The sequence below is a fragment of the Azolla caroliniana genome, unplaced genomic scaffold (assembly GCF_043228905.1).
Source record: "Azolla caroliniana isolate FFs.n. ecotype wild unplaced genomic scaffold, voAzoCaro1.0.p SCAF_11, whole genome shotgun sequence".
NCBI classification, from domain to species: Eukaryota; Viridiplantae; Streptophyta; class Polypodiopsida; order Salviniales; family Salviniaceae; genus Azolla; species Azolla caroliniana.
Genome location: NW_028230446.1, coordinates 15085560 through 15145677, shown reverse-complemented (window position 1 = coordinate 15145677; position 60118 = coordinate 15085560). Strand labels below are relative to the sequence as shown.

The 60118-nt window shown below is 41.9% G+C and overlaps 6 protein-coding genes and 1 non-coding gene across 9 annotated transcripts; 3 read left to right on the top strand and 4 right to left on the bottom strand.

Annotated features, from left to right (window-relative positions):
- Window positions 1-11192: 11192 nt before the first annotated feature.
- Window positions 11193-11266, top strand: TRNAT-AGU (transfer RNA threonine (anticodon AGU)). Its single transcript has one exon. It is a non-coding gene; the product is annotated as a tRNA-Thr (tRNA).
- Window positions 11267-13695: 2429 nt separating this feature from the next.
- SKIP (chromatin protein family) lies at window positions 13696-15910 on the top strand. The gene has a single exon (XM_087327186.1). The coding sequence runs from the start codon at window positions 13872-13874 to the stop codon at window positions 15705-15707; it is 1836 nt and encodes a 611-aa protein (XP_087183312.1). The 5' UTR covers window positions 13696-13871; the 3' UTR covers window positions 15708-15910.
- A 1631-nt stretch (window positions 15911-17541) lies between these two features.
- LOC147857944 (ubiquitin-conjugating enzyme E2 1-like) lies at window positions 17542-20460 on the bottom strand. The gene is made up of 6 exons (XM_087327922.1): window positions 20296-20460; window positions 19989-20073; window positions 18617-18709; window positions 18403-18491; window positions 18189-18274; window positions 17542-17823 (listed from the first exon to the last, which is right to left on the bottom strand). The coding sequence occupies exons 1-6, from the start codon at window positions 20359-20361 to the stop codon at window positions 17784-17786; spliced, it is 459 nt and encodes a 152-aa protein (XP_087184048.1). The 5' UTR covers window positions 20362-20460; the 3' UTR covers window positions 17542-17783.
- A 17199-nt stretch (window positions 20461-37659) lies between these two features.
- LOC147857943 (Radical SAM superfamily protein) lies at window positions 37660-43875 on the bottom strand. The gene is made up of 11 exons (XM_087327875.1): window positions 43555-43875; window positions 40975-41050; window positions 40793-40890; window positions 40589-40690; window positions 40101-40187; window positions 39889-40005; window positions 39623-39726; window positions 39374-39513; window positions 39152-39288; window positions 38243-38497; window positions 37660-37849 (listed from the first exon to the last, which is right to left on the bottom strand). The coding sequence occupies exons 1-10, from the start codon at window positions 43846-43848 to the stop codon at window positions 38354-38356; spliced, it is 1299 nt and encodes a 432-aa protein (XP_087184001.1). The 5' UTR covers window positions 43849-43875; the 3' UTR covers window positions 37660-37849; window positions 38243-38353.
- A 1542-nt stretch (window positions 43876-45417) lies between these two features.
- Window positions 45418-47807, bottom strand: LOC147857942 (acetyltransferase At1g77540-like). 2 transcript variants are annotated; one of them, XM_087326646.1, is made up of 2 exons: window positions 47505-47807; window positions 45418-45755 (listed from the first exon to the last, which is right to left on the bottom strand). In XM_087326646.1, exons 1-2 carry the CDS (start codon window positions 47781-47783, stop codon window positions 45678-45680), a joined length of 357 nt encoding a protein of 118 aa, XP_087182772.1. In that variant the 5' UTR covers window positions 47784-47807; the 3' UTR covers window positions 45418-45677. The 2 variants fall into 2 exon arrangements, with proteins under 2 accessions (XP_087182772.1, XP_087182773.1); XM_087326647.1 differs by having other exon boundaries at window positions 45418-45660; window positions 47505-47806.
- A 3445-nt stretch (window positions 47808-51252) lies between these two features.
- LOC147857941 (large ribosomal subunit protein eL22y-like) lies at window positions 51253-52743 on the top strand. The gene is made up of 2 exons (XM_087326667.1): window positions 51253-51564; window positions 52360-52743. Exons 1-2 carry the CDS (start codon window positions 51326-51328, stop codon window positions 52502-52504), a joined length of 384 nt encoding a protein of 127 aa, XP_087182793.1. The 5' UTR covers window positions 51253-51325; the 3' UTR covers window positions 52505-52743.
- Window positions 52744-54322: 1579 nt separating this feature from the next.
- Window positions 54323-59564, bottom strand: LOC147857940 (uncharacterized). Of its 2 annotated transcripts, none has more exons than XM_087327721.1 (8): window positions 59263-59564; window positions 57936-58031; window positions 57327-57437; window positions 56623-56932; window positions 56201-56291; window positions 55401-55734; window positions 55133-55281; window positions 54323-54911 (listed from the first exon to the last, which is right to left on the bottom strand). In XM_087327721.1, exons 1-8 carry the CDS (start codon window positions 59539-59541, stop codon window positions 54401-54403), a joined length of 1881 nt encoding a protein of 626 aa, XP_087183847.1. In that variant the 5' UTR covers window positions 59542-59564; the 3' UTR covers window positions 54323-54400. The 2 variants fall into 2 exon arrangements, with proteins under 2 accessions (XP_087183847.1, XP_087183848.1); XM_087327722.1 differs by having other exon boundaries at window positions 54705-54846.
- Between the last annotated feature and the right edge of the window lie 554 nt (window positions 59565-60118).

The following is a 60118-nucleotide window of genomic DNA, read 5'->3' as shown; positions in this document are numbered from 1 at the left end:
TAAGCGTGAGCTAAGAGAGAGAGTGTGAGAGTAGTAACTCTGTAACCGTCTGTACACGATGAAGAGCTCAAGGTTGCTACCTTCGAGACTCTTGATGTATTCCTCATGCTATAGCGATTAGTTTGGAGTTTGTGGACTGTCGTGGTTTTTCCCATTCAGGGTTTTTCACGTTAACATCTCATGTCTTTGAGTCTGTACATTTCATTTTTCTATTTTCCCTCTCTTTTGTGCTGGAAGTTCAGTTGTGGCCGACTCCATATCTAACAAAGGGTAGTATGGAACCCATTGTTTATAACATCATATGGTTTAGTATTGGGTTCTAGATAGTGGTTGACATCTGGAAAATTGGCATATTAAGGTCCTTCTAACTTAATCAAGCCTTGGTAGGTATTTTTATCGTGCTCCTCGGAGGAACAAAAACAAGCACCACATAGGATGCATGGATGACAACTAATGTATCATCAAATTCAAAAAGTTATGAGTAGAGTCACCATATCAACCACTAGCACCTACCATAGATGGATAGGTGTTTTTTCAATATTGGAAGTACTCTTGATTGTAAAGGGGTCTTTAGAGGATAAGAACTTTCGTCTTTTTTATGTGAATAACGCAAATCAATTGTCTCAGTTGCAGGAAATGGTAATGAATTATGGAACACAACCTAAGGATAATAGGAGATGCTCATAACAAATGGTACACTAACCCATCGGTAGAGGACATAAGGCGGCGTTGGAAGTTGTGGATGTTAGTGAAAAAACCTTTGTTCAGATTAGCATAGGACCCAATTGATTATCAGTGGACATATCCATTTACTGGTAACTTAAAAATTTTCCAATATGCTTTATAGTTGGGAAGACATTTGTTGTTGGATAGATGGTGTTAGAGTTTAATCCTAATGTAAGCATATGACAAGGAAATAATAGATAGGAAAATAGAGAAGAGAGAGAAAGAAGGGTGCCGATCCACCCGACCACCCTGAGCGAAGGGATCGAGATGGACTCGAGCCTCGATCGGTGTCCCATACCACAATCATGAATCGAGTTGTACGTGGTACTAGCACGCTCACTACAAGAGTTGACCACCACAATATCAAAGTCTCGACACAGTCAATAATGTGTCAAATGAGGGTAGCTTGGCCTCATATTTATAGCCCGACCTAATGCCCCCAAGCAAGCTCACACTTTGTCTTAATAGGTTGTCTCAATTCCTAGGATTAAAAGTAACCCTCCCTTCTTTACACTCTCGGTTAACCCTCACAAGTTATTCTCGTGTGTAAAACACTACAATACAACTTACCACGATATATTATATGGTCCTACTCATAACAGATGGGATGTGTACCAACTACATTTCAATACTAGAGTCAACAGGGTATTACTCTAAAGTTTCTTGCTAAGTTATAGGTTAACCTATGGGCAATAAAACAACCACGACAAATGCTTCATGTACAATGGTTATTTGTGCATCGAGCCTTGCCTATTGGCACATGGTTGCATACAATGGGTGTATCCTCTAGTTGTGCTCGATGTTATTTACAAGATGAAACTCAGAAAGATTGTCTATAAGACTACATTGAGTCTCAATTAGTATGTCAATGCCTCCTTAGAATATTTGCTAACTACTTTCCCCCATTGTTATTCACATGGGGCATGGTGGTTTGGATGTCACTTGTCTGCTCTATTTTCCATTACAACGTTGAATCTATGGACCATGGTTTTCACTCTAACTTTGGGAGTGTTCGTGTACTTCCATTAGTGTCAATGTAGTTTTTAGGAAGAAGGAAGAAGGTGCAACCATTATGGGATATATTGAGTAGTACTACTACATATTACATCTAGAAGGCTCTATGCTCTCTCGCTTTTCATCAAGTTAGAGCCTCGCCAACTGAATTTGTATATAGTATTTGGTTGGACACGGTGTCGTGAAGAAAACCGTCCATAAGCGGAATCGGCAGACCAAGGCGTGGGAACCGGTTCCTCACGCGCGCACGCTCCAAGTCGAACATAGAGGCGAGTTAGGAGGATAATCGGCAGGAACGGGCCCTAACACGAGTGGAGACAAAGACCGCGCGAACAGTCTTTTCGGTCGTGCGCGCGAGCTAAGGGACGGCACGAGTCGGCGGCGTAACTACGCGGATGCGTGAAGAACGGAGCGGATCCCTGTTCAAAAGGGACAGGGAATAAAGCTGACATGACGGCCTGCTCGTCGGCCTATATAAGAGCAGGAAAGAGTTGTTGCAGGCATCTCGCGCAGAGAGGACGAAGTGCTGTCGGACCGTTTCTGGACGCTTCTCTCTCTGTTTCCTTCCTTCTTGAGCTCCATAGCTTTCTGTGCAGGGTTCCGAGGAGGCTCGCGCTGTTTTGAGGAACGCCCGAGTGCTTCCGGCAGCACCTCCGACCTGCTACCCCCCCTTTGTGCGTCGAAGCGAACAGGCATCGGCATCTGTTCGCCGGCCTGTTCGGTTGTAACCAACCCGTGCCCCATCGGGGGTTGTAGTCGTGCTAGCCATTTTTCTTAATATACATATTTAGTCATTCGCATCTGTCTGTGTCGGTGTCTGTTCGCGTTCTCTGTGCTGAAGGGCCGTGTCCCTGTGTATCCCCGGTCCTGCGTAGCAGGTTCTCCCTCTTTCTCCTCCCTCGCTTGCTCTTTGGTTCGAGACCCCCGCGGTCCCGCCTCGTTTCCACACGCACTTGCGTAATATCTAGACATCTTTGGTGAACCCGACGTGAAAGAGGCGGCAGAAGAGCAGAAGATGAGGGGGTCGGATCTTGCAGAGGCCATGGCTTCGGCCGTGGATCGGATTGTAAACGCGCGCGAGGGCACCGGTGCCCTCGACAGAGCTATCGAGGCGGTCGTCGGCACGATCGGCCGGTTCGATGGGAGGGATGCCACGAAGTATCTGGCGTCCTACGGTGCAGAAATGCTGATGCGGGACATTCCGGAAGAAAGGCGTCTTGCCGGATTTCCCCGAGTGGCAATGCCGAGCATCCATGCGGAGGTGCTCGAGGTGCGGGCGGAGAGCCGTACCTGGGAGGAGTTCGAAGGTCGGCTCCTAGAGAAATACGGGCTGGACGACGCGCTCCGACTTTCGAAGCGAAGGTTCATGGAATGGGTGGAGTCCCCGGGGAAGGGAAGAAACGCGTCGGCACTCCTCCGGGAGTTCGAGGAAAACTTTGCGCGCCTTTCGGCGCTCGACCGAACCATCCTGGACACGAGCCGGGTCTTGCTGTTTGTCAAGTCGGTCGACGAGCGGGATCGGGAGCAAGTGGGCCTCTTGCTGGAAACCAAAGACGGGCTCACTACCGACTGGGCGGCTGTCAAGAAAGTCTGTGGCCGTTTCGACAAACGGCGAGAATGGGCGGATAACGGGGTAACCGGGTCGGGCTCGGTCGCAACAAGGAAGTTCGAACCAGCGCCACAGGTGCGAAAGGAAGAGACCCGAGAGTGGTTGGAAACCGGTTCGGCTTCGACCGGCGTAGTCAGAGGCTCAACCGGAGGAGCGGCGCTGGAGGAATTGACGAGGGCGGTAAAGGACCTCCAAATCGCGCAAGCCCGAAGGGAAGGTGGCGAACCGGCTCGTGACCGACGGCCGGCGGCAGGAAACAGGTGCATGTGGTGCGATGAAGTCGGCCACATTCGGAAGGACTGCAGCGACTTCGCGGAGGCGCTAAGGGATAGGGTGGTGTACCTGTGGGAAGGACGGGTGCATGCCAACGACACCCGAAGGGCCCTGAGCCGAAACGACGGGCGAGGTGGTATGAAAAGGTTGATGGAAGAGGCGGCGGCCCGACACGCGGAAACTGTCCACTACTCGGCGTCGGCCGGCATTCGAGTTGGGGGCGGCGAGGCCCGAAGGGAAAGCAAAGCCGGATTCTGGCCGACGATGCTGGGAGGCCTTGCCGGTGCAAGGCTGAAAGGGGAGGAATCGGACCGCGCGGAGAAACGGGTTCGGGAGATGACCGGGTGGAGCGACCCGGTCGAGGAAAGGACGGGCTTCGTGGAAGCCGCTTGCCAGAACTACGAGGCTCTGGTAGAAGAGAAGCAGGTGGGGAAACCCGGGACGACCGGGCCCTCACAACGATACGAGACCCGGTCCGGGCCACGACGGGACGAAGCCGGCGGGGCCGGTACGAAAGATAAACCCCAGAAGGGCGGGTACCGTCTGGGGACGGAGATAGAAAGGACCACGGACTTACGAAAGGTCCTGGAGGAACGGATCCTCGACAGCAAGGTGGAGCTGTCGTTACGAGAGGTGCTGGGAATCGCCAAGAAGGAGTTCCACGACTCCATCGTGGACTTGGTGAAACGGAAGAGGTTGTCAACGGAGACAGAACCGGAAAGACCAGTGGAAGTGCGGACGACGCACCTAGACGACATGGCGCTGGGAGACGAGTGGGCGGAAAGCCACTATTCGAGACTACACTGGGCCCGAGCGACCACGGAAACCCCGGTGAAGATCGGCGATGTCCAGGAACCGGTGATAGCTTTGGTGGACCACGGATCGGAGATCAACTTGATGTCCATGGACTTCTATAAGAAGGGCAAATGGCCGATCAACACCAAGCACGGGTGGAAAATAAGGGCGGCAACGCGCGCCACCGAGGAGCTGCACGGGGCCTGTCCGAATGTGCGAGTCAAGATCGGCGACGTCGAGATTGACCAGCACTTCTTCGTGCAGGAGACGTCTTCGCATCCGGTCATACTGGGAGAGCCGTACATCACGGCGGCGCGGATGGAGACCAAGGTGCTGGACAATGGTTCGGCCTACGCGAGGGTCAAAAGCCAAGACGGGCGCCATTCGGTCCAGTTTCTGACGGTACGGCCGAACCACGAACGTAACCGCGACTCCCTCGGTTCCGAAAACCGAGAGGATTTTTAGAGAGGACTGCCAAGGCGTGGGGCCGCGACAGTCCGGATGCTCCGGGAAAACCCCACATCTGTACGATAAAACCGTGTACAATAGGAAGGAAATTTTGCTTCTCCGACAGCGGAGCATGTACGATGGTCGGCATCGCCGGCCGAGAGAAAACAAAGACGGAGGGGAGACTTCGGGCGTGCGGAGTTCTCGGCCCTGACGAAGAAATCAACGGAGCCGTGGAGGCAGTCTCCTTCGACGACACCTTGGGAATGCTGGGGAGGGTAGTCGAAGAAGACCTTATCGAAGACCGGACGATACCGGTATGTTCCGAAGAAATGTACGAAGTCATCGCGGACTTCGGTCGAGGGCTCGAGTCGGAACGGACGGCCCGAGTTAGCACCAAGTACAAGACTGTGGACCGGAAGGTGAGGCCAGTTGCGGCGCCCTTACCGGGGGGCAGCGAATCCCGAATCAAAGGGGTTGCATCGGACCCCAGCTTACGAGATCCGGCTTGCATAGGACACACCTTCACCAACGAGACGCTCCGCGAGCTGAAGATCGGTGGGGGCGGGTTCCTACTGCCGGTGGAGGAAGACCGGTTTCGGAGGATGCTCGGAAGGCACGGGAAAGCCTTCGCATTCTCACCGGAGGAAATCGGGTGCGTAGACCCGACGATCGTAGAGCCGATGGTGATATTCACGGTACCGCATGTACCGTGGAATCTCAAGCCAATTCCGGTTCCGAGAGCTCACATCCCGAAGTTGATGGAGCTGTTGAAGCAGAAAGTTGATATGGGCATTCTCGAGCCGTCGAGCGCCCCGTACTCGAACCGGTGGTTTACGGTACCAAAGAAAAACGGATCATTGCGCTTCATTCAGGACCTGCAACCGGTCAATAGGGTGACCATTCGGAACGCAGGGATCGGACCGACCATAGACAAGTTCGCGGAGGCCTTCGCCGGAAGGTCGATTTACTCGGTCGGTGATCTATATTCAGGGTACGACCAGTTCCAGCTAGCCGTGGAGAGCAGAGACATTACGACGATGCGAACTCCCCTCGGCCTAGTGCGGATGTGTACGCTGCCGCAAGGAGGGACCAACTCGGTGGCCCACATGGTGAATGCAATGAACAAGGTGCTGAGGGACTGCATCCCGGACATCACCATGCCGTTTCTAGACGACATCCCGATCAAGGGATGCCCGGTAGAAGAGAAGGACGAGACGATCGGGCCGGACGGATGCCGGCGATTCGTGGTAACGCACATCGACGACTGCGAGAAGGTGCTGCAAAGGCTAGAGGATGCGAGGCTCACCTTCTCGGGGGAGAAGTCAGCCTTCGGGCAGTCGGAAATCATGGTGGTCGGACATTTATGTGGACCGTATGGCCGGAGACCGTCTCCGGCAAAGATAGAAGCCATCTCCGCGATGAAGCCTGATTGCAGCTCGGTCACGGAAGTACGAAGATTCTTGGGGGCATGCGCCTTCTACCACATATGGATCCCGCATTACGCGCACGTCGCGGAGCCGCTGTACGGATTATTGAAGAAAGGGCGAAGATTCGAATGGCTAGACAAGCACACAGAGTCGGTCTGGAAGCTGAAGGAGGCTCTTTCGGCAGCACCGGCGCTCCGAAAGGCCGTCTACAGGAAGGGCACCCCAGTGTACATAACGGTTGACACGAGTCCGACCGGAATCGGGTGGGTCGTCAACCAAGAAGACGAGGACGACAATCGGTTTCCGATCCGATTCGGCGCAAAGGTCCTCAGCGAACGGCAGCGAGGATACGCCCAGGTTAAACGCGAACTCTGGGGTATCGTTTCGGCGGTGAAGGCCGACAAGGACTATCTGATCGGGACGGAGGTAATCATAGAGACGGATTGCATGCCGATTCTCGGCATGGTTTCCGGATGCGCGACGCCGGACCTGGCAATGCTCAGGTGGATAGCGTACATCAAGTCCCTGGACCCGGAAATACGACACATTTCCGGGAAAGACAACGCCATGGCCGACATGCTTTCAAGGGCGAGATTCGATGACGAGGGCGGCATGGTTTCGGAGGACGAAGAGGTCGGCGTGGACTTCTTCGAGACTGCGTATGTAACAACCGACGGAACAAGCACTCCGGCGCTTAACGACTTCGACGCGAGCAAGTACGACGGGGAGTGGCTGCAGATCGGTGGGTTTTTGAAGACAATGACGCCCGATGCGTCATGGACGAAGGACGAGGCCAACCGGATCCGGAAGAAAGTGTACCGGTTCTTTCTCCGGGATGGCTATCTATGGAAGCACCCGAGGAAGAGGGACAGCGCTCCGCTCCGGGTGGTGGCGATGAAGGAAGAACATGAGGAACTGCTGACGGCCTACCACGACAGCCCTTGGGCTGGACACCGTGGAACGTGGGCTACGTTTGAGAAACTGAAGGGGAAGTATTGGTGGCCGGGGCAGTACCAGGACGTGCATCGGTTCGTGACAACTTGCGAGAGCTGTCAGATGCACTCCATAGTCCGACATCGGGACGAGCTTCACCCCACGTACCCTCCGACCATCCACTTCAAATGGATGGTAGATCTGGTGACGATGCCAATGGGGATAGGACAGATGCGGTACCTGGTCCTAGCGCGGGAGGATTTGACGAACCAGGTGGAAGGCCGGGCCCTTCCGAACAAAACGACCGCGGCCGTATGCCAGTTCCTAATCGAGGACGTGATATGCCGGTACGGGTGCGTCGGGAAGATCGTGGCTGACCGAGGGGAGTTGGACGCCGAAGAAGCCGCGGAGCTGTTCGACCGGCTGGGAGTCAAGCTCTCGCTCACCACTGCGTACAATCCGGAGGCGAATGGAAAGGTGGAGCGCGGACACGGACCGATCGTCAAGGCGTTGGTTCGGGCATGCGGAGGCCGAGTCGGTAACTGGCCGCGGCTGCTACCTTATGCTTTGTGGGCAGACCGGACCACGCACAGTTCGGTAACCGGGTACATGCCGACGGAGCTCATGTTCGGCCAGAAGCCGATCATGCCGATGGAACGGACGATCTCCTCGTGGGCAACGGTCGACTGGAGGGACGAGATGAGCCGGGAGGAGTTGTTGGCCGCGCGCATACGACAGCTCGAGCGGAGACCGGAGGACGTGGAACTGGTTGCGGAGAAGCTCCGGGTGGCGAGGAAAAAGAACAAAGCCAGGTTCGACCGAACGCACCGGCTCCGACCGAAGAAAATCGAAGAAGGTGACTGGGTGCTCGTCTACGACAGCAGCCTCGACAACCAGCACCGAGCTACACGGAAGTTCGCACGAAGGTGGTTCGGGCCTTACGTGGTACGGAGCGCCAATGACAACGGGACATATCACCTGGCGGAACTCGACGGCACGAGAATGGCGATACCGGTTGCAGGGAAGCGGATCAAAGCGTTCAAGAAGCGACACGACGACGAGCCAGACCCGGCTCTCCTGGTCAGCAGTGACGAACGATCCGAAAACGAGGAAGAACCGACGGGCGAGGAATGAAGACGGGCCGGTTTTCTCCGTCCCAACTCTCTTGGCGCATACCGGAGGATGCGCGGTTAGGTGGGGGCGGATGTCGTGAAGAAAACCGTCCATAAGCGGAATCGGCAGACCAAGGCGTGGGAACCGGTTCCTCACGCGCGCACGCTCCAAGTCGAACATAGAGGCGAGTTAGGAGGATAATCGGCAGGAACGGGCCCTAACACGAGTGGAGACAAAGACCGCGCGAACAGTCTTTTCGGTCGTGCGCGCGAGCTAAGGGACGGCACGAGTCGGCGGCGTAACTACGCGGATGCGTGAAGAACGGAGCGGATCCCTGTTCAAAAGGGACAGGGAATAAAGCTGACATGACGGCCTGCTCGTCGGCCTATATAAGAGCAGGAAAGAGTTGTTGCAGGCATCTCGCGCAGAGAGGACGAAGTGCTGTCGGACCGTTTCTGGACGCTTCTCTCTCTGTTTCCTTCCTTCTTGAGCTCCATAGCTTTCTGTGCAGGGTTCCGAGGAGGTTCGCGCTGTTTCGAGGAACGCCCGAGTGCTTCCGGCAGCACCTCCGACCTGCTACCCCCCCTTTGTGCGTCGAAGCGAATAGGCATCGGCATCTGTTCGCCGGCCTGTTCGGTTGTAACCAACCCGTGCCCCATTGGGGGTTGTAGTCGTGCTAGCCATTTTTCTTAATATACATATTTAGTCATTCGCATCTGTCTGTGTCGGTGTCTGTTCGCGTTCTCTGTGCTGAAGGGCCGTGTCCCTGTGTATCCCCGGTCCTGCGTAGCAGGTTCTCCCTCTTTCTCCTCCCTCGCTTGCTCTTTGGTTCGAGACCCCCGCGGTCCCGCCTCGTTTCCACACGCACTTGCGTAATATCTAGACAACGGTTCATACTTTGAAGGTTCAATGAGATTGTATTATTGGAGATTCCGACGATAAAGTTGCTCAACGCTATCATTTTCTTACTTTGTGAAAAGTTGCTCCACATGTGTCCTCTAAGAATGGCACTCCTTTTTAGCACTTTCAACCACCAAAAAGGTTGTTTCCTCCACCAATCACAGAGGAATCAAAACTTTATACATTGTTTACAGTAATGAATGGATATCCTTTCAAAAAAAAGAAAAACTTGATGTGCTTAATTTAATAATCAACTTAATCAATAAGTTATGAAACCCTCATGGTGTGCTTAGCCTAATGGTTAACAAATAGATTATAAAGCTAATATCAAATATTCAAATCCTCATTTCCACACATGTCTTCATTATATCACTTATACGAAGCTACTCATTGCGTCAATGTACAAAACTACGTTATATACCATGTTTACATTGGGGGTAAATTTTTTGTAACATATTTAGGAATGAGGAAGAAAATGTTTGCAAAATCTAATTAGATGACATAATAACATGACTACATCAAGTGGGGAATTGTCGAGAGACGTCATGCCATCAATTTCACTCGATGACCATAAGTCAAGAAATAATGATTCCATGAAGGTGGGAGAAGCCAATCCAACTCCAAGACAAGTAAAGAAGTTGTCTTCGATAAAAACTAGTAAGAAGAGATTTCATTTATGACAAATTTGTATAAATATGTATTAGTAACATATAATTAGTTCATTGCTATCTCCACATAGTTTATCACCCTATATCATGCTTGATGCAATCAACGGATCATTTGGGTTTTCTTGTGTATATAACACCCTCTTGTCCATCAAAGGCTAAAGCCATGGTAGAACGTTTGATCCTAGCACACCACCGACTCTATAGGTCTTTGCTCTTGGTTGTAATACCACATGTAACTCAAAAAATACTTTAAAAATATACAATTATTCATATCCAAGATATAGACAAGGTTTACATAAAAGGGAATTTATCAATGCTTTAAGGAAATGATAACAATGTTACATGTATAGACTATGCTTCACTTGATCAATCAAAATTTGTATAGTATTGTATAACAAGAAGACTTGAAGCAAAGGTCTACGAAAGAGAGAATTGCCTACATAGGATGTTGTTTTACTTGAAGGAAGAGTTAAAAAAAGTTGTAATGTGTAACTATGCTTTACACGAGCTCACTTTTGTAAACCTTGGTTGCTATAGTAAATGAAGAAGGTACAAATAACTTAAAGGTAGAATTTGCGACAATAGTATGATGTCAAGTATAGAATGTGTGACAATTCTTGATATTATGCAACAAACTAATTGGACATCCTTGTTCAACTAATATTTGAATTGGAATAGGTTGTTGTACTCTTTCATTAAGCATTTCATGTGAAATTAAACCATCCCCCAATATATATCACCCTCAATATACAATCTTGAAAATCTTGTTGATGACCCATCAAATGGCTTAGAAAAGACCAATCCACATTGTCACAAGCCTTTCAAGATCTAATTGCAACATGGCTACTAAGTGCTCCAACTTATTCACATAAACAATTGGCATATGTACATTCAAATTTTTATGAAAAAAATCTCCTCCTACCAAGAAACCATATTTAGAATTATGTATAATAGAAGGTAAGAGTTTATGTAATAGTTTAGACATTAGTTTTGCAAAAATCTTGTAGATTTCCCACGTTAAAGAAACACCATCAAGCAAAGGGCACTCACTAGAGAAGGTCCAATCTTCCAAGAATGAGGCATATTCCTTGACATCCAAGCTTTTTGAAACCACATTGCAAGTGACCCCTTTAATTGCACTACATATTTCCTAAACAACTCATCCATCCCACCTTTGACTCTTTTCATTTGCAAAATTAGACATCACACTCTTCACTTCATCAACTTTACTGTTTATACTTTCATAAATTTATGTGATTACGCATTGCATACAAATAATTGTAAGCTTTCATAGCTCAGTTGGTTAGAGCACCCGTTTAGTAAGCGGGAGGTCTTGAGTTCAACCCTCAATGAAAGCAAACACTTTCATATATGTCAAGTTTGGTTCTACTGTGTGTTAGGGTTTTTCTCGAAACATATCAACAAGACAACATCCCTAACTGTACATATGTTGTAGCCTCATTTCAATCATTCTATGCTTGTCACGTACAATGAAGAGATGTGGAAGATCATAAGCGGGCACGTTGTTGCTAAGGGTATGTTAGTAATGTACAAAATTACAATAATATGGGCATTTGCGATAGATGAGTAAATAAATATTAATAATAATAATGGAAATGGACTTATTTTCTAAAATATTTCAAGGATACCAATATTACATATCCAAATTCATGTAAGTTTTGATAGAGTCATTTGGCGTCAAGTTAAACAATCACTTTTTTTTAGTAACACTTTTAGTACTACTGGGAAACCTCAAAGTGAGGTGAAAACCCACAAAGAATAAAGAAAAATATACAAGTGTCGATTAGACACTAAAGAGCTTAAAAGCCCTCCAAGTAAAGATTGTAAATTTACAGTGTGATGTCTCTAAGTTGCAGACAATCAAATAGAGATTGTGGGCGGGATTGCTTATAGAAGCTAACTTCATGCAATTGGTTTCGATCAAAGACCTTATTATTGCGAACTGTCCAAATGGTCCAAAGTGCCCAAAATCGTGAGAGAGAGAGAGAGAGAGAGAGAGCCCAGATGGATGTAGCTCAGTTGGTAAGGTTGCCCAATGGAGACTAGGTGGTCATGGGTTCAACCCCTACATTCCACAGTGGCATCTAGTGAATTAAGAGATATATATATGAAGTATATAATAGAGAGAAATGAGAAAATTGGGTTTCGAACCGAAGACGCAGTGCTTGTAATGTTAACAACTTACCTTTAGGGTAAGCTAATTACAAAAAAGAGAGAGGGAGAGATATAAGAAGTGAGAAAATTGGGTTTCAAACCCAAGACACAATGCTTGTAGTGTTCACAACTTACCACTAGGGTAAGCTAATTACGAAAAAGAAAGAGAGATGCCCCATAACTACACATGTGTTCATACAAATATGTATATACTCACACTTACACTCGCTCTAGTCTCACTCTCATGCACATTTGCCCCCTTATCCATCCCCGTACCGCTCATACGGGTAACAATTCATTCTCAAGTAAGGACACCTTTCGAAACATATACAAATACAACCCAAGAATGAGGGCAAACCATTTGAACCGATCTCTTCCATTGCTTTTAAGCTTTCACTCCAACGAGGACTTGCTTTGGTGACAAAGATGTGTCCCAAAAGTATGAAACTCACACATACTTATGTAAATATGGATCATATTCTTGTTATGATTGGAATATTGTTCATCGCAATTGCCACTTTCACGCCCTCTTTGAACTTATCAATATTGTGTCCATGTACAAAGTTTGGTTCTTGCCCATTGTAACGTTGTCAGACATTACCAAACAAACATTCAACAAGTTCACAAGCTATGGTGGGCTTTTGCAGGGGATTAAAGTTGGAATCTCCAACATATAGTCACCCATTTCAGTTTAGTGTCAAAATTTCATGTTCATGGTCCTTGCATCTAGTCAAAGTAGATAACATCCACATGTCTTGTCCCAATTATGACGTTTGAGAATACCTCATTATGACATTTGAATGAAGCATTTACGACCATCCAATGATGCTTCCTTTCATCAATTACCCGGTGCACTCTCCAAGATTGAATGAATCACCCTACACAGAAGCATATGCAATATAGAATGGTTATCTTTACAACAACATGTTAAGGAGTGAGGTCAAAGTGAGATGCAACAAGCCATGATGAACGTGGAGGGACACCCCTTCGTTGAGCAAGCGAAGGAGGGTGTGTTGTGGGCACACACACACACACACACACACACACAATGTGTGTGTGTGTGTGTGTATCGGGTCTCGTATGTGTGATGAGGATTGGGGGCCAATCGGAACTGAAACCATGGGAAGTGAAACCAGGTCTCTTATGGGGAGTTATAGAATAGGAGGAGGTTTTTAGGGGTATTCTTGGAATTTCATTAAGCGAGAAAGCTCGCAATATAGCAAAAGCTTTTGTTTTACGCTGAAACCATGCTAAATGAAACCAACCAGGGGTATTCTTGGAATTTCATTAAACGGAAAAGCTCGCAATATAGCAAAATCTTATGTTCTACACCGAAACAATGGCAAGTGAAACCAAGTCGCATCTGGGGAGTTATAGAATAGGAGGAGGTTTTCAGGGGTATTCTTGGAATTTTAATAAACTGAAATGCTTGCTATACATATGTATATCATTATATGTATATATACACTATATACGTATATGTATATATACATATGCATATGTATATACATACATACATACATACATACATATATGTAGATGTGGGCGATTCTGCGGTAAAGGTCTTCTCTGCTGTATTAGGGTTTCCTCCTCTCTGTCTGCGATCGAAAACCCTAATCCTAAACACACCCTGAACCTGAACTGAACAGAACATCATCTATCTATCGATCTATCTATCTATACCCCTAAATCCCAAGACCTTAACCCCCCTGACCTTAACTCTAAACGTCTTAACCCTAGCCTTAACCGCAACCGCACCCTCCGCCTAGATCTGTGCTGAATCTTGCCATGTCTCACACACAGCTCCTCGCGCATCTCCCTGCACCCAAGCAAGACAAGCAATCTCTCTACGACTTCTCCAATGATGCATGGTTCAAAGAGCGAGTCGAGCAGTCTTCTGTAGGAGGCCCTCCTGCGTCCAAGATCAAGCAAGTCCCTCCATATGGGAAGCGATCAGGATTCATTCCTCGCAGAGTTGAGGACTTCGGAGATGGTGGGGCCTTCCCGGAGATTCACATCGCTCAATACCCCCTCAATATGGGCAGGAAAGACGGCAAGAATGACGACGTCACCATCTTGCCCCTCAGTGTTGATGCCACAGGTAAGATTAATTTCGATTCCATTGTTAAATTGTCGGAAAATGCATCGAAGACGGTGTTCTCTCGACACTCGGACCTCGTTCCGAAGATAGGCTTGGATGCCGCTGAGAAGGCTAGCAAAGAAGAAGAAGAGAAAGAGGCCGAGGAAACCACCCGAAGGACAAAAGAAGCAATTGAGAAGATTGTCAATGTTAGGGTTAGTGCAGCTCAGCCTAAGAATGTTCCATCAAACTCGAATGAAGTGGCATATATCAAGTATACACCCTCTCAGCAATCCTCGGCTTTCAATTCGGGTGCCAAAGAGAGAGTGATTCGGATGGTTGAGATGCCCAAAGATCCCCTTGAGCCGCCAAAATTTAAGCATAAGAGAGTTCCTAAAGCATCAGGTTCTCCTCCTGTCCCTGTTATGCATTCTCCGCCCCGCCCTGTAACCGTTAAAGATCAACAAGATTGGAAAATACCTCCATGTATCTCGAATTGGAAGAATCCCAAAGGCTATACAATCCCTCTTGATAAAAGGCTTGCTGCTGATGGGAGGGGACTCCAAGATGTGCAAATAAATGATAACTTTGCTAAACTCTCGGAGGCTCTTTATGTGGCTGAGCAAAAGGCACGCGAGGCTGTGGAGATGAGGTCAAAGATACAAAAAGAGTTGATATTGAAAGAGAAGGAGAAGAAGGAACAAGAGCTTAGGATGCTTGCTCAAAAGGCTAGATTAGAAAGGGCAGGAGGTGCTGGAGGTGCACCAGTAGGTGGGGTCGTGGATCGATCAATACCACTATCAAGCACACCTATGCAAGCACGAAGACATGATGATGTTGATCATAGTATCCACAATGAAGAAAGAGCCCGTGAATCAAAAGAAGAAAGAGAAGAACGAATCAAAAGAGAGTCTCTTAGAGAAGAAAGGAGGAGAGAACGTGAAAGAGAACGTAGGCTTGAAGCTAAAGAAGGCCATCTGGGCAAGAAGAGTAAAATCACTAGAGATAGAGAGAGAGATATTAGCGAAAAAGTTGCGCTGGGTATGGCTAATGTGGGTACAACAGGAGTGGGAGAAGTGATGTATGATCAACGTCTCTTCAATCAAGATACTGGAATGCAATCTGGATTTGCGGCTGATGACACATATAATGTATATGATAAAGGTCTATTTGCTGATCGCTCAGCTTCTTCTAGCCTATATAGGCCGAAGAAAGATGCTGCTGATAGTGAGGTGTATGGTGGGGCTGATGATCAACTAGATAAGGTATTGAGGACTGATCGATTCAGGCCAGATAAGGGATTTGCAGGAACTACTGAGAGACCTGGGTCTAGAGATAAACCTGTTGAATTCGAGAAGAATCAAGATGAAGCTGATCCTTTTGGTCTCGATCAGTTCTTAACTGAGGTGAAGAAAGGAAAGAAGGCACTAGAGAGGGTTGGTGGTGGAGGTACCATGAGAGCTAGCGCAGGTTCGGCCATGAAGGAGAGCTATGAAGGTGGATCCAGTCGGAATAGAGTTGATTTTGAGCGTGGAGGAAGATAGTTGGTTTTATTTGGGTTTTGGTTTTCTGTTTTTCTTTTAAAAAACTCCAAAGCACTTCATTTCTGTCAACGTTTTGGACACAACTTTGTTTGTGTAGATGCTATTGCTAACATTAAACTATATGACAAATGATCAAGTGTTTAGCAGTCTCTTTAAAGAGATTCTTATCTCAAACAGGAAGGTATATATGAATGATTAATGTCTAGATGTATGTCTCTTTCTTTATGGAAGCCACATCTCTCTATGTGACAAATGGTCTGTGTTTGTCAAAGAGATCATTATCCTGAAAACTGAACAGGCGTATTTGTGTTTGTCGAAGAGTCATTATCCTGAATGCCAATGACTAAACCATGTGATAAATGCTCATGTCTATGGGACGCTTCAAAGAGATGTGATAAATGGTAAGTATATGTGCATTTTTAAAGACAACTTTATGCAATATGAAAAATGTTCATGTGTATGCATTTTCCTTTAAAACGATCCTTACTGTGACATATGTGACATATATTTGATTAAATACCTGTAAATATAGCGATTCTTCACAATATTAAGAATTATTCTGGCTTGTGAGTGGTGCTAAAGGCAATAAATGATATGTAGACTAGATTAAGAATTATCTTTACTGTGTAAGGGGGATAATCAGGTCATGGCTCCTATATTGTTAACAATACCATGAGATATGTTCTCAGCCCTTCACATAATTGCTTCTTCTCGTTTGAAATAGATGTGATATTAATTTCATGAATGGATAATTTAAACACAATGAAGATTGCAAAGAAGGATTATGGACACTATATGCTGGGAATGAGTGGAATTATTAGGTCATGGTCTCTTTAAATAATATTGTTATGAATACCATGAGGTATGTTCTAAGCCATTAATTATTAGGTCATGGTCTCCTTGCTTTGATCTCTTTTAAAAGAGATTTGATATTAAATTCACAAATGGATAATTTAAACATAATGACGATTGCAAAGAAGGATTATGGACTGTGAGTGAGATCTTCGGGTCATGGTCTCCTTAAATAATATTGTTATTAATATGATGAGATATGTTCCCAACCCTCCACACAATTGCTTGCTTTGATCTCTTTTAAAATAGTTTCAATATTAAATTCATAAATTGTTAATTTAAAAACACAATGAAGATTGCAAAGAAGGATTATGGACTGTATACTGGGAATTAATGTTTATTTCCATCAATTGCCTGAGAACACAACTTTATGTACTACTGAGATATTAGAGGTTGGAAAGGTGGTTCAAATAACCTTTGATGCGTTCAGGGTTGAAAATGGCAATTGGAGATTCTAAAGATTCATTATGTGTCACATTGGAAAACATGGTATGCAATCATAGGCTCCAATAACTGACAATGCTAAATTCTTAAGTCATGATATATTATATTGAAAGTTCAAATTTGTGAGAACGTGGAAAACCACCAATAAAGTCTGAAATGCAAATTGGAGATTCCAAATACTTTCATGTGAAGTCACAATGGGAATGGGCCATGGCTAATAGTAGGCTGCAATCACTCATGCAGTGCTGAACAGTTAAATCAAATACTTGCAACATGCATCTTAAACACAAATATGATAATGATAGCATGGCAAAATCCCATGTTACCACTAGTACACAAGAATAAACTGTACATGGAAGTGGAAAACCACCAGATTCCTTGGATTCATGTATATCTACATGAAGTGGAAAACCCACTTGTTCAGACATAACTAGATTTATAGGAAATTCAATAGAAATACTACCTTGACAATAGATAGGTAGATAAAATGATCTAACAAAAATAAAATCACATCATTTCCACATTGAACTCAAAGCCAGAAGTAATTCATCTGAATCTATTCATTCAATAAATCTTTCAATCTTGACGAAGTCATTTACAATTGATGTTTTTGAAGGAAGAAACCACATCAGACAATTACTAATCCAAATCCATAAATTACTCTTAAATACTAGCATAAACTACAATTATGACATGTACAATAGATATGAAGCATCTAAGAGCTATGGAATTAGATGAGCTTGACATCGTCATATTTAAGACTAAATATGCATATATCACTCACTGTTCCAATGACTTGCAGACACATTGCCTCACCCTCCTGTCAAAAAACGATCATAAGGTTGTGAGTTCAAATCTACAATGATGGGTCTAGTGTTATGTAATACAAAACATTAACAGTGACTTCAGTTTAAGATCATGTACACTCAATTGTCTCCAAAATGTTTTCAGTTTTAAGGTCATGCACTTGTAACATTAACACTGGAACTAATGTTACGTAACTAAAAACATGAATAATGCTTTAGTGTTATGGATCTAGTGCTTCTCTTAAAAAAAGTGATTTTCCAGTTAAGTTAAATTGACAGTAACAATAATGTTTAGCGACATGATTTTTCATCATTCATATATAAAATCAAATATTGATAATATCAATCTTATGTATAGACGAATGAGAAAAAGGATCACCTGTTATACGTCTTAATATCATTTTGATACAAATGAGCTGCTTCTGGATTGGCAGGGCTTGCTACATTGGGATCTGTCAATAAGGACTGTTTGCAGAAAACAACATTAAAAGCAAATATACAAATTCAGACTATATACTTTATGACTGGAGAAAATGATTCTCTTAGCATCGTCATCTCTCTCACTCTATCTCACACTCAGAAACATCAGTTACCTGAATGGACGTAAGAATTGTTGAGACATTATGGCATGGAGACCATGCATCCTGAATGATATCCATGCATACAGTACCATCAGTGTACACTACAGGCGCACAGTCATCCTCGAATCAGTCCAATAAGCAACGATGAGTAAATAAGTCAAAATATTGCATTCATTTTACAGAGTTTATCTCTTTATTAACGAAAAATGAATATACACTGACTAACCATTGGGATGAAACATTTCTGATGTAAATCGGACCCTGGGAGGCTTTTCAGGATAGTGTTCACCAAATGTCAGCCGTAACGAAAAGATGCCACCTAAAGACGAAACCAAGATAGAATGTGTTTAGTTACTCCAACAAAAGGATTGCCTTAGATACCACAATTAGTACAATGTGAAAGCATGTCATCCACATATCCATTATACAATTCCACTGCAGTTGAAATGCTTTAATTTGGTGTTCTCGTAGTAATGCTTATGGTTTAGAATCTAAAAGTTATGGGTTCAAGTCCAAATCCATAGGTTTGCCGTTACATTAACTGTAAAGGCATATGTATTTTGACTTTGATATCATTACTCTTAATAATCAACTAATGCTTCAGCCCTAAAAATGGCATTCCAAATATATTTCTCACTGCCAAATTAAACATTTGTCCTCTAGAATTGGATTAATCAATTCATTTTCACAGCCCATTAACACCCAAAAATAGATGTTCTTCTCATTCAACTGAACCACAACAGGGTGAGGTTATTGGGCATGTAAATGCTGTTAAAAAAAAGCCTTTACCGTCTCATGAATCCACAAGAATTGTCAAGAATCATAAAAAAGCACATGCCTTTAAACCATTTAAAATAATTGAATGGAAAAATAAAATCATTGACACACAGCTTTCCACACATTCATGTGGTACAATGGTGTCTAAGTGAAAGAAATATTATGAGTTGTATGAATTCATAATGAATGAAAAAACTAAGAAAAAATATTGTTTTTAGTTATTAAGGAATTACAATGCTGAAATACTAATGGTTGGCTGTTAAAAATATCTCTTTGCAGAGAGTTCTTCTCAACAAAGACAAAGTTCACTAGATATTTAAATATATTCCAATGTTACTAAACAAGAAACCTCACCATCTCTACAAAGTTTTTCATCCTCAAACACTAAAATATCTTAAATGAGCGAAAAAAAAAAAATGCAATGTTTTATTTTAGGTCAGGAGCTAGCCTTACCAATGTGTTTCATGATAACATGTTTCATCTATTATAATGGCATCTAGAAAAGAGATATCTAAAACACCTTTCAATGTGAATAACAAAGGAAAATCTAGAAGACTTCCTTATATTCAAAGAGCTACCCTTCCCGTGGTATGCCATTATAATATATTTAAGCACTTGCAATGTTGTACACATAAGAGACCTCTGCAAAGCCTTTCAATCTGAAGAGAGAACTACGCTAAACAACAAAAAGACAGAAATCCCACACATATATACGTATATTCTGTGAATGTGTGTGTATGTACATATGTGCATGTATGTATATATTCAAGAAAAAGATAGTCCTTTTTTCCCTTTTTTTCCTTATGTAAGCGAGAGCTAACCTTCCCAAGGTGTATCCTCAGGTCCAAAAATAGTGGCACTCCACACAAACAGATTGTCATCTCCGTAAGGGCTAGCACTGCATCCCTGAAGATTAAGAAAACGAAAACCCAAAATCAACTAAGAAGGAAAATAAGAAATGAGTTAAAGAAAGAAAACCCTATAAACATTCAAGAAAAACAAAACATGAATTCAGTAAAAGAATAGAACCTTGAAATAAGAAAGAACCCCAAAAAACCAGAGAGCAAAAAAGAAAAACCCTAGAGCCAGGAAAAAAGAAGGAACTGTAAGAAAAAAAGGAATAAAAACCTCAGGAGGCTCATTGCACATGGCCTTCAGATCAGACATGAGGCGAAGTTGGGCAGAGGAAGCCATGGATGATGACGATAATGACGATGCTTCTCTCTGTTTCTGTGCGTGTGCAGAAAGAAGGCTTTGATTGGAACGAAGAAGAAGAGCACTCTCTCTCTCTCTCTCTCTTCCTCTCTCTCACATTGACCTGTATTTTATCCTTTCCTTCATGGAATCCATTTTATGAGCTCATCTTTTCACATCCATACATTGTATGTATGTAAATGTATGTATCAGTCTGTATGCATGTAAGTATATGTATGTATGGATGTGATTGTATGTATGTATGTATCATATGTATGTATGTGTATGTATGTATGGATGTGATTGTATGTATATATGTATCATATGTATGTATGTGTATGTATGTATGTATGTATCAGTCAGTATGTATGCATGTAACTTTAAGTATATGTATGTATGTTTGTATGTATGCATGTACGAAATATATGTATGTATGTTCTGAAAGTTGCGACTATCGTTCATTCCCTCTACATGGTGATGCTATTTCTAATTGATATATATATATATATATATATATATTAAAGGAGATATCTTGACATTAGTATAAAACGTTTTACAAGATTTTAAATCTCTATGTGATCGGCGGAGGAAACAACCATTTCGGAGGCTGAAAATGCCAATAAGGTGTGCCGTAATTAGAAGTCATGAATGGAGTAGTTATCCGGCTAATAAGAAACTCATCCTGTTGAGCAATTTTAGCCTCAGAATCTCTAGGTATACCATCCCTTTGACCCTTCAAAGTATGAACTATGTCTAACCAAATATTTGAAACCACTTCAACTGGTGGTGTTTTAAGTTGATGGAAACGAGAAAGCCCTTAGTCTTCCAAATGTGATATACAATGGTACTACTCAGTATCTCCCATACTACCTGAACTTCCTTCCGTACTTCCGAAAACTATAATGACAGTTGTGGTAATGTATGAACACTTCCATATTTAGTGTAGAACCCATGGTCCATAGATTCGGTGTCATAATGGAACGCATCACGGACAAGTGATGTCCAAACCACCATGCCCCGAGTGAAAAGTAATGGGGGAAAATAATTAGCAAAAATTCTAAGGAGACGTTGCCATATAAGTTGAGACTCAATGAATTCCCATAAACAATGTTTTTGAGTTTCCGTTTGTAAATGACATCGAGTACAAACAGAAGATACTCCCATCCTATTCAACCATGTGCCAACCGACAATGCCCGGTGTACAACTAACCTTTGTACATGCAATATTTTGTGTGGTTGTTTTCTTGCCCATAAGATATCCTAGAATTTTGCAAGAAATTGGGGAGTAATACCTTGTTGATTCCAATATTGATATGCAATTGGCAACATATTGATATGCAATCTTCCCAATTGTACAGAATATTGGAAGAAATTGAATTTGTTACCCATGTAAGGATCTATCCATTGATAATCAATTGGGTCCCAATCTAATCTGAATAGCGGTTTTTTAGCTAACACCCACAACATCCAATGTGGTCTTATTTCCTCTATCATTGGATCAATATACCATTTATGGTCGTCATATCCGATGATCCTTATTTTGTGTTCAATAGCATAGGGGTAATCTATCACCATTTCCGCTGATTGAGACAATCGGTTTGTTCAATCTAATTGATATTTTGGTCCGTTTGGCCTCAGTAATGACTTGCTAAGAAAAATCCCAAGAACACTAACGGTTTGTTGTTGACAAATCCTCAAAAGAGTAGAAGCAACTTGATGTTGATTTGATTTTTAGACATCAACCCATCGACTCTAATCAATATTTTGGTCTGTTTGGCCTCAATAATGACCTGCTAAGAAAAATCCCAAGAACACTAATGGTTTGTTTTTGACAAATCCTCAAAAGAGTAGAAGGAACTTGTTGTGCCCTTGACGTTGACTCTACCTCCGCTTCAAATTGAGTCGTGTCTGGAATTGACAGATGTGGAATCGAATACATATATACACCGATGAGTATACACCTTAATCGAGCAAACGTACTCTATGCCATTGATCACAACGACCAAAGTTCTAATGCTTGACCAAATTACATATCAACAATATCATACCAGTGACCATATAATGATCCAAGGAAGTGGTCATCAACTTGATGTCGCTAAGGGGGGAGATTTCTCCAAGTCTAAAAGGTAGTGCCCATGATAAAATACAATTGAAATATTTGTGGAATAAGCCATGGAAAGGATAACCACAATGAGCTTCAAATGGGAATTTGGGGGAGTAAAAGTATGATTGTTCCAAGGGATTGGAGGTATAGGCCCAAATTTTGTTAATGTCCTCCACGATTCAGAAGTCAAATGTTGGGTGCAAAAGCAACTTGTGGATTATACAAATGCAACATGGTGTGTAACCACTCATATGAGGGTGGGGGGGCCAAAAGCAAAGTTGATGGTAAGAAGCAAGATTGTTTCACAATCCAAGAAAGCCTACTCACCAATTACGGTTGTGATCATTAAGTATTTCATGGAGACGATGTTTTAGAAGAAGGTAGAGGGTTATGAGGCTAAATCGTTACAATAAGGAACTTGTTTCAACATCAATGAAGAAAGTTACCTCTATGTAGATTTTAATAATTTACTATTTAAAACCCCTTCATAGGTGCCTCATTTGTAACAATACCCGAATTAATATCCCAAAATATACCAAACACAACAACATTGATACTCGTTAAGTTGCTAACAATTGAGCATAGTTTGGGTCAAATATTAGGAGTAATTTCCCCTCCCTTCCCATATAGAAAAATGTAGGTACTTGACAGAAACTGGAGGACGCCAAAGCGTCTCCATATATGTAGCTAGTATGACATAGAAACTGGAGATAGTTAACTTATGAAATATTAGGGGACAACACAATCTTTGTGTGGAAACTAAATTATCACGAAAGTTTCAATGTGCATTGACATCATGTTTATGAATTGACATGGATTTTTTTTGAGAAGGTATGAATACATTTTAGAGGTACCTAAAGGTTACCATTGATTGTGCCACTAAAATAGAAAAGTGTGCTCTTTCTCACCTCATTCAAATCACTAAGCTTCCAACTTCCATCATAAGCAAGGAGAAGTTGTCTAATAACATATGACACCTAGATTACACTTTTCATGTGTCTCATGTGAATTCTTTGACTCAAATAACTAACAAAACATAAAAAGATGTTGGGTGAGCATGTAGTGGGATGGTTGATGATAAGAGGGATAACTGTAAGAGGATAGTGAATAAGCGTTTGAGAATACGACAAGGATGCATTAAGGTTCTTTGTCCAGCTACTCTTGCCACATTACATATACACTATTGAAGAGAGATTGCACCATCGAAGCTCTCTTTGCAGTCTCACAATATGCCTCCCAGTTTTCATGGTATCATCTACATCAATTTTCCATAGTTGTGTAAAAAACATTGCATGGTCCTTCATTCATAAATCATAAAATTGCTAAGTCCTATTATTTTCTTGGAAGCAAGGAATAAATGCAAGCATATACATACATACATTTGTATTCATATTGAGATTCTCAACCCTATCAATATGTAAAAGAACGCAAGTGCCACCTCCTCCTTGTTTCATAAATCATAAAATGGCTAAGTCCTATTATTTTCTTGGAAGCAAAGAATAAATGCAAACATATACATACATACATACATACATACATACATACATTTGTATTCATATTGAGATTCTCAACCCTATCAAAATGTAAAAGAAAGCATGTAACCCCTCCCCTCTCGTGTTGCTATTGCCCACCAACAACAACAATACCAACCATTTGATTGAATAACAACTCATACCTTGGAGTTTTGCACTTCCAAGGTTCGCTATTGAGTTTCAAGAGGTCATGTTCCTCTTAGTGGGCTAACCAAGGCATTGTAGGATGGCAATGTCATACATCAACACATAAAACACTTCCCTCTCCACTCCATGTAATTGCAAGTTCCACAAATTTGTCTTAAGTCAATATAAAATGAACACACACATCATCACTACTAGTTATGGGCTCGGTTTCAGCTCAAACCGAATTGAACCATTAAACCATGGTTTGGTTTGGTTTGGTTTGACTTATTAATAAACAGTTCGGTTTGGTTCAAACACTCACGTTTATCAATTTATAGGTTTATGTGGTTTGGTTTAAAGGTTTATTAGTTTTTTGTTAGCCCCCCTTATGACGGCATGTGTATTTTGTGTTGGGAAACAGGTCCCTCCGGATGGGAAGGGAGAAGAACAGTGCCGACGAACAAACTCGGCCGAGGCCGAACCGGTATGAACCGGATGGTGAGTACCCGACTGCGGAGAGCCGGATGGTGTAGGCCCGGTATGAACCGGATGGTGAGTACCCGACTGCGGAGAGCCGGATGGTGTAGGCCCGGTATGAACCGGATGGGGAGTACCCGACTGCGGAGAGCCGGATGGTGTAGACCCGGTATGAACCGGATGGTGTAGGCCCGGTATGAGCCGGATGGGGAGACATATTCGTAAATATGTTTCTGAGAGCCCATCGAGGCTACATTTGTAAATAGCCGAAAAGTCATATTAGTATAAATATGACTTAGGGCAAACTTTTAGGTGTGTCGTTTTTTGTTGTTGTTGTTATTCTTCCTTGTTGGAGCAAGAAGAAGAGAGAGCGCGTAACTGTACAGAGAGAGAGAGAGAGAGAGAGAGAGAGAGAGACGAGGTCGTTGCCTTTGTTGTAACCGCCGCCTGTGGCGAAGATCTGAGAGCACGAGGTCGTTGCCTCAGTGAACTCACTGTTGTATATTCCTACATAGTGACAGTTTGCAGCCTGTGGGCTGCCGTGGTTTTTTCCCTATTTTGGGGTTTTCCACGTAAACCTCCTGTGTACCATTTCTCCCTTTTGTGTCGCAGTTCATCACCTGTTTTTCTGTGTATGAAAAGAATCTCGGTTGTGGCCGAGCGTCGGACATAAGGAACGTCGAGTTCTCGTCGAGTGGTATCAGAGCAAAATCGACACAGAAAATGGACGAATCGTTTGGCGGCATGTTCAAGCTCACCGGCTCCAACTATTCAGTGTGGAAGTCGAAGATGAGGGACATGCTCGTGGTTAAAGACCTCTGGCTGCCGGTTCAGTTCGGGGACAAGAGACCGAACAAAATCGACGCCGCGATTTGGGAGGTGATGCACATGAAGACAACGGCGTACATACGGTGCTTCATCGACATGAGCCTGTACAACAACTTCAATGAAGAGAGCAAGGCTCATGAGCTCTGGGAGAAGATCGACATAATGTTCCAGAACAAAAATGCTGTCAATCAGGTGTCGGTATTCCGGAAGCTAGTAAGACTCCGGTGTTGGGGGACAAGGTCGTCTATGCGGAAGATCAAGAAGCATTCGATTGCTGTTGAGTACCTGCGTATGACAGTTTCTAGGTCGTTGCACAGAGAGAGAGAGAGAGAGAGAGAGAGAGAGAGACACAAAAGACTCTTTATTCCACAAAGCAATAATACAACACCCAACCTTACAAAAAGGTTACAAGGTCACTATATATAGTGACCGACTTAGGGCAACTACCATTTATGCTAATTACACAAATGGCCCGAAGGGATAGTGTGAATACGTCCATTATACACTTGTATTCGACACTCCCCCGTAATGGGCGTATACATGGGTTATCTAAGATTACAAGTATAAACTTAGGTTCTCGGACATATCAGTTTTTGTTCGAGTCGGCAGGGTCCGAAGGCAGAAGACCGAACTGGTCGGGTCGGAAGAGTTGAAGCCGATCATTAAGGAACTGATGTCGGTTGTCGGAAACCATCCTGCGCTGTGTCCGGCTCTAACCGGACTGGTTTGTCGTTACGCCCATCTGATGCCGAAGAGACCGAAAGCGGTCTGCCGAAAGACACTTGGTCATTCCATCTGCGACATTGTCGGTTGTGGATATTTTCTCTAGACCGATTTTCCCTGAAATGACGCAGTCCCGAACGAAGTGATATCGAACGTCGATATGTTTGGAGGCGTTGTGGTGAACCGGATTTCTCGACAAGGCAACAGCACCTTGACTGTCGCTATAGACAACTGGGGCCGAGTCATGGTCGACTTGCCGAAACGTGTGCGCCAGCCGACCGAGCCATAAGGCTTCTTTTGCTGCGTCGGACGCAACTACATATTCTGCTTCGGTCGTTGAGGTCGCTGTGCACTCCTGAAGTTTCGACTTCCACGAAATTGCTCCATTGCCGAATTTGAAGCAGTATCCGGTTGTTGATTTCCGACTGTCTATACAGCCGGCGAAGTCCGAGTCGGTGTAACCGACTACGCCTGAGGTTCGGTTCGGACCGAAGAGAATGCCGTGGTCTTTTGTGCCATCCAGATATCTGAACACATGCTTGACTGCGTTCCAATGCGATCGGCCGGGATTGTGCATAAATCTGCTAACGACTCCTACGGCGTGAGAAATATCAGGCCGTGTCGCGACCATCAGGTACATAAGGGAGCCGACTGCCGGTGCATACGGTACCGACTTCATATCTTCCCCCTCCGGGCCGGATGTCGGGCAGTCTCGCTGAGAGAGCCGAAGATTCATGGGGAGCGGGGTTGAAGCAGATTTGGCTGATTGCATGTTGAAGCGTTCCAAGACACGTCGGATATAGTCGGTCTGAGACAAAAAAAGATGTCGTTTATCGCGATGCCGACTAATCTTCATGCCGAGTATGTGTCGTGCCGGACCGAGGTCCTTCATGGCAAACTTCAACCGCAGTTGCCGAATGAGATCGGCAAGTTCGCCCGCGTGGCGTCCAGAAATTAGCATGTCGTCCACGTAAATGATGAGGAAGATGGGTGATCCATCTTGAGCTGTGTTGGTGAAGAGACAATGGTCCTCATCGCTTTTTGAGAAGCCGATCGATTGGATGAAGTCGTCGAACTTCTTGTACCATTGTCGTGGTGCCTGTTTGAGGCCGTATAGACTCTTCCTGAGTCGGCAGACTAGATGTTCTTGGCCAGTAGCAACGAAGCCTTTTGGCTGCTCCATATAAATTTCCTCTTCAAGATCACCATGGAGGAATGCTGTTTTGACATCTAGCTGAATCAGCTCCAGGTTGTCGGCTGCCACTACGCCGAGTAGAAAACGAAGGGTTGTCATTTTCACCACTGGTGAAAAAATCTCGTCGAAGTCGACACCATATTCTTGTCGGAAGCCCTTCGCAACTAATCTGGCCTTGTACTTTGGGGTGGTCGAATCAGACGTCTCTTTTAGTCGATAAACCCACTTGCAAGGAAGAGCACGTCGGTTCCTAGGTAATTCGACCATATCCCAAGTCTTGTTTGCCCGAATGGAGTGCATTTCCGACTCCATCGCCAGATGCCAGGTGGCGGAATCGACAGATGTCGATGCTTCTTCGTAAGACGTCGGTTCGCCGGCGTCGGTGAAGAAAATTCCAGGAGAATACCTCTCCGGAGGTTGCGACAGTCTCTCGGATCGTCGAGGTATGATTGGACTGGTCGCATCGGGTATCGAGGTCGGATGGTCCGAAAGCGGATTGTTTTGCTGTGCCGAGTCGGGGTTGTCCGAGTCGGTAGTGTAAGGTTCAGCTACCCGTGAAGCTGACCGTGTGTTAAGAGCGGGGCCTTCTTGAAGGGTCGGCACATCGGAAAATGTTACCCTTCGGACTTCGATCGGTTTTTCGACTGATGGATTCATAGCCGACTCGTTGAACACAACGTCCGAACTTCGGACGATTTGTCTGCGTTCGGGATCCCAGAGTCGGTATCCCATTTCGCCGTCGGATCCATATCCGAGGAAAATGCATTTCCTGGACCGAGGTGCAAGTTTTCGGCGATCATCTTTCGGAATAAGGGCGTACGCCTCGCATCCGAAGATCCTCAGCTTGTCGTAATTCGGCTTACTGCCGATCCATAGTTCCTGAGGAATTTGAAGTCCTAGAGGTCTACTTGGCGACATATTGATTATGTGTACTGCCGTGAGTAGAGCCTCTGCCCAGAAGCCATCCGACAGTCCGGAGTGTTGGAGCATGGAAACTATCCGTTCTTGGATTGTCCGATTCATGCGTTCGGCAATCCCGTTTTGCTCCGGGCTGTGTGGTGCCGTAAATTCACGTCGGATGCCGCGTTGTCGGCAGAATTTGACGAATTCTTCGGATTTGAACTCTCCCCCATTGTCTGTCCGAAAGCATTTCAGCTTTCGGTCGGTTTGATTTTCTACCATAGCGAGCCAATCGGTGAAGATCGAGAAGACACGATCTTTGGTGCGAATTGGATAAGCCCACACCTTTCGAGTCGAATCGTCAATAAAACTGACGAAGTAAGAGGCACCGCCTAGAGACTGATGCGGCATTGGGCCACAGACGTCCGAATGGACTAAATCGAGAGGTCTCGTTTCTCTTGGTGCTGATGTCGGGTGTGATGCGGCTGCTTGTTTGCCATACTGGCAATGCTCGCAGAATTGATGGTCGGAGAAGGAGAGTTTGGGGATGTATCCGGCTCTAGATAGATGCGTAATGCCGGCCTTGCTGAGGTGTCCTAATCTTCGGTGCCATAGTGATGACACAGGAATATCCACCAAAAACAGGTTACCCTCTCTGAGCGTAACATGTAACGGATACAGTGAGTGTATCTTGGGTCCTCTAGCAAGCAGGAGGTTCCCCCTGTGGAGTGTCCACCCTCCCGAAGAAAAACCGGCACGAATGCCGTCTTCATCTAGTTGTCCGACTGAGATCAATGGCCTTGAGAGCTCGGGTACATGTCGGACATTGTGAAGTACAAGTGTAGAGCCACCTGCAAGGTTGAGCTCTACTGTGCCGATTCCGATGATGTCACAGTGTTGTGAGTTACCGACTCGAACTGAGTCGGAGTGACGGATCGTATATTGCCGAAATTGGGATCGATGAGGAGTCACGTGAAATGACGCACCCGAATCCAAGAGCCATGTGCTCGATTCTTCAGTCGTGAGCAGAACTTCTGAGCCGACTGGATTTTCGATTGATAGTATATTCGGGTCGTTTGGTAGCACATCAGCTGAGAAGCTGATGTAATTGATCTCCTCATGCCGGCCACTCTTCTTGTTGTTCTTGTTCTTGAGTGCGCGGCAGTCGGCTTTGATGTGTCCGGGTTTCTTGCAATAGTTGCAGATTCGGTTTTCCCGTGACTGGCTCCGTCTTCGCTGATTGTTCGGCGGCCGTGAGGAATCTCTTCCTCGTATGTTCGATCGGTCTGTCGAACCTTGTACTACGTAAGCGTCGTCTGTTGAGTCTTTGGCGAAAGACTTTCTCCGAGCTGCTTCGGTCAGGATTGCGCTCGTGACTTCGGAGTATTTAACAGCCGTGGTTGACGCGTTGCACACGGTTGTGACGAAAGTTTCCCATGATGAGGGAAGGCTGCTCATGAGTATCATTGCTCTGAGTTCATCCTCGATTGCCGTCCCCTGTGACGAGATTTGGGAGCTTATGCTTTCGTACTCATTTAGATGTGCTTGAACCGAATCGGATTCTTTCATCGGCAAGTTGTAGAGGCGCCGAATCAGAAACATCTTCGTTGCGGCGACCTTCTTTTCGTAAATGTCCGACAGTGTTTTCCACAGTTCGAATGTTGTCGTACACGATTGCACCGTAAAGTATACCGATTCCGATAGGTGCATCCGAATCGTGGCGCGGACGATTCTGTCCAGCTTCTGCCACTCAATTGGTTTGTATCCTTCTGGAGGTTCTTCATTTTCGATGGGATCGATTTGCCCCTTGACTATGAGATAGTCCTGCATTTGTTCCTTCCAGAAGTTGAAGTTCAATCCATCGAACTTGTGTAGACTCATTTCTGACGAGCCGGATGTTGATGCCATCAAATTTGGTTTCGGTTGACGGGGCTCGGTTCGGAGTTGACTACGAACCTTGTTGGAGTGCAGCCGGTTGGCTCACCCGATATCGTTCTAGTCGGATTTGAACCCGAGTCGGTTCGGCTTCGGATATATGTATTGTTGAACTTGCTCGAATTGACTCCGGTAACTTGAGGGACAGAACCGACTGGTCTTCCCGAATGTTGCTGAGTCGGAGTGAGCCCGGTTCGCTTCGGATATATATGCCGAATACCGATTATTGAAACCGATTGTCTGGACCGATTCTGCTTCGGGTGGCTGCAGCGACGAGAGAGACAGATCCAACTGATCCTCTCGAATGTCGATCAGCCGGATGAAGCACGAATTGGGGTTGTTGTCTTGAGACCGATCTGCACCGAGTGGTTACAATGAGCGGCGAGCAGCGTTTGATGACCTCTTCGGATGCCGTTTAACCGAGTGGAGCACGATCGTGTCAATGTTGCACAAGGGGATTTCACCTCGAGCGGTTACGATCACAAGGAACAGAGTACAACCTGTTGGCTTACTCCAAGCGAAGATGATCTAACGCGATGAGATGCGAGCCTCGTTTTTCTTCTTCTTCTCTCTTCTTCGAATGACGCAAGAAACCGAATGCTGTGCAGGCTGAGACGACGTCCGACAGCGGATTGAAGGACCGAATACTGTGCAGGCTCTGATACCAGATGTTGGGGGACAAGGTCGTTTATGCGGAAGATCAAGAAGCATTCGATTGCTGTTGAGTACCTGCGTATGACAGTTTCTAGGTCGTTGCACAGAGAGAGAGAGAGAGAGAGACACACACACAAAAGACTCTTTATTCCACAAAGCAATAATACAACACCCAACCTTACAAAAAGGTTACAAGGTCACTATATATAGTGACCGACTTAGGGCAACTACCATTTATGCTAATTACACAAATGGCCCGAAGGGATAGTGTGAATACGTCCATTATACACTTGTATTCGACATCCGGTACCAAGATGGCTCCAGCATGGCGGAGCATATGAATGCCTGCCAGGGGCTGATCCACTAGGCAACGTCATTGGAAGTACCTCTTGCCGATGAGGTCCTAGCGCTACTCCTGCTCGGTTCCCTCCCGGATAGTTGGGAGACGTTGGTTGTCACTTTAGGCAACGCCGGGCCGGAAGGAAAACGGTTATCCCTAGCAAGAGTAAAGTCGAGCTTGCTAGATGAGGAGGCTCGTCGGAAAGACAAAGATACGAGCTCCGACTCCAAAGCGCTCCTTACCGAATCGGAACGCGGAAGACATAGAAATCGTAGTCCCCAGAACCAGGAGAAGTCGGGGACACGGTCAAAGTCAAGGGGGAGGCCTACTTGCTTCTATTGCGGCAAGCCAGGACACTTCCAAAAGAACTGTCGGCATTTCCGTAAAGACAAGGAAACCGACGGTACCGATTCGAAGCAAACCCCGAACTGGAACGGTACAGACCGGAACGGTAAAGACCGGAGGGGGCCGGACCGGAAGGGAACGACGACAATTGCGGCAAGTGAAGAGGAGTTGATGCTCATCACCGAGGAGAGTGAGATAAACCATGCCGGCGACGAGATGACCTGGGTGGTAGACTCCGGAGCGTCGTTCCACCTTACCCCGGACCGGAAATGCTTCTCATCCTACTCAGTCGGTGATCACGGCTGTGTCCGGATGGGGAATGAAGGAACATGCCGAATTGTCGGCATAGGAGACGTGTGGCTGACAACACCAACCGGATGCAAGTTGCTGTTGAAGGATGTCTGACACGTTCCGGAAGTTCGTCTGAACCTGATATCAGCCGGTCGGCTGGATGATGAAGGCTACACGGGTAGCATCCGGAACGGTGTCATGAAGTTCAACAAAGGGAGCCTGATTGTGGCTCGGGCCCGGAAGGTAAACACATTGTACCTGATGAATGCCCGGTTATGTCCGGAAGAAGTGAACGTGGCTTCCGACACTGCCGGTGAACTGTGGCACAAGAGGCTATGTCACATGAGTGAGAAGGGGATGAAGAGGCTTGGAGACGACAACCTCATTCCAGTGAAGAACGTGCACTTAGAGAAGTGCACTGATTGTCTGGCCGGTAAGCAGAACCGAACCTCCTTCCGACCAAGGCCACCGATGAGACGTAATGCACCACTGGAGTTGGTGCATACGGATGTTTGTCAAGTAGACACGAAGTCACATGCCGGAGCGCAGTACTTCGTGACGTTCATAGATGACCACAGCCGGAAGCTATGGGCCACACCGCTGAAGACGAAGGATCACGTGTTATCAGTCTTCAAAGAGCTCCACGTGAGAGTGGAAAGAGAAACCGGCCGGAAGTTGAAGGCGGTTCGAGCAGATAACGGAGGTGAGTACCGGGGGCAGTTCGAGGATTACTGCCGCTCGAAGGGAATCCGGCTCGAATTTACCGTGCCGAAGACGCCGGAACTAAACGGATTGGCCGAGAGGATGAACCGGACCATAATGGAGAGGGTTCGGAGTATGCTAGCGCATGCAAAACTACCCAAGAAGTTTTGGGCTGAGGCATTGTCGACGGCGACATATGTGATAAACAGATCACCCTCAGTACCCTTGGACGGAGACACGCCACAGAGAGTATGGACTGGTAAGGAAGTGTCCTACCGGCATCTGAGGGTGTTCGGGTGTCTCGCGTACGTGCATGTAGCAAAGGACCGGAGAGGAAAGTTAGATCCAAAGACCCGGCCATGCATATTCCTCGGTTACGGTGACGATGAGTTCGGCTACCGAGTGTGGGACCCGGTCGACAAGAAGGTATTCCGGAGTCGAGATATTATCTTCATGGAGGACAAGACGCTCGCCGACTGGGAGTCGGAGAAGAAGGTAATGAACTCCGAGTCGACCGGCAAGGATAGACTCTACAATGAGCAGACCCAACCGGCAAGAGACCGGTTAGCACTCGAGGAACCAGCCGGTTATGGTGAGGATACCGAACCGGCAGAAGAAGAAGTAGAGGAAGCTGAGACCGGAACCGGTCAAGACCCCGAATCGGATTCGGATGAAGAGCAAATGGAGGAACCGGTTACCGAAGCCCGAAGACGTAGATATCCTCTCAGAGAGAGAAGGGCGCCCCGGAGATTTCCGGATGCAGAGCAGGTCCTGCTGACCGATGAGGGGGAGCCGGAAAGCTTCGAAGAAGCGAAGGAAGACACCCACAGCCGAAAATGGTTAAGTGCCATGCAGGATGAGATGGATTCCCTGCATGAGAACCATACGTACGAATTGGTGGAGCTGCCGAAAGGAAAGCGGGCACTCCGAAACAAGTGGGTGTTCAAGTTGAAACCGGGAGATGCTGGCAACCCCCCGAGATACAAAGCCAGGATCGTGGTGAAGGGGTTCCAGTAGAAGAAGGGCGTGGACTTCGACGAAATATTCGCCTCGGTAGTAAAGATGACCTCCATCCGGACGGTGCTGAGTATAGCATCAAGCATGGATCTCGAGGTAGAGCAGCTGGACGTGAAGACGGCATTCCTCCACGGGGACCTCGAAGATGAAATCTACATGCAGCAACCGGAAGGATTTGTGGAGAAAGGGAAGGAGCACCTAGTATGCCGGTTGAAGAAGAGCTTGTACAGACTGAAGCAGGCTCCCCTGCAATGGTACCGGAAGTTCGACTCCTTCATGACCGATCAAGGGTACCATAAGACGCAGGCCGATCACTGCGTGTTCGTGAAGAAGTTCGAAGGAGGGGACTTCCTGATACTTCTCCTGTACGTGGATGACATGTTGATCGTCGGACGAGACCAAGGCAAAATACGGATGCTGAAGAAGGCTCTCAACCGGACCTTCTTAATGAAAGACTTGGGTCCGGCAAGACAGCTATTGGGGATGCACATCATTCGGGACCGGTCAGTGAAGCAATTATGGCTGTCACAGGAGAAGTATGTGACAAAGGTGCTTCACCGGTTCAACATGTCAGATGCAAAACCGGTCGGATCGACACTTCCGGCAAACTGCAAGTTGTTCGGCAAGCAAAGCCCGAAGACAAAAAGGAGAGAAGGCAGATATGATGAAGATTCCATATGCCTCTGCCGTCGGGAGCTTGATGTATGCAATGGTTTGTACCCGACCGGACGTTGGATACGCAGTCGGAGTGGTGAGCCGGTTCATGAGTAATCCCGGCAAGGAGCATTGGAACGCGGTCAAATGGATACTCCGGTATTTGAAGGGCACTTCAAATATGTGTCTCTGATTCGGCTCCGGGAAACCTCAACTGGACGGTTTCACCGATTCGGACATGTCGGCTGATGTGGATACCAGCCGGTCTACATCCGGGTATGTGATGACATATGCAGGGGGAGCTGTTTCGTGGCAGTCGAGGCTGCAGAAGACGGTTGCATTGTCAACCACAGAGGCGGAGTACATGGCGACTGTAGAAGCCGGCAAGGAAATATTATGGATGAAGGACTTCATCGGAGAGCTCGGTATCCGGCAAGAGGAATACCGACTCTACTGCGACAGTCAAAGTGCCATCCACCTTGCTAAGAATGCGGCCTACCATTCCCGGACGAAGCATATCCAGCGGAGGTATCACTGGATCTGGGAAAGGGTAGATGACCAGGAGTTCGCACTGACGAAGATCCACACGGCCGAGAACGGGTCAGATATGCTGACCAAAGTGCTGACACCCGACAAGCTGGACGCATGCCGGAAGAGGATCGGGCTGGAAAGACACCCCATGCCGGAGTGAAGGGGGAGTTTGTTGGGAAACAGGTCCCTCCGGATGGGAAGGGAGAAGAACAGTGCCGACGAACAAACTCGGCCGAGGCCGAACCGGTATGAACCGGATGGTGAGTACCCGACTGCGGAGAGCCGGATGGTGTAGGCCCGGTATGAACCGGATGGGGAGTACCCGACTGCGGAGAGCCGGATGGTGTAGGCCCGGTATGAACCGGATGGGGAGTACCCGACTGCGGAGAGCCGGATGGTGTAGGCCCGGTATGAGCCGGATGGGGAGACATATTCGTAAATATGTTTTTGAGAGCCCATCGAGGCTACATTTGTAAATAGCCGAAAAGTCATATTAGTATAAATATGACTTAGGGCAAACTTTTAGGTGTGTCGTTTTTTTTGTTGTTGTTATTCTTCCTTGTTGGAGCAAGAAGAAGAGAGAGTGCGTAACTGTACAGAGAGAGAGAGAGAGAGAGAGAGAGAGAGACGAGGTCGTTGCCTCTGTTGTAACCGCCGCCTGTGGCGAAGATCTGAGAGCACGAGGTCGTTGCCTCAGTGAACTCACTGTTGTATATTCCTACATAGTGACAGTTTGCAGCCTGTGGGCTGCCGTGGTTTTTTCCCTATTTTGGGGTTTTCCACGTAAACCTCCTGTGTACCATTTCTCCCTTTTGTGTCGCAGTTCATCACCTGTTTTTCTGTGTATGAAAAGAATCTCGGTTGTGGCCGAGCGTCGGACATAAGGAACGTCGAGTTCTCGTCATTTTGTACGGTCTGTCTGCTGGTTTTCATCGGGGCAGTCCTATGAGATGATTAGAGTGTATCTCATCACATTCCAAATCTATCAAATAATCGATTGTAAAAGAGTAATGGATACGGAGCTTCCGTTGCTTCTGCATTAGAAATATTATTTGTTCATTCATTTTCGCTCGTTTTCACGCATGAGAAAGGGAAAAGAATTGATAAATTTAGGACATAAAGTGAAAATTGGAGCGGAGCCCGGAAATGATAGATTATTTCCCAGCAAAACAGAAGTGCTAGATTTATGACGAAAGTGCCAGTGAAGAGACGATACTTCCCCCCCACCCCCTTAACGGTTTATTAATTTAATGGTTTAATTGATATTTTTTATTAATTTAATTAATTAAACTTAAATGCTTATTTAATTTTATGTATTTTTGTTTATTTAATTTGACTTGAATAGTTAGGATTAAATTTTTTATTAAATGGTTTGCTTAGGTTTTAACTTTTCCTAAACAGCTTTGATTCAAATGGTTTCGTTTACCTTTTGTAAATGGCTTGAGAGTTTATAATCGTTTGGTTTGGTTTTTATTTTATATAAATGGTTCGGTTTGGTTCAATTTGGTTATAAGGCAAAGAAACTGAACTAAACCAAAACCAAACTGGACCCATTGCTAACCCCAAAGATGGGGGCACCCAAAGGCCTTTTCTTTACATGAGAGCTCTAGTCCTTTATACAACTTGGAAACCCTAAAGGGTCCTTTTCACATTATAAGCCCGTTGGCCATTAATCATTTCTAGGGTAATTCCCCAAAAATTATAATGTGTCATGTTTGCTACATATATTTGGTTGATGACAATTTTTAGATCAGAAATACTAATCATAATAGGGTTATTAAAATTAGAGAAGCGTGATGTTATTTCCCTTAACATTGGAATAGGAGGATTAATGTCAATAGTGTTTACATTTAGGATGATTTTAGTTTTTATCTTGATTATATCACCATCTTTTTCTTTTGGTTGCTCTCAATAAGACAAAACTTCCCTAAATCATAGTCAAAGGGTGGAAGATATGATTTGGCTTAACTCGTCTAAATCATAGTCAATGTTGCAATTGGTTGAAGCAATTTCAAGTTTTCTTAATTAATGCATAATCAACTATTTAAACCATTAGTATTCATTAAGTAACACAACCCCACTTTCTAAGTGTAAGCACATAAGATTACCGACTATTTGCATTAAGCGATATGGTATCATGCCAATCATAATAGCACACACTCGATTGAAGCTTTCTTTATCTTGTAATTTCTATAACATGGTGTGCAGTGCATTAATTGATATGATATCATGCCAATCCTAATAGCACATGCCCGATTGATTTCAATAACATGCCATACAAAATTCCTCACCTTCTAACAAATGACAAGTTGTTAGCATCATTATTGACAAGATGATAACGTCATCAATTTCTATCCAGTACTAAATAATATTTCCTGTTAATCCATCTACTCAATCATACATCTAGATCTTTTGTGAGTAAAGCACTTATTTCAAAACACTATGTTTTGATGCATTGTACAAAAATTTTGCAACAATGTGAAAACAAAAGCATTACAATATACGTTAATCCAAATCATTTGGAATTAGGTAAGGCAAGTGCTTTTCCTATGGATATAATTGCGTACACTACTGATGGTAATGGTCATTAGATAAGCAAATGGTGTAAATGTGATTCCATGATTTATTCCATGTTCTAAACGGACAAAAGTTGAAATAAATGCATCACAAAGCCAGTAATAGAATGCACCATTGATTTGTTTATCAGTCGAATCATATCATATCTGGCATTGCATAATGGGCTCAAAGGAATCTTATAAAGATGAGATTATGGGCTACCCCCAGAATATAAACCAATAAAACACAGTTAAAATCTTTAAAATGAATTGAATAAAGAATATTTAGACAATCCAAACTCTAAAGAAATTAAAGATTGTGAGGAAATTAAAGAAATCTTTACCTATTGGAGAACATTCATAACGTAAAAGAGCATGCAACAAAAATATGAAATTTCAAGCTATGGCAATGGATACTGGAATAAGCATGAAATTCAATTCTGGAAAGGTATCTTACTCCATATATTTATGCTCAAAAATACTAAAATGAATAAGCATAGGCATAATTTCAATAGCTAATTTTGCTGATATTCATCCCCGAAATTGTCGCTGCACATGTTCTCATCAACTTTACAAGACCTACAAAACAAATTCAACAAGATTAGAACCATTAGCCAGGACATCATTAAAACTCAATTCATGACAGCTTTTTCACGGTTGTGCAGAGAAGAGCTGAAAAGTACAGTTCTTTTTAAGAGATTTTGCTCAAATTGTGAGCTCTTATGTAAACAAGGCTCCTGTGCTTCTATATGGAATTAGAACTCAATTGTCTACAACAAATTTAGTGACACTTTTCATATAAACAAACATGACTTATGTCTCATTTACTTGATTTACAATAGCTCTTCAAAATAGGTTTCTTGATCAAATGGTCTGCCTTTTTAAAGACTCAATGCTAACAAATGATTCCATAAAATACAAACGGTTGCACAACCTTTGATAGTAATAAAAGAAATCATTATGAAAACTTGCCTAATGATGGAACAGTGAAAAGTACAGCCACATGTATCGCAAGGAGTTTTGAGCTCTGAATTCATCCCCAGAGACCACCATGAAGAGAATAGCGAAATAATTGCCAATGGACTATAATTCAGCTAGCTCAGAAAGAGGAGATTTCTGGAACTCATTCCGTAGCTGCCCACATGCAGCATTGGCATCGAGACCGCGTGTCTGGCGAATACTTGCAGTCAATCCTCGATCATTCAATATTTTCTCAAACATCATTGCCTGGATCAAAGACCATGCAATAGTTTCAGTTATAGCACAAACTGAAGCAATTGTTTCTCATGAAAACAGCAAAACTCAACTCCATAAGTAAAAAACAGCACACATGTGTATAGTGTACGTAAGAATGCACAACACCTAAATAAGTGCATGTATATAATGCACATAAGCATATACAAGAACAGCAAAACTAAATTTAAATAAAAGGAGGCTATTGTTAAATCAGTTGCTCATTCTCGTAAAACCAAGTCTCCATATTAAATAACAGTCACAGTAGATTTCCCTATTCTCAAATGAGAAAACTTCTTTCCAAACATTTAATCACTTCCCTTTCTTCATTATCCATAATTTTTTAAATAACCTACATTAAAACATTTTAGTGTGCATGAGATAGAGAACAAAAACCTCATAACTATTGAATGTATCATTAGCACACTTTGGTAAAGATACAGTCAATTTTCATTCTTTCTAAATGCATGGCCGATCTATGGGGAAAGGAGTACTTCATGTTTGGCATAGTAGAACATAATATGTATCTTTTTATTCTAGCATATTCCGATCTGATATTTTTAAGAGAAAAAAAGGTTAAACCCTGAACAAATCATTATTAGTATTTATGCAGAACTCAAAACCAACAATCATCTCTCTATGTTTTACCGATCTTTTAGATGGTCGTTTGAATTCCGAATCCAAGACAGGGTTGTAGGGTATCAGGTTCACATGATAGCCAAGACCCCAGTGATTCAATAAATCAGCAAGCTCCCTTGCATGTTCTTCACTGTCATTTACGCCAGCTGGTCAGAAACAACAAACTTGTAAGTGCAAAAGGCAAGACGCATCCTGAGATTATTGAACCCTATTGACGTTCTATTAACCTACCAAGAAGTGTATATTCAAAGGAAAGCCTCCTCCTGGTGACATTAAAGTATTCCTTACAGTCTGCCAGTAGTGCTTCTAGAGGGTAAGATTTAGCACTTGGGACGATTTTCTCTCGGAGCTTCTGGTTTGGTGCATGTAAACTGAAGACAGTTGAGATAAAATGGTAAATTCATGGCTGCCTATATACTACACAATTGTAGTGAAAAATAATGTCATAAATATCTGTCTTTTTAATCTATTCTAGCAAACCTGACAGCCAGCGTAGATTGAAGCTTGTGTTGTGCAAGTCTAGCAATTGTGTTAGGCACACCAACTGTGGATATTGTGATCATCCGCTGGCCAATCCCCACATCCTGTTGATAGAAAACATAGTAAAGAAGCTACTGTCAGACTAGTTCATTTCTCAAGCTTTTGCCATAGAAGTCATGCAGGTGTATGGAGTATAATAAGTGGATTTAACATGAAATATGATCAATATCCCTCATTAAATGCAGTATTACAGACACAAATAGCACCTCATTTAGACAGCGGTGAGCTTCCAAGACAGATGCAAGGTTGAGCATGGGTTCACCCATTCCCATAAAAACAATATTAGACACCCGATGCTGGAAGAGTTCCTCCATCGTAAGCACCTGATAATAAGCAATGGGGAACGCACACTGTATATGGATCTCTATTCATTGCTAGCAATTTCATTATTATTTTTCCATTTTTATGGTTCCCTCACCTGGTCGACAATTTCATGAGCTTTAAGATTGCGGGAATATCCTCCTTTCCCTGTAGCACAAAATGTGCAGCGAAGAGGGCATCCAACCTGTGCATAGCAATGCCAAATTTGCAGGTTTTTTTGAGTCATTGACTTATCCATATTAAAATCCAGCAATGGCCTTTGAGGCAAACTGGACATTCACTACTAAGATTCCAGAATCTACCCATAACAGGCAACCTGTCAACGACATTCTAGAATCTTCTCATAACTGGCCATTCACCATTGAAATTCTTAGAACCTGCACATAAACTGACTGTTCACCATGAAGATGCCTAGATCTACCCACCAATTAGTGGCCATTAAGATTTCAGGATCTACCTATAAACTGGTGATTCACCATTACCATTCCGAGTCCTACCTACAAACTGACTGTTCACCATTAAGATTCCTGGTTCTAACCATTAGAATCCATCCATCAAGCTCCTCTCAAACACCCAAAGATCTACCTGTGACGAAACGCATACTGTCAATCTGTTTATCCCACCCTCCTCTACAACAGGAATTCCAACTGCTTCGACGAGCCTAGAATCTTCCAGCTTTAGCAATGCCTGTAAATTATAAGGATATTTTTTTTGTTATTATCGCTCAGGGCACATCATGCTAAATTATCGTGATTAAGTAATCTTTCTTGATTCTTCACCAATAATAACCTTAATTGTCCCATCTTTTGAAACAACTGTATGGTGAACCTCAGATCTTCCCACTTTCCAATTTTCAGCTATGAGGAGTTCCCGGAATTTTTTCGGCACTGTTGACAAGAAAGGTAAAAGAATTTAAAACCATACACGCTCTTGAAATTGAGCTTTGTACTGGTAGGATTCAGCAAATATACATTGAAGGAAATTATCTATATTCTTGGTCTTGCCCTTGTATAGAAACTGATATATTTGCCTGCCACGGTATTTTTCCTGCAATACACCCACCCAATTGAGCATATAAAAAGTATCAGAAAAACCAAGAACTTTATTTTTCGGAAACGTTTAGAACTATTGGGCATTCTCCTGTCATATGCTCCAAACAATAAGAGCATAAGGAAATGAAAAACTAGATTATTCAGAAACATCATTAGGAACTTGTTGGCACCATCAGAAACAATATTGTTTAAAGCAAGGAAATTTTCATGCAAAATTCCTAACAGATAAGCATGCTGAGTGTCTTCAGAAAACATAGCACTAAAGTCAATAGTGTTCAAAAACCTCATTTGGAGGTCACAGAAATGTTTATTTCATACGCAACCCCTGATGGACACAGAACCAACCTCACGGAAACAATTAGCTATATTATTTCGAAACATCATGTGGATATTGAAACTCATTTAGCATTTTCTCTGTGATATGCACTAACAAATAAGCACAACAAGAGTCTCAGGAAAGTAACACAGGAATCAAAAGAGGAAATGATAAAAAGAAATCTCATGGTTGATTTAAATGGGAATTTCAGGAAATCATGGATATTTTTCGTTTAAAAAGACAGAATCTACAAAAAAATGATTTAATGAAAACAGTTTCAAGAAATGATGTCAACAAAAATATCAAAATGGTAGAAATTCTATTGCTTACAAATATGAAATGCTATGCTAGCGCTGGATTGTTCAGAGTATGAAATGTATGAAATGCTAGTACTGGATTCTCAAATCATGTATGAAATGTCTATTCATGGTTACCTAGACAATACCTTTATTATAAAATTACAGATGCCATTTGCAAATAATTTCATTATAAAGTAGTACACTCTCATGTAGTGTACATGAACCTAAGCACCCACTGCCCTTGATATACACACATATACTCTTATTGTGTCCATACTCCTAGCACGTAGCATATGTAATAATAGGTTAGGCAAGTGAATTTCTATCATTCCCAAAGTTTAACTTTGAGATTTTCTTATGCCATTTCAAATGCAAGCCTCACTAGGAACTATCGTTTTCTATATTGGATGAAAACTGCGTGTTATCTATATAAATGCCAGTGTAAAACAAAGAAATATTGATCATACTGTTTACAAACAAACAATAAATTACATGTACCACACTTTCAATTTCATTTGAGATAAGAAGAAATAATGAAGATAAATCATTGTTAGACCCCATTGTTAGACCCCAAGAGTAGAAAAATATATGTGGTGATGTTAAGCTTCAAAAGAAAGGAATGATACGTACTAAACACACAGTGCTTATGAAATATTTACTATATAAATGTAATGTAGCAAGGTATTTTGTTAACTGTGTTTTATAACAAAACTATATGCAAATGACCCCTGCTGCTCTACAATAGAATTATCCAGAAAATGGTTTCTGTTGTTTGATAGAACATTTATTCTCTAGGAGATATGTACTCTATAAATGTAATGTAGCAAAGCATTTCACAAATGTATTCTGGTATTTTATAACAAAATTATATTGCACTGGCTCGGCTCAACCCTAAACTGAACCGCCAAAAACAGTTTGGCATTTCGGTTCAGTTCAATTCAGGTTTGAGCTTCCCAAAACGTTTGAATCGGTTTGAGCTCAGTATGGCAAGGCTCAAGCCGAACCCAACTGTTTTGGGCCAAACCGGTTAAGCTGAAACCGAACCGTTGCCGATTCCTACCTGATAGTAAAGAATGGGACTGCGTAGAATTGCAATCTGCTTGCATTATTTTATAATTTAAATATGCTTTTGTTATGGGTATAGTATTCATACTTTTGTCTTTTTAAGGCCATTTATTTCCTTTTTATATATGCATCTTTTAGTATTGATTGGATGTAACATTCATGAAGGGGAGGTTCCCAAATACTAACTATAAGGATTTTCAATCAATCACATGAATATAATTTCCAGAAACATTTGGAATTCATTATGAAGACATTCACAAAGCACATCTCTATTAATTCCATTAAAATTAAAGGCAGTCAGTAGCAGCCCAACATGAAATAGGTTCTAACGAATAAGCATAAAAATGTTTTCACATTAAACACTCAAATTCATTCAAAAAGTTTCAACTTTGAATATGGCCCTCAATATTTTCTACCTAATCTGAGTTTTTAGCCAGAAATCATTGCTATTTAAAATCACACACTTCTTGCAAAGTTGGGCATTTCTTAAACATTCATTTCTAGCAGCTTTGGAGAATTTTGGCTTCAAATATGTATTTTTTGCCAAAATTGAGGTATTTCTTTGAATTTCAATTTTTGCATTTCGAAAAACAATGTCAGAATAATCGAGAAAGCCTTCAAATATACACCATTAAAAGTAATAATATATATAAATTTTTGGGCATTTCAATAAGTTCTATTATTTTGCAAATTTAGTACAATCTTAGGATTTCAGGCACTTCGAATATTATCCAGAAGTCTTTCATGAAGCGGAGAGAGAGAGAGAGAGAGAGAGAGAGAGAGAGAGAGAGAGAGAGAGATTTAAACAAATTGCATTACCTGGAAGAGTTCCAAAGCTATGTTTTCGAGCTGCTCAGAAGATTTTCCTAGGAGATATTTTGTATCGGCTACTGCTTTTTTCAGGTCTTTGAGAGCTGTCGATGATGATGACGACGACGACGACGACGACGTTAATGGTGATGGAGATGGTGATGGTGATGGTAATGATGATGGAGCAGCTAGAGCTGAAGAACTGTAGAACCGAAGAGATAACGGAGATCTTCTGGTAGAGAAGGTGTAGGTAACGCAATGGAAGCGCAGCAGAGGCTGAGCTTCGACCAAGCGGATCGCCATATCTATCTTATGTATATCTATCTATCTATCTATCTATCTATCTCTGTGGGTCTCTCTGTTTTTGGGTCTTACTGAGTCAGTAGGCAGAGCCCATTATGTACATATTTTGGGCTCAAACCTGAGTCTAAGTTCTAACTATGTCTATGTCTCTCTCTCTCTATTATCTATGATGATCTATCCAATCCATCCATCCATCCATTCTATACATACTCATACATCTAGAGTTCAAATCTCGCTTGGCACACACACACACATACATACATACATACATACATACATGCATGCATACATACATACATGATACATGTGTGCATATATACTTCCTTCCTTACTTACTTTTACTAACACACGCCGTTAGCACGAATGAAAAAAGGGGTTGCCAGGGGCGACTCGGCACATTGGCTTTACATGACTTGCAATTGTCTTCTCTTTCTTTACTTTTTTTATCGTAATTAGCTTAATGTAGTGATAAGTTGTTACACTAGTAGCACTAGTGTCTTGGGTTCAAAACCCCCCCAAATTTCTCACCCTCTCTCTTATTCCATACATTTTCTTAATTCACTAGATGCCACACTAAGGAATGTAAGGGTTATAAACCCATGACCTCCTTGTCTCCATTGGTCAACCTTACCAATTATCTTACATGACCTACAATTGTCTGTCTCTCTTTCAATTGCGTGTGCACCAAAGAGATGCCGTTTAACCATAGGCAGTTGCTTCTTTTGCGTGGTCCCATTGGAAGATATCCCTCTCCATCCCAGACAATCTCCTATTGCTCTTCAGATTCATGATTACATATTCACAAATCTTGCAAATGTTGTCTCAATTGTATGTGCACCAAAGAGATGTCACAAATCTTGCAATTGTTGTCACATTGTTTTTCTATGCCAAGATCATGGACATTTGTACAACACATACACATCATGACTTCAAAGCAAAGACATGCACAATTTTTTTGCTTTTGTTTTCCTTGAGGTATTGAGGATTGCATCGCAATCGAAATATGCATAATCTTTTGCAAGTTTACAAAAACATAGGGTTTAGATGTTGGAATTCTATTTACTAGACCAAGGTATAATTCTCTCCTCGATTACGTATTCCACTTACCTATCAGATCGTTACCACATACCATTACCCATGTGATGGTAACATTAAATTAATTGTAGTTACATTGTAATGTTTTTCACATCCAATAAAAAAAATTGTGTTTTATGGCCAAGAGATTTAATTATTGTCCAACGGAGATCCAAAGTAAGTGACTATTGATAATCAAGGTATTGGTAAGTTCAGGGTTTATAAATTCACTGATTTTATAATTACGTGCAATTGGTAAGTGATTTTTGATGTTCTAGAATTTACTATTGAACATTACAACTAAGAAGCACACTTTCAAAATCTGTAGAGCCTTTCTACAAAAGTCTAGACTCTAGACTATATTTGACTCATTTGAAGATTTACAAGAACTCCCACAAAAATACCTATGATATACTAATAGAGATTTACCGCTCATTAATATCACATGCATAACAATAGCCAAAAACACCATTGAATGTTTCAATAAGACATCTTAAGGAAAGCAAAATTTAAAGTTGTATATAAAGTTTGTTGTTAAGAATTAAATGGTAATTTTCTTGTTGATGAAGTGATACATTATACATAAAACTTTGATATACTACCATTGGTTTGACCTCGCGATCCCTCTATACTTATTTCTTTTTAGCTTTACTAGTTACATCAAAATATGTGAGACCGTCATTCCTCAGGTGAGAAAACAATATCTTTCCATAATGGATTCCGATGAAGAAATGTATCCTGCAACGAATTTCACATCAAATTTTACTCACAACCTTTGGTACAAGTGGGAAAACCACATCCTTCCACACTGGATTTTGGCAAAGAAAAGTTCCCTGCATGGGTTTTTTTCTCTTTATGATTTCAGCCTATGCATAAATAAATATAAGATTCCTTCATCATAAAACACAAGACCAAAAGAAGTGGCCTCACACTTTTGATCTAAAGGAAAAAAACATAAATATATATATATATATATATATATAATCCAGAAGCATAATTATATCATCATTGGTTCTATTATCTCTTCGTAGCCATCCTCAAGAATGGTTCTCCATCTATTTTAGACAAACATCAGGCAAAAGGTTGCATTGACATCCTAAATCATGATATTGGAAGTAGGCACTGGAATCAGACAATATTATTGCATCTTAATGATAGTTGTAACAATACATCATTCTAACGTCTATATCGTAAATGTACTAATCAAGCTCAAAGCTCATAGTCTAAACCACCACAGGTAATTGGCAATCATTGATTGCAACTACTATTGCATCTCAAGGGTCACTGCAACAAAATGTTAATATAGCATCCATACATATGCTTATAATGCTGTAATACCAGCCAAAATTTTATAGATTCAAACCACCACAAAGGGTAATTCACATCCTAAGTTGATTGGCTATCTTTGCCCAATGTCATCATAAATCATCATTATGAGCAGACGTTGCAATAGAGAGAGAGAGAGAGAGAGATTAGATTAGATGAGACATTTTTTAGCATCCATAGAGAGGCCAATATTGACCCATGGGACCTAATTACAAAAGTTTTCTTGATGTGAGTCTCTTTCCTATGAAGGGATATTCATACTTCGAAGCACAAAGAGAGAGTTCTTGGAGCCACCACTTGGGATAGTTCTTTTAATGTAAACTACCTCTTGATCTACCTAATCCATGATGGTAATATATATAATGAGCACATGTGCAAATTCTGGAATGGGAAAATTACAAAAATAGCTATTATGATCATTATTTAGTTTTAATCACACTTTCAGACCATCTTGCATCCACATACTGTTAGGAGCAAGCAAAAGATTAGGTTTTTGCCTTGATACAAACGCAGTATGTGTCTTTTCCAGACATCTTTTCCTATATATATCTTTGTTCTATGATCTATGGGGCAGTGTTTCAACTTACATTATAGATCCTTACTTTTTATCTAATCGCATATAGCTTAAGATTGTTAGCAGCGCACAATCCAATTTTAAGACCATCCTCGTGACTAAAGTTTCTTAAATTATACAAATGTTATATGTGTCTTCTTTTGAATCTTTTTCTCCATCTTTTCTTTTGATTCACACTACATTTCAAGAAATGATTGGCATAAAGTATTGGACTACCATGTGCTTAAAAACTTAATTCTTGGTTTAGCAGCATATCCTCGCCCTATCTACATATAACCACAATTTTCAGAGGAAGCGAAGGGCTGAATTACTATGTTTCCAAGTTTGATATGTTATGACCATACAGCATGATCATATAATTAGGAGTTCATGGAGATCATGCATTCGCCACTGATATTAAACTCTAGTCTAGACATAAATTTGTTTATAACAATATAGCCATGTGTATTATCATAACACCCACAATATAGCCATGTTTATAACAAGAATTAAGACCAAAAAAACCCACAATGAAACAACAAGAAAAATCCATCAAACAACAAAAGATCACGACAACAACAAAACCATGTGCAATTATATATATATATATATATATATATATATATAGATACATATATGTGCAACATCCATATAGATATACACATGTGAATGCGTATGTGTGAGCATGTATATGTATACATACCGATACATAACTGCAGGTGGGGATGACAGAGAAGCCATGTTCCTTTGCATGTTGGAAAGCAGCTTCACAGAGATGGGCAGCAATCCCGGTCCCTCTCTTACTTGGGGGGACAAAAGTATGCACAAGATCCATGGCCTTCTGGTCTTTCTTCACAGATCGCAGAGTGTATTGCAGATAGGCCAATCCATCACTAGTAGAGAAACGCTTCTTGGAAGGATCCCATAAAACTGGAGGACAAGGAGGGGCAGGGGCAGCAGAAGGAGGGCCCTGAGCAGCCATGGTTAGATGGATTTATTCAAATTCATTCATTCAAGGTCATTCATTTTCCCAATATGTCAGTCACTCAACCCCCCTGGCTCGAACCGAACCGAACCGTTTAAACCGTTTTATAAATGACTATGGGTGTTTTTGTAATGCACATAGCTCAACCTAATATCATAGATGGATATCATTTTCCTCTTTATGAGATATTAGGGTTTGCGTCATAATGGCGATATGTGGAATGCTTGTATGGTAGTCATGGAGTTAGAGCATATTTATGAAAGTTGAAGGGAAGTATTGATGTGACAAATTTGTTTATTGGAGCAAGTCAATAATCTTTCCTTAGTGGAGTGTTCACCTTGCCTATTGATAATTCAACATGGCGACACCACTGAATTGTGGTACCATTGTAGTGTTTTTAATGTAATGATTTGTTTTTTCTTAGAGAGAGAGAGAGAGAGATTAGCGTTTCTTCCCTAAAAAATGAGAGTACTGCATTTTTGGGGAGGAGTTATGGAGTAAAAAAGCGATGTATGCCTAGGGGTTCCTATAAGTATAAGGGTATAAGGGCATAAGGGCACGACATTCCCATGTCACTTGCATATGCCTAATTTTTTGATACCAAAATCTTGACGACACGACCATGGTTGGTCTAGACCTTTTTTACTCCACACAAAATAAATTTTGGATCACATGAAAATATACAAATATATTTTTGTTATTAAAAAAATATGATCTAGATCAAACATAAACAAATAGTGTGAGATATTTGTTTCATAAACAAAAACTGATTCCATAATTACCTTATAAGTTATATATCCACACATCCAATCTAATGTTCAATCATAATGGTGTCCTTAGGACTCACTCATGATTTTGTTGTACAAATAATGTTATGTTATACAAGCCATCACAAAATTTGCATGAAAAATACACCTTAGTTTCTTTTTCACGCCGTTTTTTAAAAAGTTACAAAAGATAAATGGAGACAACTAAATATTTGTATATTGTGAAATGCACACAAAAGGAAACCAAACCAGCCTAGCTAGCTTCATACTTATCATTCAATATATAGAAGATACAAAGAACCCATTTTGGGACGGCCTAGCTACACGTGTCCCAAAATGGTGTGCTAAAAGGGTGGGCTAAAATGGGTGATGTGCTAAACGGGAGTGGCTAAAAGAGTGGTGTGTTCAAATGCATGCTCTTGCATGAAAGGGACACCACAATATTAAGCAAACATTACAACACATTTTCAAATACCAACGTAAAGAAGAAGAACTCCCACAAAGGCGAGAAAATAATAAAGGAATAACATACCTTTACACAAAAAAATTCAATACGATAACAAGGCTCAACACTTGTGTATGAATTAAACTAATGATGAGAGGAGATATGAAGACCGATATACCCACTTTGGATTTTCTTCATGTTACCATGAACTACAAAGGAGATGACTCACTTCTTGACTTCAAGTGGAAGTCGATAAGTGGCAACATGTTTCCAATGATATATTATCTGCTGCTTATTGCCATTCATTCGGTAAGTTACTCTTGAGCAAGGGCCCCATGACAATGCGTGTATCAATGAACTTAAGAAAACAACAACATAAATCTTTGTATTGAGAAATATTGTTTGAGTAGACAAGTGGAGCATTGTTAGAGATTAGGAATTAAATGATAGATAATAAAGAGGAAGAGAGAAAAAGAAAGGGTGTTGATCCACTCGATCACCCTTGAGTGAAGGGATCAAGGTGAACCCAAGCCTTGATCAACGTCCCATACCACTGCCATGGCATCGAGTCGTACATGGTACTAGCATGCGCTCGTCACAAGAGTCTATTCACTACAAGGTTACAATCTCAATGTAGTCGAATCATGTGTCTAATGAGGTGGCCTCATATTTATAGCTAGACCTAAGGCCCCCACGCAATTTCACACTTGGCCCTCACAAGTTGTCTCAATCCCTAAGATTAAAAGTAATCCTCCATTCTTTACACTCTCGGTTAACCCCCACACTTTTATCATCATGTCTAGAATATTGCGGTACAAACTACCACGGGGTAAATTTTGGTCATGCCCATAACAAGCACGCTTTAATTTGTGGATCAATATGGAAGCAGAAGAAGGGTGCCATTAAATCGACAACAACTTCAGTTACCTTCATGCCATCAAAATAGGTCTTGCACAAGTCAACTTCAACCAACATTCACACCTAGTCTCTAATGGCTAGTACCTCATTTGTGTATATATAAAAAAACCTTGGTATCTTTCATTGTTTGACTCGATACAAACATGTCACAACCATAGGTGCCAATGGTTCTTGATGAAAGTGGTATTGAGTATGTTCAGGCATACATTGGACAAAGCCAATAGTTAGAATATCAAGCAATTTCATTGTAAATTATAGGCATGCATGGTTCATCTACTTTAGATGGTAAGCTATTTTAATTAAAACAACAAGGGAGGAGAACACGTTGATTAACCTATCGTGCTTGCACTACCCACACAGGTTCAGTATGTAAGAGCGTTGTAATATCGTAAATTTGATAGATCTTGGCATGTAATTAACATACGAGCATCTTTGCAATCCATTGAAAGTTTGTTGTAATTGAATACACGTGTGGCCTTATTGGCGACATTTCCCTCGTACATAACATCACTCTAATCAAATATTGTTTTTTGATCATTACGATTGTGTGAATTGAAAAATGCATTAGTGTGGCATCTCCCATGGTTGTATGTGTTACATCGTATTGATTCTCCAAAAAGTGCAAAACTCGAAGACATTGGTGGGAATGCGTAGCATATGGACACATATTATAAAGCTATAAGTTGCTTCCCTCTCCTTAGCCAAACCCACATGTTATGAGCCATAACATCCTCAAGCACCTTACGGATTCTATCATCTAAGTTATTCTATGTGTAACAATATTGCCACTCCTCACATAGACTTCAACCCTCCCTTTAATACGTGGTCGATGGAAAATTGTTTCTCACTTGTATCTCTACATACATACATAAGTTTGGTGCATGGAGGTGCTTTCGCTATTGTGCGTACATGGGAATGTGTATGAGAGATCAGATTCAATGCAATCAATTCCATACATATGGTCACGAGTAGGGTATTCGGCATACAATCACGATAACTAACACGTTAGCTATTTATTGCATGTGGGCCCAATTACCTGATGTCTCGTTCTATTCCAACCTCTACGAGCCTCTCCTGTTTATCTTCAAAGCTCTCTGTGCCATAGACAATGTCTCTCAGTCAAGTCAAGTCAAGTCAAGGGAGAGAGAGAGAGAGAGAGAGAGATCCAAACATGTACATATTTATATATTTGCGAAGATTGGATGGGGGCTACATTTGTAATTTCCCGATTTAAGAAGCACAAACACAGAAATCAGGGTTTCTGTGTATATTGGATTTAGGGTTTTTCTTCTTCTTCTTCTTCTTCTTCTTCTTCCTTCCTTCCTTCCTTCCCCTGCTTCCCCTGCTTCGTCTGTCCGTCGTCTTGTCGGCCTGCTGTCTGTGGAGCCATCCATATCCTTCGGGCTGCCATGGCTCCTCCTTCGGCCAAGAGATCATCCGCAGGTCCCAAAGGGAAGAAGAAGTCCACCTTCACCATCGACTGTGGGAAGCCCGTGGATGACAAGATCATGGACATCGCTTCCTTCGAGAAGTTCCTGCAGGACCGCATCAAGGTCGGCGGGAAGGTCGGCGTCCTCGGAGAGTCCGTCTCCATCTCCCGCGAGAAGAACAAGATCAGTGTCACCTCTGAGAGCTCTTTCTCTAAGAGGTACCCCACCTCTTTTGTCTTTTGATCTCCTTTCTGTTTTCCCTGTTTCGAGTGCGTCGTCTCCTCTCTTTTTTCTCTTGTGTAACGATTATGATTGCTCATCCTTCTTTGATTGTTTCGTCTTCCTTCTTCCTTCCATGTTTTGCTGTTTTTTTTTCAATTGCAAGGCATTGATTTCATTCCTCTTTTGTTTTGCCGCTATCTATATATGAAGTAGATAGATTCCGCAATTTGTTGTCTTTAGTACTCAAAGGTACCTCAATCATTCACTACGAACATTGATGTTTCAATACGATTCATGTACTCAATTGCAAATTGCAAGATTGGATTTTGTGTTTCCATCCATCTACTTTTTCCTGTACCGAAACCCCTCAAAATGTCATCTCAATAGAATGCTTTCTTTTTCTTCATTCCTCTCATTTGTCCTTGTCTATATCTGTTAAGTTTTGCGATTTTCAAATGGGCGTCTCTAACTGTTCTCCTATTTATTCACATTGTTTTCCGCTATCACTATCTAGTATTGCTTTGCTATTTCTAGTCTTGGACTCATGCTAATTCTATGTTTTCTCCATTCGTTGTCTTGTCTTCGAGCTCACCCAGATATTCTCTTTAAATGTGAAATAATGTGGGGTTTTTGTCATATTGTGGCACGGACTGTGTCTTGATTGATTCTTACTGCGTTTTTCTTTTTTGTTTCTATACTGTTTGTTTTAGTTTCTTCAGAATCTCCATAATCATGGGAGTCTCTGCAGGGAACAATGGATGATTTTTATTGATTTATTGGTTATCTTTTAGGTATCTGAAGTACCTCACAAAGAAGTATCTTAAGAAACATAATGTGAGGGACTGGCTTCGGGTGATTGCATCCAACAAAGACAGAAATGTGTATGAGCTGAGATACTTCAATATTGCCGAAAATGAAGCTGAAGAAGAAGATTAGGTTTAGGGGATTCTATGATCTATTGTTTTCTTGCGATAGATTTTTCTTTTTGCTGTAACTTTTTGCAAAGTTTTCTGAAGATTTTTTTAATCTTGGAATCGGAATATTCACCAAACACGAAGTAACAAACAAGAGTTTAATGCTGTGCAAAGGTGTGGGAATTTTGTTCGCTTTTACTCATAAACGTATTCCATTGATAATGTCTTTTCTGAGTAACTAATTCATTGACACTGTTGATAGTGCTTTTGTAGTGCAGAATTGAATGTCATTAGTAATGCAAAATTGGGGAGTTTTGGCTGTCTTTCACTAATTTTTATACATGTAAATACTTCATAGAAGTGTTACTGTGTATCTTGAATGTTGATTGATTATTATTATTAATGTAAAATTGGTCAGTTTTGTCTTGGTTTCAATTAATTTTATAACAAGTAAAAGTGCTGATTATAATTTTCAGTAAGTCTCAGGAAATGGGCTTTATTGGAAGAATGTAGATGATATTTAGTCACTGATTGTGAATCTCATTGAATTTCAAATAATTCCTTCTTCCTTGTTTTGCATTAGCCTTACTTTTTTCTAAACGTTTTGCTGGGCACAAGCTGATGAGTTTGAAGGTTTTCTAAACATTTTGCTGTTCAGAAGTGGACAAGATTTAACGTTTTCTAAACATTCAACTGTGCAAAAGTCGAACATGTGAGGCCTCACATTGAAAAGGGCTAAATGAAATTTAGTTGGAATCCAATAACTGAAAGTGTATGTACAAAAATGTCTTCAGCCACTATCATGTTTTCTCATTGATTGAATTTAGGACAGGCAAATGTGTGTCTTGCAAAGAGTATTTCCTGCTACATCTTATAGGTAATATTCACCACATTATTTTGATTATATAGAATTGTGTTAACTGTTAACTGAAATGCAGAGGAACTAAATGTGATCCGCCTGTAATGGGATGTAAAGGTAAGAGTGCCAACAAATGTTAATCTGAATAGGGGTATTGCATTGTTTGGTCCATAATTTATATATTGAAATACAGTGCAATTGTTTGCAGTTTTTTAGCGATAAATATTCAACTCTTTACTTTGCACGTGAATTTGGTCATTTTTATTTATTCACATTATAATTTGTATTGCATGCGTGCAAGTTGCAATTTATATGAGGAAGGACAGTTTAGAGTATAATTGCAAGGAATGAGGAATTTTCGTTTTAGGGGAAGTTTTAATAATGATGATAATGCCATCACTAATAATGATGGCATCAGTAATTATAATGCCATCAGTAATAATTATGATAATGTGGTTTTCACTTCGAAGATGCGTTTTCATAAAATGCGTGTTACATTTGAGATGAAATATAGAAGTCGTTAGACTGAAGGGATAAAACATGGACAAACACTTTTATATCTATAGATATAAAGTCAAACCCAACAATCAAGAACCAACTTTTGTAACATATGACAGACGAATCTTATTTACGAAAAGGAAAATATTGTAGCACATATCTTTTACCTTATATTTCTTCATAATACATAATGCCAAATAATGAGTTACTTTACCACTAATAAACTGCTCATTAATTGTGAGTTTATTCATCTAGTATGTAACACTTGGACTGCAGATGTAGCGAAATAGGATTTATAAGAGAGAAGAAGCTTATCACATTGAAGATTGTATGAAGGTTAGAAAAAGAGATGTGTATAACCACAAAATACATATGAACCACAGATCATGAAAAGTACACTATGGACTATAGAATGAATTGCTCATCCCTCTCTTAATAAACATGTGGGAAAAAAACCAAAATGGCCAAGTAGGATGGTCTAAAAAGATTAATAATGGAGCACTCCATAATCTATGGACAAGAAACAATGAAAATAGGGAAATCCTTTGCGCCAACACGAAATTAGCCACTACCTTGACCTTGAGCAATATTTTGGCGTTGTTGATGCTCAGCCACTTTGTACTCCACAACCTCACTGAAAAGATCGGCATGGAGAACAGATTCTTTGCTACCATAAACAGCTCCTTGCACACTTGCCATCGTCTTTGCAATCTCTCGACCAGAAAAACCCTCCATCTTTCTTGCCGCCTCAGATATGATATCATCACTAATTCCGACAATCTCTATTGTGGCTTGTTTACCCCAAATACGTGAGGATATCCAATCTTTTCTCTTCTTGCCAGCTTGAGCAATGTACTTATCCAGATAAAGCTTCAAAAGGTTTACTCTCTCTCCTTCTCCCGGCAATGGAAACTCGAGAATCTCATCAATGCGATCTGAAATTGCGGAGTCAAGATCACTTGGCCGATTTGTTGCTAAGATGAGGACTATATCCCTTGATTGGTCACCTGTACGATATAATAAGGCATTTAAGGCACTTCGTTGAGCCTCACTCATAGTATTACTGTTGCGTCTGCATCACATAAAGATTATACTCTTTATCTTAGTAGGCACCAATGAATGTTAGTGGTGGTGCTTAGTCTTTTCCGCATAATGTATTTATTTAGAATGAAAAGAGTGTACTCAATAGAGGTATTTTCTGCATGAAACTATGGTTGAAGTGAAGATTTAACTTCATTTTAGTATTTAATTTTTTAATATATAAAGAAATGAAATTTATTTGAAAGAACTCACTCGCACAAAAATGCATCTGCCTCATCGATGAAAAGAACAAGGCCCTTTCTAGATGTGCCTGCCCAGTTGAACAACTCATGGATCTTGGTGACTGATTCAGAACCCAGAGGAGCCACATCACCACCAGTCATAATAGCATAGTCAAGTCCCTGAAAATTTATTAAGAAATTCAGATACTATAATTTCCACAGAAAAATACCTATGGACCTTTTGCTGAGCAAGAAAGGAAAAAATAAATAAATAAGGGGAAAGTAATTTTTTCTCTTACAGATTGTAATGACAATTCTTTCGCAGCCATTGTCTTTCCTGTTCCGGGAGGTCCATAGAATAACATGTTACGAAAGGGAGCTTGATGGGCTTTAGTGCTGGACGTTGAAGCTGCAAGATGTTGGATTCGTTGATGGAGAGATGGATGAAGAATAACATCACCAAAACCCTTTCCTTCCCTCATCTGTTGGGTATCTTTACTTTCAGAAAATGACATTACGTTTTTATATGATATCCATTTAGACCACGGATATTTCCCCCTAGATGATTCTCTTATCAAGGATGGTTGGCCCAAAATCCGGTCAATGTATCCCCATACTACACGAGCACCTTCCCTGCATAGAAGTGGCCGAGTAAAGAAACAAAGGCCATGCATTATATAGCTAACAGAGGCATTGCCAGTAGTAACGATATATTTTTTTCAAATCTTACACAAACGTATCCAAAACTATCAGATAACTTGACCCACAGAAGATGAACATATGAAGGCATTTTATTATTGCCTAGGATAAAAGCATTTCGCTAGGAGTTCGTCTTTTGAATAAAATAATTGAAACAATGAAAAATCGTGCACCAGCATCCCACAAAACTCGCACACTGAAACACAATACAATTTATGATCATCTTCCAACATTAAATTTCAATCAAACAATACAACTTGTAAAATTTCTAGATATATATTGCTTGCAATGAATTAAGAATCATAACATTAAGTAAACAACATGTGGCACAAGTTGATGTGACCAAAAGTGATAGAAAACTTCACAAGCTATCAAAATGGCTGGAAAAGAAGAGACAAACCTTGTAGAGTAAACACCTGCAGCAAGAGCAGTAATACCACCTATTGTTACAACTAGTTTATCTCGATCGCTGAGGATAGATCTTAAACCACCTATATTGAAATAACAAATCAGCATCTGAATTTCTATGAACAAATAGGGGATAAAACTGTATGGAGAACTACTTTTCTATAGAGATGAATATAAAGAATGTTTAACACATTATATGTACATTTATTGCCAAGAAAGTTTAGAAGACTTTCAACACAGCTCTCAGACACCGGCATTTACATATATGTATGTACATCATGCATAAATAAGGAGATATAAAAATAACAATATAATGTGGGAAACAACAACAAAAAAGCACTAGACAAATATACCAATATGCATTGAGAAATCATACAGAATTATTGATATATGTGTGGTGAGTATGAAACTTACCACCAATGTGTCCAAATGTGGTGTTGATAGCTGCTAGCCACTTGTCTTTTTCTAGGCTGGCACATTCTATAAGCATTCTTTTGTTAACATCTTCTGCTAGCTTAGCTTCATGAGCCCGCCCCTCTGCCTCAGCCATGACCCTAACCCTGATAGTTTCTCTTTCTATTTCTGCTCTCTCTCTTTCTGTTTGCCTCCTTTGGGCATGGAGTTCATCTTCTGTTTGCCGTCGCAATTGCTCTTCTCTTGATGATGACTCTTCTTGCATCATCACGAGCTCAGAATTGCGGGATCTTTGTGCTTCATTTTCCAACTGTGTTTTCATCCTCCAAATTCGGCAATACAGATATCAGAAAACCATGGGAAATATTCCAAAATACCACTCTCTAGCTTTTTGTTCACTTCCGCAAAATGCATTTTAAGTTTTTGTTATTTCACTAAATGCCCCTGATCAACCCCCCAAAAGAGAGAAAAAGAGAGATTAATTGACTTATAATTTCTCAGATAGCAAATATCATTAAGAAAAAATGGGTGAATTGACCATATAGTTACACAAACAGCACATATCATAGCACGAGCTGGGGTTACCTCATGATGATTAGAGGACAACAAATAACTGAGGGAATTTGGGAAAATAACGCAAAACTCCAGGGAACTTTGGTGTTTCCAAAACACATTAGGAATAAAGTTTAAAAACAAACTATAACCTGCATTCTCTTTCTTGTCAGTTCAGCCTCATATTGAACCATCTGCGCTTTAGTCTGCGCTCGTTGCTGCGCAAGCTTCTTCTGTTCTTCATATATAAGCTGTTGTCTTTGCTACAGTCCAAGAAACAGGCAGATTTTCATAAAACTCATCGTGACTACCATTTCTCTAGTATCTGAGGATTAAGTGCTTGTAAATTTTATTTCTCAAAATACAATTAGGTTTTCTAATCATTTCTTCAACTTCCAGACTTCTCTGAAAGAAAAAGAAGTGCTTCTTCCTTCTCAGGAACCAAATATGTGTATAGAATACCTCTCTCAAAATTCCAATTCATCCTTGATATAGTCAATATTAGTTAAACATGGGTAATAAACACATTAATAATGCAGGTTCTACATAACGTTAAGCACAAGCAAGCTGATATATTACCATGCATAAACCTCAACAAAGCTTAGCTGAGCAGATAATATTGGCATAAGCTTTAAAAAAAAGCATTGAATTTGCAATACATGGCTGAAATACATAAAATTTGCAATTCAGAGATAATCATGGCATAAACATAAAAAGATCATTGAATTTTTATCATACATAAAGTTGGAATGAATACATACAGTTTCATGCTCGGACTGGATAGCTTGAAATTCAGCCTTCTTGGCCACCGCCCCTTCCTGGCGAATCTCTTCTTTTTTACGCATGAAATCAAATACCTAATCACATAAAGAAACGGGAACATGTAAAAGTATATGCAATATTGGAGTTTTGCTCTAGTTTATGGCCAGAACAACAGATCAATGAAGCAAAAAACATAAAGAATCTCTTGAATTGAGATCTCCAGACTTGTAGGTTCTTATTTGTAATATTGGCTATATGTTTTTAGAATCTTATTTGCAAACTTACTTCTTCCACTGAGCAATTTCAATCAATACATACTAAGAATCTTACTGATTAAAATAATACAATCAGTATTCACCCATACTACAATTCTTATTGATAGCTCTCATGATGCATTTGAATTAGATACATCCTACTGCAAATGCATAAATTTAGAGAGAAATGGCAATTTTTGGCAAGATTAAAAAAGCATGAAAAATGAATCCAAGCTAATGTTCCTAAACAATAATCATTCAAAATGAAACATGTCTTCTAATTTGCAATCTTGACATTATATTTTCATTTCTATAAAGTCCAATTTTTGCAGCATTACACTGTCATATACTACATAGTGGACTAACTAAAGTGAATTAATAGATACTTCCTATTGATGGGCTTTTCAATATTAAAAAAACACGAAATTTGGCATTTATGTCACTATCCCCAAAAAACACTAATGCGAGCCAATTCATACCATAATTCTACTTATAGGCTCTCAAATATACACACTATAATTCTGATTATTGACTCTCTACATATTTGTCTCAATACATACACATGGGTGTAGGAATCTTTTATACCCAGAGTAAAATATGAAATCTGAAACTCTGATGACCCCTAAACTAATCTCAAATGATAACATAATCATAACACATGCAATCTCATGATCCATTTGACCATTGAGGTATGCTATTTCTCAATTTGCATTTTAATTAATGGACAAAAAAATAATGCAGGCACTCTCAAAACTTCCTTTATTGTCCCAAAGGCCGCTAGTCAGCTACACAGAGAGGGAGAGAGAAAGAGGATGAATTGACCAAATAATTGTTCAAATAGCACATATAACAGCTTGACAGAGGGTAGGGGTTGAAGAGCTGGTACATGGGACGATAACAAAGAACTTAGGGACATGCAAGGGTATTATTCTACTTTTTCTCTTAAAATAGATACCAACATACTGATGCAGAGATGTTTGGATTTAGAAATGGAGCTTTTTCATTAACACTAATGGGATAATTACCCCTCGGATACCGTTAATCATATCAGTACAAAATGTCAGCGACATACCTTCTTGGGGTGATTTGAACTGTTGATTACTCGAAGAGCTCTTACACCTCTTTCCAGAGCTTCAGGGTCGAAGCCTGCAGCAGTGGTTCGAGGGAGATCATTACGAGGACGATGAACTTCATCCTCAGATGAAGAAGAAGAAGAAGAAGAAGAAGATGTTTCTTTCGGCGTTCTTTGCGCTGCTTCTGCGTAGGCAGGGCGATATAGTGCATATAGGAAGCAAGAAACGGAGGCGAATGAAGAGGCAGCGGGGGTGTTTTTGCTGCTTCCCGTCGCCATAGCTCAGATCTCTCTGCTCTGTTCACAGAGACAGAGTGTGCTCTGCTAAACCCCAGACCCTTCTCCGTAGTTAAGCTAGCCATGGTTTATCTAATCGTGGTTAAGGTAACCATGGTTAGGTTACTTTTTAACTACCATCGCCCATGTGTTGTCGGGGTCACACTAAACTATATAGTCTATAGCCTAAGCCAAGCCACGACCTAGATGGAAAAAAAGGTGTTGCTGACGTGGAACCATCTCATTGGTCGGTGCCCGCCCGGGAATAGCTCCTTCCTTGGTTGTAGATTGATCGCCTCGTGGATTTTTTAGATCTCTAACGGTGTTTTAGCACAACATAGGATTTGAGAGGCTGGAATTGATGCTAGTTTCATTACCTTTACATTATTCTGAATACAAGGTTGTCGGTAGGCAAGTGAAATGAAGCATTGCAATGGACCCGCTGAGACATTCATCTATTAGATTCTCTAATATCTACTAGCTTGCTCATTGATCTGGATAGTCCGTATTTGAGAAAAACAGTCAAGCATGCTTATTCCATGTTGGAGGCATAAAAATAGCATGTTTCCTCTGGACAAGT

What these genes read in the sequence shown, in the direction of transcription:
- SKIP (XM_087327186.1), top strand. Translation starts at nt 13,872, where the DNA reads ATGTCTCACACACAGCTCCTCGCGCATCTCCCTGCACCCAAGCAAGAC.
- LOC147857944 (XM_087327922.1), bottom strand. Translation starts at nt 20,361, where the DNA reads ATGGCTTCCTCTGCCCAACTTCGCCTCATGTCTGATCTGAAGGCCATG. An exon ending in TGTGCAATGAGCCTCCTGAG is followed by an intron (nt 20,074 to 20,295) that starts GTTTTTATTCCT and finishes CTTAATCTTCAG; the next exon opens with GGATGCAGTGCTAGCCCTTA. An exon ending in CAATTCTTACGTCCATTCAG is followed by an intron (nt 18,275 to 18,402) that starts GTAACTGATGTT and finishes TTCTGCAAACAG; the next exon opens with TCCTTATTGACAGATCCCAA.
- LOC147857943 (XM_087327875.1), bottom strand. Translation starts at nt 43,848, where the DNA reads ATGGCGATCCGCTTGGTCGAAGCTCAGCCTCTGCTGCGCTTCCATTGC. An exon ending in CAAAAGATGGGACAATTAAG is followed by an intron (nt 40,691 to 40,792) that starts GTTATTATTGGT and finishes TATAATTTACAG; the next exon opens with GCATTGCTAAAGCTGGAAGA. An exon ending in CAGTATGCGTTTCGTCACAG is followed by an intron (nt 40,188 to 40,588) that starts GTAGATCTTTGG and finishes TGCTATGCACAG; the next exon opens with GTTGGATGCCCTCTTCGCTG.
- LOC147857942 (XM_087326646.1), bottom strand. Translation starts at nt 47,783, where the DNA reads ATGGCTGCTCAGGGCCCTCCTTCTGCTGCCCCTGCCCCTCCTTGTCCT. An exon ending in CCACCTGCAGTTATGTATCG is followed by an intron (nt 45,756 to 47,504) that starts GTATGTATACAT and finishes AAACCCATGCAG; the next exon opens with GGAACTTTTCTTTGCCAAAA.
- LOC147857941 (XM_087326667.1), top strand. Translation starts at nt 51,326, where the DNA reads ATGGCTCCTCCTTCGGCCAAGAGATCATCCGCAGGTCCCAAAGGGAAG. An exon ending in GAGAGCTCTTTCTCTAAGAG is followed by an intron (nt 51,565 to 52,359) that starts GTACCCCACCTC and finishes GTTATCTTTTAG; the next exon opens with GTATCTGAAGTACCTCACAA.
- LOC147857940 (XM_087327721.1), bottom strand. Translation starts at nt 59,541, where the DNA reads ATGGCGACGGGAAGCAGCAAAAACACCCCCGCTGCCTCTTCATTCGCC. An exon ending in GTTCAAATCACCCCAAGAAG is followed by an intron (nt 58,032 to 59,262) that starts GTATGTCGCTGA and finishes TTATGTGATTAG; the next exon opens with GTATTTGATTTCATGCGTAA. An exon ending in AAGAATTGTCATTACAATCT is followed by an intron (nt 55,282 to 55,400) that starts GTAAGAGAAAAA and finishes ATAAATTTTCAG; the next exon opens with GGACTTGACTATGCTATTAT.